A 72,089-nucleotide genomic window follows, 5' to 3' on the forward strand; every position below is an offset into this window, starting at 1 on the left:
TAGTGTTATTTCATTTGTTTCTTTTTCATATAATGTTGACTACAGAAGATCTTTGCGTAATACCAAATTCCATGACGAAAACCGAATGGTACTTTTGTCTGAAGTGCCTGTTTATATGGTAATGCGGTCAAGTTTTTTGACAACGGATGGGATGATCGGTGAGGTTTCTTAGTGCGGATAAGGTTTCTGTAAAGTGTAGATAGTTTATGTTTCTTCACTAAGGAAAGCAATATTAACAAACAATGCATGCATTTCCTATCAGCTACACAACATTATCTCAGTATGAGAATAATGCACAAATTTACTCGCATATAACTAGGAAGAAATGTAATAAAACTTTCCAAAAGTGAAGTATCATTATTCTGATAGGCCAAGCACTTAAACAGATGCTTTCACAGATATCGACTTAACTATTATTTTTTTTTTATTTATAAGACCTCTCATAGAGTTAATAAAGAATTATAGTATTACTTTGAGATAATTCTATGGGATATACGGTTCTTATACAGTGACACAGATCTATATCTCTTACGTTTCAGTTGGTGTTTCGTAAAACTGTAATACAATTAGAAGAAAAACTTATAAACTTATTGACAGTATTCATTAGAATTTTTAAGGTAAGTAGAATAGGAGATATGCATTCATAACAAGGTTCTTCGACAAGGTTCTTTCCTGCAACGCTATTAAACAAATTGTTCATGCTCGACATCAGAACTAAATTTTCGAATTGTTTTTGATAGAAACCTCAGAGAATTTCAAACAGTGTAAGAGATTCACAATTATAACTGGAAGAAGGATTTTCCCTATAAGGCGATCTCCAGCTACCGGCTTCTCTTGAAGAATGTCTGAAAAAAAAGTAGCAGTCGTTTTTTTATTTTGGGGGAAATTTGGCTAATTTTTAACTCTTTCTGGGGGGCGACGTACTGCATCCAGTGATGCTGCTTGTAAATTCCAAAAGGATTAGGCTAAAGTGGCCATTCATGTATATAAAAACCTAATTAATGCTATGATAGTGAGGTTAACATTATTTACATAATTTGCTAGTCTGTAAATTGCAAGTACTCTCTGTTTGTCTTTTCTTCGAAATTTCTATAGTCACCAGTTGTGATCACAAAGAAATGTACTACACCCTCTTGTAATCAGATATTTTACATGTCCTTCTGCATTATTCAAAGTGCATTCCAAACATGTGAATAGTGGAAGGCACAAACGACAGGCGTATGCTAACTATGGGAGTAGTATAGGGTTGAAGATGTCACACATAAAATTAAAAGAACTTATATATTAGTGTCAGGTCCGATGAACAAAGTCAGTCCTAATGGAAATACGTCGTGTACATATGTCCTCGAAATTTTCTTACGAGATACTTTTCACCTGAACCATCATGTACAAAACATTTCATTGTTCAACTTGAGAATAATGTTTACACAGCGCAGTAGCAGAAACTAAATGTGCGTGTACCAAATTCTTTTACTGACGGTTTTTAAAGTTGCTAAGCCTCGGAGAATGTCGTGCACGCTTGTGTGGGTTGTTCTGTCATGATTTGAGCAAGTCTTAACTGGTGTTACGTCTGCCAATGCGAAACAGTCACATTTACGATCTATGTTCTCAATTTCTGATTCACTTCTATAGATTCTTAGGTGGGGGATGAATTTCATCACTCATGTGAGGCCATCACCCTGCTTATTTGGATATTTTTAAAAACATTTTCTAACTTTGCACTGAAAACACTGCTACATACTCTGGTTCCACATGTAGGACCAGAAGAGGCCTGGTTCCCCCCCCCCCAAACAATATTCTGTGGCATCCAACTCCAGACATGGGGATTCGAGAAGTCATTTTCTGGTAAGTCCCAGAAAAATGACGCCAGTTTGCTATGCAAGACACGCAAAGAGTGCGTCTTGAAATCGGTCAGTCTGAGAGAGAGACAGAGTCCAAAGTTTAATAAGTCCATATGACTTTGCTAACACTATACACCTTTAAAGGATCCCAGTTGTAAAGGTAAATTTTGGTACGATATGGTATTCTTCCTGAAGTAATCTTGGTTTTCAGCATAGTAGGCAGCTTTCTCATGATGGAGGATAATGAGTGGTCGCCCAGCACCCACAACTTGTAAGTCAATAACGACTAATTCATCTCCTATCTTTACTACAAGGTCAGGTTTCCTTAATCCATTAGTTAGTTCTATAATGGAGTTCTATTGCTGTTATCCAACATTTGTTCTTCGACCTATTCTCTATAATCCTCACTACTGCATTGTGTCTTCTGCAAGGTACTCCATGTGTGCGATAACAACATTGAGCAACACGAGCCAAAGTTTAAAGTTCCTTGAAAAAAGTTCCATGTCTGGATCCTAGGGTAGAGTTTCGGGATAATATAATCTTTAGCTCTCTCACAGTACTAATATTAATGTAGTATAGGCTTTGTAGATAGGATTCACATAATAAAGAAGTTCTCGATATCCCTTCCTTCTCAGTGCAAAGTTTGTACATTTATTAGTATACCCACAGTGCTGCAGCAATTTGATTAATGGCTCACTTCTTTGCTGGGTTCCGTAGTTAATAATTAAAGCAAAACCTATAAAGTGAGTGTATTCTGCGTATTCCAAATAGTTTTTTTTTTTCAGGATAAGTATCCTCCTTGCGAGAAAGACAACTCTTATCTCCATCTGAAACCAGTAAACTTAACTTTAGACGAAAAGACTTCGTTACGAACGAGCAAATATAATCCCTCCCACTTTCTTACACTGATCAGGTCTCACAATCTTTCCTATGATGTCTCATATTTCTTGTATGTTTCTTTTTTTTATAACTCGAGTCGTTATACCATTGGTGACATAAATTGTTAATCAGCATACTACTCAGCATAGCTGACAACTGTGCTAACATAATCTTGACACAATGGAATCCCTCTACATATCAAAGGGCCGTTACAAGCAGAGATATGGTTTCATGTTTTGTGAGAAAACTGTACAGAACCTTTCTTCTTACCTCTCACCTTACGAATATTCTAGACATTTCAACAACTGACGTTACCAATTATTCACTACGGTGAATAAAGTAAGGCATCTCAAAATATTACAGATTCGAACTGGTATTATACCAAATATATAACGGATCAAAGACCAAAGTAGTGTAATCACTGCAAGAGCAATTACATGACCCTCTTATTCAAAATCGGAAGAAAAATAATTAAATAAAAACTCTGTAGTGGAGCCACTGAGCAGTTTTCACATTCTTTCAGGTTAGTTCTAAGTTACCAGTGGAAAAATTGATAAGATCAAGTTTTATGACTTACCATATTTTGCAGCATAAGATTCGCTGAAGGCGACAACAACAACAAATCAACGGGATTCTGTATTTTGCAGTTAATCAAATTCAATATATTCGCTGTAAGATTAGATTGTTTATGGATTCAACTGAATGACGAACCTGGGTTAATTATATCAGTTCGAGTTTTAATAATTCTTTTGGACATTAGTTTCATTCCAGTGAACGTATGTTAGATGCCATATAAACAGTAGTAAAACCATATTAGTTAATCGTTAATCTTTAACTAAGCAACTAATAATTCCAAATTCTTCATGGCGAGTAAGGATTCTCTCAAGTGAGAGAGAGAAATCATTCACTGTTAACGGCAGTTGTTTATCAAACAGTGTTGGATGTACTATACGGTAAATAAAGAAATTAAAAAAAAAGAAAAGAAAAGAAACTTCTATCACTTGCCTAGAGAATCCATGCTAATCTATAATATAGACAGATCCTACTATTTGTACACACAATGAAATGCCGTTCTTATAACAAACAAATTCTTCTCTTCTTCTCTTGTTTAAGTCAACGACTAAAAGCCTGAATTACATGACTTTTTTAGTATTTTCAAAATTAAAAGATATGTCTGAAAATTCGGTTTTGAATTCTTTTATTCTATTTCCTTCTTCATCCTTTAGCTAGGTCATACATTACACATGTTAATTTGATAAATACAGCGAAATTAAATGAAACGTGATTATAGAAATAATTTCATTTATAATCTGCCAGTAAATAAAACGACAGCTGCTAACTTAGCCGAATTTGCATAACTCAAATATCAATAAGTGAATTTAATAACTAATTTAATTGTTCTACAAGACAATTACAATGATGTCGACTAACTACGAAACAACTCGATTAAGCATATTCCTCCTTTATATAAAAACCAAATTTCATAATTAAAAACCATAATTGGAGAGTAAAGGCAGAGAGAGAGAGAGAGAGATTGGTTCTCATTACAGAATAAAAACAACTTAAATGAAGCCAAAATAGGTCTGCTAACTTTTTAATGGTCCGCGCGGTTAGCCTAGTGGCTGTGCGCTTCGCAACCATATTATGCCTGGGGAAGGAATGTCCTAGGTTCGATTCCCGTCGGTGACGTGAGGAACTGAAGGATCTGTCATAGCCAAGTTAGCCGGACGTGGACAGTAGGGTTTTTCCCCAGTTTATCCTGGGGGGTTTCATCCCGCAAAGCAGGCAAACCGGCTTTGAGAACTCAACACTACGGACATAGGATACACCGGGGCATAGGGCTGACCACCTTATCCTGTAAACGGTTTGAGGTCCGATGATTAATAAACTCTCGACACTGCAAGGTAAACGGCAGTTGTTTATCAAACAGTGTTGGATGCACTATACGATAAATAAAGATATTAAAAAAAAAAAGGAAAGGTAAAAGGAAGATGAGATGAACTTTTTAATGGGTATGAAATAAGGAAATTAATGAAACTAGTATGAGAATGGTATAAGTACTAACGTAATAAAATCAATCGTTATCTTAACATTTCAATAATGTTACACTGGCCATAATATGGAGTTAAATTTTTTGCCTTAACTTAAAAAATCGTCTGAAATGCTGATTTTTTTTTGGACCTTTTCCCCTAGATTTTGTTTTACTCAAAGATTTTGACATTCAAATAAAATTTCTAAAGTTGTATTTTTAACACGCATGAACCTATTCTCAAAACAGTGATTGAATCTCAGAAATTGGAAATAATTATTTTTAACAACTTTAGCCATCACAGCTATAAAAATTCAACCTTTTGCAGCTTGCAAAGGTTGAATTTTATATATTTGTTTTATGTAACTGTTTTATAGCTGTAAATTCAATATTTTTATAGATATAAAAATAGTTATGGCTTTACAGCCATAAAATGACTGTAAACGAGGAAAAATAAATGATTACTGGTAAAATGAAAATTTAATATTTAACGGTTTTCAGATGGGATAATCCATTTAACTTGTTTAACCTTTTCCTCCCTAAAAAGTCATTTCGACTATTCGTGGAAGAAGTGAAAGAGGCAGGACCACACTCAATAAATGTCTTTAGCAATATTGTTTAGGAAATCACAAGGGATCGGTAAGAGGTAAAAACGTCGACAGAAAAAAAAATTAATGTTGTATTAAATTTAGCAATGTTAAATTCAGAAACACGAATCTGGAAATATAGCAAAAATGTACAAATAAACTATTGGATCCGAAAATGAAAATAAGAAACAAAAAATCATATAAAAAGTTGAAATTACGGCAGAAACAGTGCATTGTCATTGATTGCAGATATATGAGACCTGATGTCTCATATAAAAGCCTTCATAACGGTTTTTCGCCTTCTAGAAAGGATAAGAACTGAGGTCTTTCTAACCAAAGGGCATCATCGATATGAGCTACGGATGCTCTCACATAAATGGAATTCAGGAAAACTGAAAAAAAAAGAGTAAAGAACTGGATATCAAAGGAATGGAGAAGCAGAGGCCTCTCCATTCCTGACCAGGAAGAAAATGGAGGGATGGTGTGAAAAGAATAATAACAACAACATTGATGATTGCAAGCAACTGCCACACTTAATAGTGAAGAGGAGAGAAGCGAGTGCGCCAGTAAGAGAGAGAGAGAGAGGGGGGGGGAGGAGTGATCAAGTTATATTTAAGTAAATATGTAGCCTACAGCCAATGACTAGTACTGTTTTTTCCAGAATTCTGTTCGGTCCTACTATTTTAAATTCACATATTCGATTAACCATTCCATTTTTCTCCAGTAAAGAGAAGCATTTTGTCCAATTGGATTTCGAAACGTCTCCTGGTCGTGAATGGCATTTCTCTAATTATTTTAATTATTATTTTTCTAAATATTATATTGATCAAATAGGAAATCTTTACTTCAAATTATCGTCCTATGGCTGCTTCAATTCTTTATAAAGTAAACTTCAATACTCGGAAACCGATAATCATTCATCAGTTTTACACAAATGTTTATTAAGTAACCGTCCATCTTGCTGCCTATATTCGTCTATCTTTTGCAACTGATCCCGCCAACTTTATATGGAAATCTGTTTATCCAGTGAAGAGTTTAGTTTTCCTCTATATGATAGAAAAGCCATAAACTCTGATAATACTTTAAAACCAAAGAAATGAAGGAATGATTGAAAGGGGAGAAAGAATTCAAATTTCAGCTCGTCTATATATATATATATATATATATATATATATATATATATATATATATACTGTATATATATATATATATATATATATATATATATATATGATTATCAGCTATGTTGACTCGGTATGTAGATATGTTCATATTATTTAGTAACTAAATTCCGAGAATTAGAAAAAACAAATTAATTTAATTTAACACACAACATGTTTCGTCAGAATGCCCACTTCTTCAGGCGTGAGAACATTAAAAGCAAACATAAAAAACACCTTAAAGAAACGTTGTACCACTATAATAACAGACTATGAACTGGAATTAAGTTTGAACTAAAGCTACAGTCCCTGCTAAAGTTCTATTGTTAGGCATATGTGAGCGTGTGACTTCACGAGTGCGCCAGTATCTGATAGCAGCGCTATATGAGTCTGCCAAACTATAACTAAGGTTACTGTTTATGTGAGAAGAGTCTAGGATAATTTCTTTGGATTCAACTATGCGGCGTTCTACTTCAGCGTGGCATATATGAATGTTTTATGTTGTAATCCATTCTATTTCGTGTTGGCGGCCTTCATTATTTGTGCTCACTAAGAACAGGACATGTCCTGAGAGGGCGCTTGCTCTGGTTCTACTATAAGCGATGTCTCTCTGATGTTCTTCGAGATGCAGGAGGATGAACTCCTCAGTTTGGCCATAATATGGCTTTCCACAGTCACATACGATTTTATATACAGCTGGAAACTGAAGATGGTTGTGAGCCTGTTTTGGTTGGCTTAGAATTGATCTGAGTTTAGTAAGAGCGTAAAAGTACTTTTTTATATTAAATTTTTTCAAAATTCTTCTTATATATTCAAAATTCTGTATATATATATATATATATATATATATATATATATATATGTTCATCTTTTTTTTGACTGACTGAAACCGAGAAAATAGATAAGTTAATTTAATAAAGCACACAACATGTTTCGTCAAAACGACTTCTTCAGGTGTGGTAACACTTAAAGCAAATTAAAAAAAAAAAAAACTATAAAAACACTGTGCCATTATAATAACAGACTTGTAAACTGAAGTTAAGTTCGAATTCAGTATATATATTAATTAATTAATTAATAATTAATACATCAATTAAACATTGTATTCTTTCAAAGATGAAGTAATTTTTCCGTTACACTATTTTTAAATTTTCTATTGATTTTTTTTCGTGATTAAAAAAAAAAAAGAAAAATGATCGTAAATTTATAATACTAATGCAAAAATTACTGTAACATTTTTGTAATGGCAATATCCATGAAAACAATGCTTAGGCACCGGCACCAATGTCAGATGTATGATCAAGTTCACTAACAATAACATTTTCCCACCAGATGAGCTGCTAGCTTATCGCGGAGTTGCAAGACACATCCTAGGTATTTGGCTTGTCAGATCTCTGCTGCGGACAATAATATCCCGGTGGTATTATTACCAGTGAAAGATTAAGCTTTAGCATGCTTGCTACACCAATATAAGACCCATTTTTCAAAGTACTAAGAAAAAATTCGATTTTTATAAAACGATATTTTCTCTTTTAGAAGATATTTTCCAAAATAAAATTCGACTTTATTTTGGAAAATAAAATTCTATTCTATTTTAAAATAGGCCTGCCAAATAAGTGGCTCGCTCTGTTACAGTGTGTGGTCAGCAATGATTTTTCATGAAAATACTTTTAATGCTCATGGATCTGAAAGAACTACATGACGATATTTACATTTGATACGAAAAATTTCCAGTCAGTGTCTGAACAACTACACTGATGAAAACAAAAGAAATAAATTTTGTTGAAAAATCATGGATGCGGGCAACAAGGAATTTGCAAGAGAAGGAATGCAACATGTAGGCATTTGTGAGATAAAACAGTGAGACCCAGCAACCAATATCAGTTTGATATCCCTCGCTTTAACATAACAAAACATTACAGATAATGTAGATTTATGTCAATCTTTTCAGGGCTGAACCACTAATTACATGTGATAACATCAAAAGGAGATACGACAAGGATAGCTTATCCTATTGTCTTCTTTCAATTTGCACTCCAAACACGTCAAACGATCGTGTAGCTCTATATTCATTGACAGGTTATTTTCAGTACAGATTTAAGGACGTCGTACTTTAAGTCCAGCCTCAGGTGATTTCTACGGGGCATGGTTGTGTAATGGGTATACTATTCTATAAGTGTATGAAGTCACCATAATAAGCACGTTGTAAATTATATATTTATATCAACCACTTCTTATTTTTAAATATCAGTTTTAAAATATTTCCGATCTAAGTCGTATACTAAGGATTACGCTTAATGCTGACACAAATTATTAAATATAAGAAAGAATACAGTTATTTACTTATTGCTGAAAGTAATGTTTTTAATTCAGCTATCATTCATAACAAATGAGTTATGAATTGATGAAATCCATATCTCTTTTGAAATTCCGTGGAAGTATCTGTTTTCATTATTCTCAATTGTAAATTACAAATAGGTTAAATTAAACCCATTGCCCAGGAGTCTCGTGAAATATTAAAGGGAAGGGAACAAGTGGAGGAGAGAGAAAGAGAGTCAATGTCCCTGTCGTTGTTAGCTGTCAAATAACTGCCCGTTTTCCCTAACCTAAGCCAGCGCTTCATTCAACAATATTAACGCGGACCTTAGCACTTGAGTTAGTGTGTGCGCGCGTGTCCTCACGTCACAATGTGATGGCGCGATCTATAATGGATACTGCAGAGATGCGCAGCTCTGGTTGTCTGTTTCCTATCAAATTTCGCAGTTGTCTGGTTGGCATGTAGGTATCAGCATAGCAACTACCGGCCTGCCACTCACAGTCGATGGGAGAACTTGTACATGCCTCAGGGACTTGAGATTAAGATTGATCTGCAGTAAAAGGATGCGGGGGTCTATAAAGTAATTCTTCATGCTGCTCTTGCTCTGCTGCGTTGGTGGACTTCGATAGGCGAAGAATAAAAAGCCTAAAATATGGAAGGAAAAAAAAAAAAGAAAGAGGGGGGGAGGAGAACCAAATAGGAAGACATGAGAATTGCATTCACGCAATAATCCTATAAGGATTAAAAAATCAATTGATTTTTACCGTTTGCAGATTTTTTTAAATTCAAAATCTTACCTATTAGGTGAAATGAATTATTTATTGTTAAGATTATTCGAAAAAGAATTAATATTCCTGAAGTGTCATGCATACAATATCCCGAAATACTCATTAAAGTACTACTTTATGATGACAAAAGAACAATAACTTAAAAATTAATTCCGTTTTAACTACTAGTCATTCGCCGTTAACTCGACGTTGTGCAATTTTGCAGCACTTTTAACAATGAAATAATATAATTACTGTACATGGATCTTCAAGAACTAATGGTACCCTTTAGAATTACATTAAGTACACGTGATGTACATTGAATAAAATACAAAACGTAGTGCTGCTACCTTCTATCATTTGTCGCTTTTCTTCTTTCCCATTAATCGTCTTTTTCCAGCTAGCTGACTTGAACTGCCATTACTTTCTGTCGCTGGCTACTTTAATTGTTGTGACTCTCAGTCGCTAGCTGATTCAATTTGTGAGCCTTTCAGTCGCCGGCTGATTCAATTTGTGACCCTTTCAATCGCCGGCTATTCATCGTTACTACTCTTTCAATGGCCATCTCCGATGCGTTGCAGTTTTGCGCGTCAGAAGATTTGCTGAGCACATTTGGTCCCCAGTCCGATTCAAATATGGTAGTGAGATGAATTAAAATAAAAAGAGTTACGCTGCCAATTCTTTTAAAGACTGACCTTTCTAGTCCTGCCAATAATTTTATTTTCTCGTTTTGAAGAGAAATGCAGAAATACCGAAATATATTTAATAATATTATATTAATATCATTGGATAACTAGGTCGCCTTTAGACAAAAAGCGACCGATCATTTTTTCGAAGCGGTCTGCTTCAATTATCATATATTAGACTGTGGTGGAATAATACACACTTCTCATAAAGTGTTGGAAGAAAAAAATAGGGTAAGGGTAAACAGATGTGCAGTCTTATCAAGAGATCCTCAAGAATACGTGTGCATAAGGATAATTTCAATTATGAAAATCATAAAGCACAGGGCAAAAGAATTATCAGCATTGTGCAGAAAACCAAATCTAAGTATGAAAACGACTTGCTCTACAAGCGAAAGACATGCGATAAGAATTCTGTCGTTACTCTGCAAGTGAAAGAAAGAATGAATGTGAAAGAATAACTCTGCTGAATGCGGATAGATACTGGTGGCAGATGCAGAAGAGATTGCTCAATTTTGTATCCATTTTGCTAACAGCTATCAACCTGGTGTATGCAGCAGAGAGTCCAATGCTACCTCTACACAGAATGATGAATGAAACTGAGGTGTAATGAGGAGGAGGATGTATTAGAGCTGTTGCGTAAAGTGAATAACAGTTCGGCAAGAGGGGCTGTTGGAAAAACAACATGGATACTAAAAGAGAGTTTGACTGAATTGGCTGTATAGTTTGAGTCTCACCACAGAAAGATTCCACAGGAGTGGAAATAATGTATGATTATTTCCACAAGGCTGGTGCAAAAAGTGATGTGTCTAACCACTATCGACCTATTCAGTATCTCTGGAGTGGCGAATATTTGGAAAAGTGGTAAAAGCTCGCATACAGAAGTGGGTTGACAGGGATACTTTGCAATGGACAGTGTGGATTTATTAAGGGAGGTTCATGTTTGTGTAACTCGTTCACATTTTAAAAAATGTTACGACTGAGTTAGACAAGGGGAAATTGGTACACCAAGATACTTTTGGACTTATGATAAGCTTCACCTGGACTACTATGCGCAGTTCTAGTCTCCTGATTTCCGAGGGAAAATGTAAATACAGCGAGAAGGTGCAAAGGCGAGTGCTAAATATGATATGGTAGAATATATATTATGACAACCGACTGAGAATTTGTGAAGTGCAAGCAGTAGCAAACAGTGATATGCTAGAGACCTAGAAACTTCTAAAAAGGTCATATAGGATACCAGTAGATGAAATATTTCCTTATTGTGGAGGATGGAGATTTTATTTTTATGAAATAAGAAATGTTGGGTAAGAAAAAGACCAGTCTGTTTCTCATTAAAGTGCAATAAAACTATATAAAAGAAAAACCTGATGAGCAGAATGTTCTATACGTTTGAATCTGAAAGAACAACAGGAAACGAGCTTGGAATACCCTAAGTTAGAAAGCATTAGAAGACACTGATAACAAGTAGCATAAAAGATTCGAGTTGGAGACTTTTTACCTAAATATATGGTATGGCGCAAAAAAAAAAAAAAAAAAAAAAACAGTACTTCGACACTCCCTTCAGTACACGCTATGAGATACGCCGTTTTACAAGAAGCGACCGATCATTTTTTCGAAGCGGTCGGCTTCGGTTATCATACATTAGAACTGTGGTAGAATAATAAAGCACTTCTCATAAAAAGTTGGAAAAAAATAGGATAAGGGTAAAATGGATGTGCAATCTTATCAAGGGATTCTTAAGAATACGTGTAGTATAACTTAAGGATAATTTCAATTATGAAAAATCATAATCATAAAGCATCAGGCAAAAGAGTTATCAGCATTATGCTAAATCTGAGTATGAAAAGAACTTTTATGAAAATCTGAGTATGAAAAGTACGTGTAGAGTCTACGCTATTACATTTAGCTGTATGTTGACGTTGATTGTTGAGCATTATTTTCGCTCATACGGAGATGGTAGAACAAATACTCCCAGTTTACGACATATATGTGAGCAGTTTGCTTGTCGTTTCCCTAAGCATGCTCCAAGCACGAGTGCGTGCTGGCTAATGTCTACGAAGATCCGTCCTTCATAATGTCGGGTTTTCGGACGAAGCGTATTTCCCTCTAAGTGATTATGTAAACATACAAACCTACAGGTGTCTTGGTTTTTCGAGACCTGAATTTGTCCAAGAGAAACCGCTTCACAGCAAGAATATCACCGCATGGTGTGCTGTTTCCGGCCATGGCATAATTGGACCCTACTTCATTGAAGAGGATGGTATAATCATGACCTTGAACAGCGAAAGCTACGTCGAGAATGTGTTGGTTCCGTTCACCGAGGATTGCATAGGATGTGTCTTACAAAAAAAAAAAAAAAAAAACATTCCATTTCATGCACAGGTATTCCAACAGGACGGAACAACCTGTCACATATCACGTGGTTCTAAAGCCTATTTATCAGAACACTTCCCGGGAGCCTCATTTCGAGGTTTCACAGAATTCCCGTATTCTTCACGATCTCACATCACACTTGATGCCTTCGTTTGGGGTATGCTAAAGGAATGGGTATTCCACCATGACCCGCCTTAAAACCTTGATGCACTTAAGGGTAAAATTACACGTTATGTCCAACAGATGTCCCAACCCTTGTTCTCCAAAATGACAGAGAATCTTCGCATGCGCAACGAAACCTGTCCTGAACGACAAGTGCCCATTTTGAGCACGTAATCTACCGTCCTTAATGCTTTATTGTCCGCGTGGTTAGCCTAGTAGCTATGCGCTTCGCAACCATATGACTGGGGAAGGAGTGTCCCAGGTTCGATTCCCATCGAAGACGTGAGGAATTTGAGGATCTTCCTCAGCCATAACCAAGTTAGCCGGTCTTGGGCGCGGGCAGTAGGGTTTTTTCCGGCAGTTTATCTGGCGTTTTTCATCCCGCAAGCAGGCAAACCAGCCCCATGAACACACACGGATCTACAGCCATAAATACTTAACCCCCCATGAGGGGGCCTCAACTCGCCCCAATAGGGACGAGGGAGAAAAAGGGAGGAAACTCCATACGAATAAATAAATAAATGCTTTATTCGACCAAGATTCCACTGATAGGGATGTACTTATCATCATCGTGTGCAAACATGTATTTCTTTGTTAATAAACTCGTTTACTCCATAACATATATCGTTGTAGTTATTCAGTACTTTTTTCTTTTCTTTCTTTATTTTTTTTTTTCACCATACTGTACAAAACAATCAGTTTTAGGCAGAAGTGAAGTGGACTCCTCCGAAACATTGCCTTTTTTTTCAAGAAAGTAAATTTTTCTTCGGTATTTCATAAACCGTTTCTTACGCAGTATTTTTATTCTTTTCGAAGATGTGCGTAACATACCAGTAGTCCGCATACGAAAATCTTATGTTGCTTATTTTGCTGAGTATAACAATAATTCCAACCATGCCACTTCAAAATATAGGTTAATTTCGATAACGTTAACATCCGCTTCGTCACCCGTAGCATTACTGTTTAAATATTTAGCGCTGGAAGTAGGATTAAAAAGAAAGTAGAGTGGTTTATATTTCCAGTTATAACAAAATAGAACGAAGCGTAATGACTTTGGCAAAAATAAAATAGCTAAAAGTCAATAGGATAGATTAGGACTACATGGAAAGGAGAGCGGAACATTCTGCATTACTTGAAAAATTTCTGCTGAAATTTATCATTTTTTCCCCTATTAAACACTAATGCTAGCATAAGCTTACATAACTTTCATATCCCTAAATAACTTTTATATCCCTGTCGGCCTGGTTGGGCGAGTGATTAGTTCCAGCCAAAAGGTTGCGGGTTCGAATCCCACCATGGGCTTCGAATAGATGTTTGTGATGGTCTGTGAAAATACTGGAGATGGTGGTCAGCGGTAGATGGCGTTGGTGTAGATGACGAAGGTAGTTGCGAGTGGTGGATTGGTGGAAACGGAAAGTTGCAGAGTAGGTGTCCTCCCTCGATGAGTCTTTTCACTCCCTGGAGGTGTTACGTAATAATAATAATAATAAATCTTCTTAGAGAATTATTTAAAATATTTTTAGTTCTTAAAGAATAAAAGAATGATATTCTTTAGTATTATCAAACGTTTATAGCAACGATAGCCTTCGTAGCTCAGTTGGAAGAACATGACATGCGGCATTCGATTGGGAAAAACCCGGGTTCTCTTAATGACGCGAGGAGTCTTTATACAGCCTTCTTAATTCAATTAACGGTCATTTATCCAGTCTTATACTGTACAAAGGTAGCAGAGCTTCAGTAATTCGGTTTTTACTTCCACAAAATCGCGGAGAACGCAGGCAATTAACAGATAAAATTATTATGTAGTGATATGCGAACTAAATTATGCATTATAGAGATCCGTAGATCGTGTAAATGTCGTATCGTATAGAGTGATTTCTTGTGATATGATAGTTCTTCGGACGCTGTGATACTGACTTATAATAATAACTGAATTGTGTTTTATATCTAGGAGTGACAAAAAGGGATATTTTTCTTGAGGACAGTTAAGCCAGGTCAGCTCTGAGCCAGAAAACTAAGCAGAGCAGTAAAAAAGCTAGTGAACAAAAACACATATTTTTGGATTGCGTAGAAAAAAGTATAACAATCCAAAAATATTAATAAATATAATGACAAAAATTCATGTGTTAATAATCGAGAATTTTTTTAAATTAGTTTATAATAAAAGTGCCGAGGATGGAAATTTTATTAGGAAGTTGACAATTCCGCTAAAGTAATCGAGCAAGAAGAAATAGATATTTAATTTACACGAACTTGTGAAGTGTACAGAATCTACACATATCAGAGGTTCATGTAGATTAAATATCTATTTCCTTTCAGGGCATTACGACTAGCTTAGTAACCATCAGAAAGAAACTACGTAACCCATTTCAAAAAAATCAATTGACCTCTCTCTGGAACGACAATACGTTTGATATACATCAGCAGTTTCCAATTTACGATCTGTGAGAATCACAGATCGTAAATTGGAATCTAGACGGAAAACTTTCTGAATAAATCTGAATGAAGAACATGTGGTTATTAAGTTAGATTTTATCTGCAGTGACTGATGAATTAAGTAACACGCAAAATATCTGTAAGGGCGACATATCTGAGGCACAACAGAGATTTCAACAATTTATGGATATGCGAACACGAACAGTTTAAACACCAGAAGAGGAACCAGCAAAACATTTCATTAGTGACTATGTCAAGCATCAAATCACAACATCGTTGTATAAATAGATGAGTGAATTTATCACCCATCATGATCCTGTAAGCAACGAGAACCAGTATTATGCAGACTATACCAATGTTCCTGTAAGGTATGCCATAACTACAACCAGTTTAGTCGGGGGCATCTCTTATATGATCATTAAATTGAAATCCAGCAATCATTAGTATCCAAACCATGCAACAGTTGCATGTTTGGAGGGATATAATCGTCCATAAAATTGATAGAAATCAGCTTCTTATGTATAAAAATAACTACATATTTAATGGAATTTTAGAGGTATTAAAAAGCTGTTGGTGCTACTGTTATTGTCATTTGTAATTACGGAAGAAGCAACCAAGGCTATAAGGATGGTGTTTTTGTTGTGTCTGTGAGCAAAAACCTTCCCATCTCCGTATGTGACTGGATAACTCACCTTCACTTGAAAAGCCCTTGTAAAAGTTCTTTTGCGTCCTAGAGAGGGGGGGGGGGATCTAACATTACAGTGTAAGGAAAATGCCGATTTTAATTAGTAAACTTGTCGTCATCGAAGCAGAATAACTAAAACTAAAATAACCGATTACGTTTCGATTATCAAATATCACATGAATAAGATTAAAATAGAGACTATGATCGTTGTGCATAAACGTCTATTTCGTGAGGTCTTCTGCATAACATTATGGCAGATATGAAGGCGCAAGGCTATACCTGAGATCGGATCTTACATGAGAGGTTGCGTTATCTGTTCTTTTATTGTGAAACAATAGGAATGCTCAAATCCCACTTGAATTGTTGTTTTTGTTCTCACTCGTTCGTGTCCTTCGACTTTAAAGTTACTTCCAACACTTTCAAATTTTTGCCGATGTCCGCAGGCATTGACTGTTTTACTTGAAGATATGAAATCTCCATCTGAGAATTGATGAGTGCAACTTTCATACAAAGCAAATGTAAATTGCTATTCACTATTGTTACTAAATGCAATGCACCCACCTCAGATATAATTTTTGTGGAAATCTAGAAAAGATATATACATATTTAGAAAGAGAATCCAGTAACATTCAAATGCTTTTTGGACTTCTAAATAGCAAAATATGAAAGCAAGTTAAGTTTATTGTATAAACTGCATTCCCTATGAAAAATATTTGCAATATCTTTATCTATTAATTTCATTGATTCCATATTTATTTCTTTAATTGATAGCGCACGTTTATGTACCCTGATTGATTTGGTTTAAAAACGAAGCAACATAAGTAATAAAGTCATTGTAACATGCCTCTTCTGCTAATTGCGTATGCTTTCAGATTTAATTTCGCTTTTATGAGAGGAAACTATGCATCATTTTGGGATGCTTGATATTTCAATGCAAATAACAGAATTAAATAACGGTACAACAAAAATGTCAGCGCGGTTAGTCTAGTGGCTTTGCGCTTCGTGACCATATGCCTGGAGGAGTGTTCTAGGTTCGATTCCCGTCGACGACGTGAGAAGTTTAAGGTTTACACCAATTTAGCCTGTCTTGGGTGTGGACAGCAGAGTTTTTTCCACCAGTTTATCTGGGGTTTTTCATCCCGCAAGCAGGCAAACCGGCCCCGTGAACACACAGGGTACAGTCATAGGATATAGTACGGCAAGGAAGGCAACGGGAAACCACCGTGCTCATAATCATTTCCTTAAATGGTGTCGTATATAGCTGTTAGTGGTTATAGCCTTTCGGCTATAACCACTAACAGCTATATTACGACATAACAGCTAAATTTTTGTTGTTGTTGTTAGTGGTGGTGGTGGTTATAGCCTTTCGGCTATAACCACCACCACTAACAACAACAACAAAAATAACAGTACCATGTGTCACAAAGAAGCATCTTCATGAATAAAATGTACTGCATTTTCTTAGATTTGAAGTTTCTCTGAATTCTCAAAATCGAATTTCTATTTCTTTGCATGATTAATTTGTGAGTTTTAAAATTTTCAGATAGCAAACACTGCTTATATTATGCATACCATTTGAATACATGCATTCTGACTAGCGCTATGTCAGTCGTCATGACTCCCAATCAGCTCAGCTGAACAACAGAATTTTGTTCTTCGCTCGACTGAAATAATTTCTGATGTTTCCAAAGTTACCAAGAAAAAATAGTTTTAAAGTCATGGAACAAAAAAATCTTAATTTCAACAGTTTTAACAATGATATATTATAATATAAAACGGCCATTTGTTAAATGCACATTACAAAGTTGTTTCGAAAAGGAAACTTCTACCACAAATGTAATCTATAGAAGGCTAATAACCCGGTTTTCTCATATGACCCAGCAGCAGTGGTCCATTTCACACCACCTCTTATGACTTGTTTGGTTGGTAACGCGGAAACTCGTTTCAGTCTACCTGTTACTTCCTCCATATGATTTATGATGACATACGATACCTACAAAGGGGTTGCTGACAGTCGAGGGAAGTCCTGGGCTTGCTAAAAGGTTACCTTGCGAAAAATGGGAGCAAAATTGAGTTAGCCCTCATCGCATCTCTCTTTGTACAACATTATAAATTTTTATCAAGATAAGCCTTTGTAAGGTGAGAGAATACAAACTCCGCACAGCAACGCTATTAATATTAATGTTGATATAAGGAAGTGGGGGAAAGGAGTGCATGCTTTGATCAGAATACGAATACATTGGGAATAGTTTTTTTAAAAAAAAAAACTGGGTCAAATGGGAACTTCAACACGTAGAAGTGCATGTAATTTATCTCCCAAGTGCGATAAAACCGAGTAGTTAGTATAAGAAATAATAGCTTTGGAAAGCAACTTTTATTAATGAATTCGCTGCAACTGGAAAAATACAAATATGATTCTTGTCAGGCAAGTAAATCGGGTTCATTAGGCGTTTTTCCTTAAAGACAGAAAAGATATTAATTCTTCCTGAATATACGTCTTACTGGAATATGAAGTAAGCAAAATAAATATCTAAATGTGTCATTCAAAGGGGTGCGACAAGTAGCTTTAATAATATAGAGATGATTATTATTCGATTTTCTCTACTTTGCTATGCGACATTTTTTATTATAAAAACGGACTACGATCAATAACAACTTAGTCGCCCGCTGAACTCCATAACCACTGCTATATGTCCATTACGTCGGTAAGTCCTTTTAGGCTTCCAGAGAGAGAGAGAGAGAGAGAGAGAGAGAGAGAGAGAGAGAGAGAGGATTGTCCGATTACAGACGCGCGCGCGAAATATCACCTACTGCACACTGTTACCGTGTGTAAAATAAGAGTTAGATAACGGAAAACTTTGCTCTAGAGACCAAAAGTGATACTTTCCCAAGCTACTTTAGATTTCTAACAAGCATAGTATGGTCTCACACACACACACATTGGGTGATGTAATTTATCTACCATCTAGAGACATTCATTAACGTACGCCCAAGTCGCCGTGGGATTCGAACCAAATGCTTGGCGCGAGAGCGGAGAAGTTATGCACTCGGCCAACCAAGATGATAAAACAATAAGGCAAAAGGGACATGAACGTTCAATATGTTATATGTTCTTTAAAGAAAACTGTATCATTGTCCTTTTTGAGAAAAAAGAAAATTCAACCAAAGACAATTCCAACTGTCTTTGCGACTGACTCTTACAGAAGAGGATGAATTAGGAGTTATCTCGCTGATCTGGCTAGCCGAGCGAATAGCGTAACCGCTCGCCACCGACATGATGCGGGTTCGAATTCTGCCTAAGGCATGGATGTTTATAAATGTCTTTAGCGGAAGATAATTTTATTCCCGGTGTGAGATCACGTCGTTTATTGTAAGCCTGAAGTTGCTTGAAAGAGTTCGATGTTCGGTTTCTGTAGCAAGGCTCCATGTTATCTATCAGCCAGCACATAGTATTAATACTAATGTGCTACAGGTTTACAACTTATCGGAAGTAGGATTTGTATAAAAGGAAAAAAAAAAGTGATTTGAATCCCTACTATCGATCAACACAACTCTAAGAGCTAAGGAAATGCCGGTTAATGCGTGTAGAACGAGATTTATGGAGAAATACACTATTATTAAATTTGCAGTTCTAGATGGGCGGCTTTAGTAGAATAGAACGACATAAGTCCCACGATAATGACTTAAAAGAATTTTTCTTTTCTTTTTTTTTTTTATAATGATAATCGCACATAGGAAAATTTGCAGAGTATATATCAACGTCAGCACCGTGAATGAGCTAAGAATCAGAGATGATCCAAAACCAGCTTTAGAGACCAAACATGGTATTAACTCGCATCAGAGACCTCCAAGATTAGTGTATTACTGTTATTAATTATATTAGCAGTTATGAGCAATGCTTGTCAGATGCTGGTTGGTCCTATTATGGAATTTCGGCTTTTATCGTGGTATTTTTCTTGCTGCTTTCAGGCCAGCTTAGATGCAGTCTTCAACAGTCACTCACATAACGTGAATCGTGCATTAATGTTGCAAGTTCTTGTCGTTTTGTGTTATCACAGTTCTATATATATATATATATATATATATATATATATACACACACACACACACACACACGCTAGTAACTATATCCTCTTAGTGACACACGAAAAATGCAAACGCAAATAGCAACATATTTTACTAAATGAGTCAAGTATTTAGAGTGGATGAATGGATCCCCCCACTTGTATATGGGTATTTGAATTAAGTTATTTTCACTATTATGAAAAGAACGTAATTCAAATGTGTCGAAAATGTTCTGCTAAAAATTATCTCAGATTCGTTTGATCATCATGACTATCATCGCGATTTAAAAAAATAACTTATAAAGTTTTCGACTTTTGTACTCTTTACAACTCGTTGATTTTTTTATTCATAAATATAATCAATAAAGATAATTTTAATTGATAAATAGAATTTAGTAATGAATGCAAGGAAATTTTCCAGGGCTCTTTCAATCATGCCCACTAATCTTGCGCCAGTCCGAAGAAGTTTTTTTTTTTTTTTTTCCGTACAGGAAAGTTCAGATTTTCCTTTGCGAAATAGACAGCTAAAGATGAAAGTACACACAGTTGACAGATATATAATTTATTTACGATTTTGTGAAACATTAACTGCTAGTTTATAAAAGTGAAGAAGTAGTTTTCACAACGGTAATAACAATGAGTTCTCATTATCCTGTAGCAGGATTCCTTCACTTGTACAATTAAACATGAAATCATACATTCAATTCCAGCGAAGCGCGTTGATTTACACGAAATGATTAGCTAACCTGATAGTTACGATAATCAGTTGGGTAGTTGTAATTTAAAGAAAAAAAATAGTAGCCAGCGGGGATGTGTAATTAAACTATATAGTTAATTCAGATCATATATAAGAGATAAATAGCAATAATTAGTTACATTTGGCTAAACAAGTCTCCGCTGGAAGGCAGTAATACAAAAATATGTGGAATAGTTTCACTAATGAGTTATAGAATAGAAAGAGAGTTTTTGTGGATGGAGAGGTTAATTATACATTTATGTATAATGATTATCTGATTCAGCACTAATGAAGAATGCATCCTATGTATTTGTTTATGCGTGTAAATCTAAGTAAATAAGAAAATACAAACCACGATAAAAAAAAAAGGTTGTGAATTGCAGATTACGCAATCGGTTTGACCACAGTAATGACAGTGAGATGGTTTACCTGATGTTCCATTTTTTAAATTTCGAATTTGTCGGCCTAGGACTGTGAGATTTGTTTTCTTCCGGAGGTAAATGCTATCGACAATGCTCTGCGGTTGGAATGACCCGGATTCGAATCCCGTTTAACGCAAAAAAACATCTTTATAAGGCTTTTCAAGTGAAGGTGAGTTAGCCAGTCTCACACTGGCTAACTCACCTAAAATATTCATTCGCTTGGTCTTTTCTCTATATGATTTCAGTGTGCAATCACAAAGAATATTCGTTTTTCAGATGACCAATATAATATAATATGTTTGTTTCCCTTCCATATAATTTTTGTCACATTTCTCTTTCATAACTTAAAATATAGTTGGTAATCTTCTCTTAGAAAACTGAGAGTCAAACAAATTTTGCTAATACTATTCGTTAGTGTCCGATAATTGGCTGCGTATTTGATAAGTTGCTTCTCCCTACCCTGCTTTAATGGAGAACAGTCTTCAATAAGTTATCGACAGTTTCTTTTTTTCCTTCCAGGATTGGAATGTTTGGAGTAAATATCTCCATTAGCTGCATTAAACGTTGCATTGCAACAAACGGCTTGTTTTCATCTTCTCTAATGGCTCTACCACAAGCACAGCACCTTTCACGTTCTCACAAGATTTCACTTCAGTAAATTATTGTGGGATTCTTTGAGTGCTAAATGATAACATTCTTTCCCCTCCTATCTTTTTATATTTGAAAAAAATTGTCATTATATAAATTATGTTTATATTTCTATCCAAAATGTCATATGAACGTATGCACACCGAGAAGAAAATAAGTTTTTTTCGGTCCACAAAATTTCTATTCGAGTTTTTTTTTTTTTTTTGGCAAGAAATTTAGGATCCCACATTCGAATATTGCACATGGTCCTGCAAAATATGAAGTCAGTCCTGTGTCCATTATAATTTGCGGGTAGGTTTTCTTAAATCACTGCAAATTCATCAATATGATGATGTATCTATATCCATTTTTGTTACACAGAGAGAGAGAGTATAGGAAAATGTCATCTCAAATATAAACAATGGAGACCGACAAATCATATAACGTAAATAATATGAAAAAACAAACAAAAACCATAAAAATCTAAAGTTTAATTTTAAGAAGAAACGTGTTATAAATAGTTACAAATCAATAAGACAACCTTTTCTACTGCCTCAGCATGCGACTTTGCTATACGGCATTTATATTGTATTTGTTTCATCCTTTTGTTGATGTAGTGTATGAGGGTGACAAACAGAGAGCGAGCGAGAGAGAGAGAGTTCAGGAGGGAAAGAGGAGAAAGAGATCTCCTCTAATGCTTGCTAAAGATATCGACCGACCCCGCTTAGAAATAGTGGCTGCAGTCACTCAAACAATCAGCCACAAAAAGGGGAAAGAGAAGAGGGGGTAAGGGGATCAGTTAAGGGGTTGGATGACAACAGTGAAATGAATGACTGGCCGTCCCGCACTCCCTCATTACAGAGGGACCAGTGCAACTGCAGGTGGACACCCTCAGAGCACGCGGAAACGCTCTAATGTTTAGGGTGAATGGAAATTTTTCGCGGCTGGGGGAAGCCGACTGTCCAGTGTCCTTTCTCTAACAACTGGCTCCTCCTCTATGTAGCCAAAGGCTATTTGATTGTAGAAAGCGATGAGAGATTGTACACAGACACGCCTGAGTCTATATACAAAGGTCTGACATATCCTCTAGTTCTTTCGTTTGTTTGTAGGCCTTGTGCTTCGCTGAATGACTAGTTGCATGCTTCTGGATGTGTTAAAAGATAATGTAAGAAGGCGTTGTAATTTCGTGGAGAAAAGAATTAAATTAAGTAAAGTGAGAAATAATCAAGTTATTCAGGGTCTCTATGTCGCATTATTTTAAAGCTCAGTACAAATCTTTTTTATCAAAAAATAAATAAGTAAATAAATAAATAAAAATAAATAATTGTTTCACAGCTACACATATTTTAGAGATTAAAGAGGTTGTCTTTGTTAAAGATACCAAGCTATTTTGAATATAAACCTGGTTTTTTACTCCATTTCCCAAGTAAGCAAACAGACAAGCCAGTCAAGCTTGCGCCTGCAAGTGTTGCAAGGCTAGCTGACCCTGCAGGTAGTGCAAGTCAAGGCAACTCGTGGTAAAGGTAGAATAAGCTCTGATCACTATTCTTAATATTTACCCTTAATGCAAAGCACATCTCCTGGAGGAGATGTATGATGCTATGTATTAAAGGCAAGGGGCCACTACCCAGACCGGTTTCGACCTTTATTGAGGTCTCGTCAGTGGGAGCCAGGCTAAGGTCTTTATAAGCTCTGTATTACCTAAAACTTAGTATTTCTTAGCCTGGCTCCCACTGACGAGACCTCAATAAAGGTCGAAACCGGTCTGGGTAGTGGCCCCTTCCTTTAATACATGGCATCATACATCCCCTCCTGGAGATGTGCTTTGCATTAAGGGTAAATATTAAGAATAGTGATCAGAGCTTATTCTACCTTTACCACGAGTTGCCTTGACTTGCACTACCTGTAGGGTCAGCTAGACTTGCAACACTTGTAGGCGCAAACTTGACTGACTTGTCTGCTTGCTTACTTGGGAAATGGAATAAAAAACCAGGTTTATATTTAAAATAGCTTGGTATCTTTAACATATATTATACCCAAGGTAAAAAACTCTCTACAGGTTAAGTCTTTATTGTGGTCACAGCATATTCAACGCTTAGCAGGTTTAAAGCCGATTATATTGGGAGCATTCCATTCTGGAAATCTTATCTGCAGAAGGCCGGAGTCTCTGAGTCAACGCAACTTATTTGCAGTTCAAAGATAATGCTGTTTTAGCATTATTTTTATGGTAGTCGGAAGGAGTGAACGAAAAGTTATATTTTTTCATGCACTCTTTAAACATTTCTCTTAATAATTCTTGACAGTTCCGGTATTAGGATACAACTAATTTTGAGATTAAAGACAAAAAAAAAATAATAATAATAATATATATATACTGTATATATATATATATAGTTCTTTACTAGTTTCGTAAACCTTTTTGAACATTTCTTCGGGAGAGTTTGTTAACTATAAGTTAAATGACAAGAGATTTGCTGCATCAAAATCTCTTGAATGGAATGAATAGTAGTGTTTTTTTTGTTTGTTTTTAATGCTGAATATGGCACTGAATAATGAACACTTAATATAACGAATAATTCAGCATTTGCTGCATTATTCTATAACGCATTTTATAAACCCCTGGATTTATAAGATGATTACCCCCCCCATGGGATACCATGTATTTTTGAAGCTTCCTTTAATGTGCTGACAAAACAGTTATACTCTTTGTACTGAATTTTCCACATCTGTAACATGTTCTGATATGTTACAGATATGTTCTCTCGAGACCGTTCTGTTCTATACCACCTGCTCCATTATCAGTGGATTTAATAAATCCTTAGCTATTTATGACGATTAACCCTCCCCCTCCCAAGTAACGACAAATAACTAAGAATACAAAGATAAGGTAACATTTCCTTACATCAAGCAAGTAACAGACACAATTTCTAAAAGACTTCGATAACATCACATAAAAATATTATGCTGCTATATATACATGATTTAAGATTTTTTACATCTTCCTAAGCAATCTCATCTACCCTTAAAAAACCAGGGGTTTATAAAAACTACGTTAATGTGGTATATGCTATGTACACAAACAGGATGTGTTAACGATGTGGAAGAGAAGAGGAAACACAAATCCGGTATAGCCTATCACAGAAACAACGAAAACGAATAGAATCATCTTATACCATGGAGAAATAAAAAACCAACTGCCATATACGAAGCATAACCTGTTTTGCCAAAAAATTTAAAGACGCTTCAGAAATGCTGGTCACATGTACTCAGTGCAGTAAAAAAGTATCATCTGCATCAAGTCTGGTCATCGTTTATTAAGAATCTTGGATACGCTGCACATCATGTTAAACGTGATGATTCGCATATAATTAAATAAGCTAACGGGTCCAGTGCTTAACCATTTTTAACTGTTGATTCCATTCTGTGAGATTTGTTACATTAAATGTCTCTTGTTGTTTATCTTATATTTAACAAACTCTCCCGAAACAGATATAAGAACTAGTTGATAACTATCAATGCGTGTTTTTTTTTTCTTTCCTTTCAGAATAAATAGTCCTCATTATACTGAAACTCTCACGAATTTCAATATAAGCATAAATTTTAGAAGATCACTTCTCTTAGTAAGTGGTAATTTAGTAACTGCGGAACTCAGGAACTCATTAGAATTATTCACTGTTTCTGAATGATAAAAGACAGGAAAACCGTTTTGCGAAAAACAATAGAAGAATAAATTATTGATATCATAATTCAACATACTTTTGTTTCACATACAAAATGAGACAATTAAAGAACTACAACTTTTAATTAACTGATATATGCCAAACATTTCCTCAGCCCACACTTTAGAGAACTGCATAGGATATGTTGTACTCATTATTCTTTAATTTTAGCACTAGCTTTCTACATGATTAAAATGAAGAGTACGCTGTTATTAATCTTACGCCAACAATGACTTTAACAGCCTTGAGAAATATTGATAAAATTTAATATTTTTAATAATTCTGCAGACTAGTCTGAAAATTAAGTCATATATTCTGTAAAGTAATTGCAATCTGCAAATAATTTTTAGTTAAATGAACAATAAAGTATAAACAGTAATTATATAAATAGTTCGGATGTTACATTACGTTTATTTCACTTAAACCTAATATCTGTTTTTGAATTGATACTAAGAGATTATCACTAATAAGGTACACATTAAATCATTAATTAAAACGCTTTCATTAATCTGGTAGTTAATCTGACAATTCCAATACATGTGTGAATTGATGATTCGCATTACATCAAATGGAAGAAGGAATGCAAAATCATACTGGAGTATGAAAATTGTCTTACAAGATGAGAGACCACCCACGCACAGTCAGTTTTATTTTATTTGTGGACGTTCGTTTTCAATCGGTAAAAACTAATAATTTAAAAATTTAAAGAAAGAGACCCGAAAGCTTTGGGTTCAAATGGATATGAATATTTTTACGAAAAATAAACTTCCTAATTCTTGACCAAGAAAAGACAAATGAAAATCTTCAATGAGAAATTGCAGTAACCAGCAAAACTAGACAATTTATGTACTCATTCTGACAGCAAGACCGTTCAGAGCTTCTCTTACTTTGCTTCTACTTTCATATTGCACTATTCTTCAAAGACATCACGCTGTGGTGTATATCACTTTTCATTATAACGTGTTGAAATGCTTCACAGACGTGATAGGTTGCCAGACTTACTGAAATCAGTTCAGCGGGAAAGCTTTGGTATTTGGATTAACTAACAACTAATTTTATTTTTAGGAGTGGTCTCGAAGATCTGTATTTTTAGAGAAAAGTCCCTACAGCCAACGCCTGAAGTCGGATAACTACCACTGAAAACCATAAAAACATTTCCTCGTGACGCCGACGGGAGTGGCGGAAGTGTGTTTATAGTGGCAACAAAAATGTTTTTTATAGTAAAGTTACTCGCAGAGGTGTAAAAATTTAAAATACACTTCAACTGTGAATGAGCTAAGAGCGGATGAATGATGAGTCCTACTACGCATGGTAGTAGGACTACTACCATGCGTAGGAGTTTTGACAGCTTTTGAGAAGATATCTACAAATGGACAAGGCATAAGACGAAATGAATCTATGCCCAGTTTCTGCTATGCTTTTCTTTCTTGGAATTAGGAAAGAAAGAGGTCGAGGCATACATCAATATTATATCAACAATTCAGAAAATGCAGAAGGGATCATATATAACTCTGTTCTTAAATTAAACAAAAAACTATACTTGCTTTTTGAGGTGAAAAGCCCTAAATTAGAATCTCGTAGAGTCAAATGTACCATGTCAATTAATTAGTTGTAATTGTCTCGAGCCGGATGTCTATTTTACGGATAAAATAATTATTATCCAGTGGATAAAATAACTACTAACTCAACTATCCATCAAGTTGAGTTAGAAGTTAAATCAGAAAGGCATTATAAAAGTTCCTCGCATCCAAAACTTAATCGAATCCAGGTCCTTCAAATAACTTGTTTATATGGAAGAGATGGGATTAAAGACATAACTGTGTTGCGCTCAAGTACTGGTACAGAAGATAAGGAGGCTATCCACTGTTCACACACTGAGCAATCCACGAATTACATCATTAAACCTGTCGTCATCAGAATATTCGTATCTTTCAAATATATGCAGTGCAATATGTAGAAAATGCAAAATTTCGTATAACTATCAGAAACTCTACGGCGACTAGTTTCTCATATTGTTTGTTTCCATTTGCTTGGTTAAGAAATATGGAGAGGTTTATTTATTTATTTATTTTAATCTTTTCTGGATAAAATACCTATATGTTTATAAGCAGGTCGTATCAAGATTTTTAATTGCATTTGATTACGAAATTTGTAATATGCAGCCACTGTGGTAAAGAGAACAAAAACAACAACAACAAAAGGCCAAATTAGAGAAATAACGCCAATGAATCCAAAATACAAACGGAGTGGATTTTTTATGCTATGAATACAAAAATACTTCTTTTTCTGATTATCCAATATTAAATACAAAGGAACATAACAAGTCGCAAATAAAACTAAAAGCATGCTCTGTAATTACCAAATCACAAATCTTTTTAATGGTAGTATAACACTAAATCGGTGAGCCTACATCAATATTATATTAGCAATTCAGAAAATAAAGAGGGGATTATATATAACAGTTCTTATATCATATAAGTTATATGAAACAAAACGATATACATGCTCTTTGCGTGAGAGGCCCTAAGTTCCGATCTCGTCGAAGATGGGAGGCATTTATAGACTTTTCATGTGAAAGTGAACCAATTGGTCATATATGGAGGCAGAAGAGATTTTCTTCCCTAAGCCCAAGTAAAAATGGCCAAAAATTCCGGGGAACACGAAATTGAAAGACGCAATTACTTCAGTTGTGGATGCAACTTGAATGTAATCCTAAAAACAACAACATGGACTTATCCCTCAGCCCCCATATTAGAATTTGGTGGAATCACCACTGATTGCATGCTGCCTGGGATAGTCAGATGTCATATATCACTACTTCTAACAGTTTTACCGTACCGTACCATGTCGATATCACTCTTTAAAGGGCAGCAACAATGGGCCTTTTGAAGTGTGATATTTCCTGAACATAATGAGATATGGCAAAATCAATAAATTACTGAGAATAAATAACTCGCATTGAAAATTCTGCAGCTGCTAAAAAGAAGCGGGTTCATGAAATCATCTCAATATGACGTGTATCGACAACACTAGTCTCGTTTGAGAAAGTTATTACCTGTATTTGGTACTAAAATTAGACACTGTGTTCACCCCTAAATACATGTTATATAATGGCAGAATTCGTCTGCACTGAAACTCTGTAGCTGAAAATTTACCAACTGGCTCTATGTTCGTAATGACTTTTCCCTTCAAGTACGGAATTAATATTGTTAGATGCACCAATTATCAAGATTATGCTATGTGACCTCACGGCAGTTGAGATTATGTGCGGATGTAATCCTGCATTAAATGGACTGGTATGCTCTGTTGCGCAACCGCAAAGCTTAGAGTAGCTTGAGTGAGATCATAAACTGAAAGGCCATTGTAGTAAGTCCTCTATTTAAAGTTGGCGGCACGTGACTATTAGGGAAAGGACTACAATTTGAATTCCGTTGATACCAATGAAAAAAAAGTTCGAGTTTTTCGAATGCATATACTCTTGATCATGTTTCGATATTTTTATTATAGTGAAAGAGAAAGGGGAAAAGTTAGCACCTCTCAGTTTTCTAAAAAAATAATATAATAAAATGTTTTTCAGTGGAAAGAAAAGATTTTTTTTTGTATTGAAATCTTATGAAATGATTAATATGTTGTTTAGAGTTTACATGCTCTAACAACACTCAGAAACACATCATCCAACGCTTATTATTATTATAATATCAAATTTTTAAGTTTTTAAAAACTCTGATTTGCTTATGATCTCGCACTTTCTAAAAAGGAGTTATCGTTAACATTACGACTTCCGAAAACCATTCATTCTTATTAAAAATTAGCACATTTACGACCTCTTTCAAACCACATCCTCCCTACAAGGATGGAATAGAAATTTGAGTAACCTTTAAATGAGAGCTCGTAAAATTTCTCTAAACACTTTTAGTGGGCTGAAGTTGTTATAATATGGTTAGCCCGAAGGAGCTCTTCCTACGAGACCGTAGACATAGCTAATACTTTTATGGGAGAAAAGAAAATCAAACCATGGCTACAACTCAACGCAATAAAAAGAAATATTATACTTGCAAATTTTCAACAAACAGCATTAGCAAAAAGCAAATATTGTTACAATAACTGATGAAGTAAACAATTCATTAAATTTTCCTGCTAATTAAAACGAAATTTTTGGAACCAAAGGACAACTCTCTCTCTCTCTCTCTCGCTGTTATTTATCCCACAAATGTATGGTAACAACATCAAATTTCTGTACTCATGACCTCGTGTTTATTGCCATACCTTCTTCTATACACCATATTTATTATTAACATAGTCACAGACTATCCGAACAGCGATATTAACTAGCGCCAGTTAATCACCATTGTTCATGTCACCTTGCCGTTTACGATTTCCTGCACTAGAATGTATAGAGGCTTGGGAATGTACCAGGTCGTTGTTTGTCTTCAAAATCCTTTGACAGGCTGACCCAGTTTAGAGAGAAATATAGGCCGCATGTACACTTAACCTCCTTCCTACAATCTAACCCCATTCGAGGATTTGATTTTTCCAAGTATTTATATTTAGGTACATTTCTTCCTCTGTTTAAAGTTAAAAAAATTCTATTCCATCCATTTCTCAATAAACTATTCTGTGATAACGTGACGTTTTGCGACCATTAGTACTCGGAAGTGTCATTAATAGGTTATTAACCTTAGAAAGAAAGAAAGAAAGAAAGAAAGAAAGGAAAATCTCTGCTGTGTCGAACGGTGCCTACCTAAACCCCTGATACACTTAAGTATGTTATTTTTTTTAACGTTTTTAATAATGAATTCCTGATTATTTTGATACTTTCTCTAATAAAAATATTTATACGATTACTTAATTACTTATTAAGTAATTGATTAATCATTAACATCACTTATTATAGTTTCCTCATCGTTTTGTAACAGACACGTGGATGAACATCTGTGTTAAAGTAGGCAACGCTTTCTTTCAAAAAAATTTAAGAAAGTAACAATGTGAGAAATTTCATCGATGGGATAGGAGAGTTTTTTTGAAAGGAAATTAAACAAAAATGAGTGTGCGCCAACAGTCCCCGTTACATTGCTGTGTATGCATTGCATAACAAAATGCACGATTAAATTTACATAAAGAACTATTTTAAATTCTCAGAAAAACGTCAACATATTTGGAATTTACATTTATTAAAAACGGGAAGATAATCAAGTTAAGGGGATAATAAATCCCTCACTATTTTAAAGCTGGATACGAAACTCGGAGATCGAAATCTATAGAAATCTAAGAGTTTCATGCCTAAGAACTATCGGCGAGTTCAAGCGTAAGTCATCACTTGGACTCGCCGATAGTTCTTCGGCATGAAACTCTTAGATTTCGATCTCCGAGTTTCGTATCCGGCTTTAAAATAATGAGGGATTTATTATCCCCTTAACTTAATTTACGCTGCCGGAAAAACAGCCTCTTGGCTCTTTATCGTGGGAAAGATAATCAGTTGATAAAATATGCTGAACAGAACAGAAAATATATCAAGTTTGTCCGTAACAATTTTCTACTTAAAATGCAAATTCGAATTCCTGTAATGTCTGATATAGAGATGTCACAATAGTTACGACTTCATATACAAGAAAGAAATGATGAACTACTTTCCATTTTAGATCAGTACATAGAAACAGAAATTTTCATAATAATACGTCGGATTCCAGTACCAAGTAAAGAAGCTGATTTTGCTGGAGGCTCGAAGTTGCTAAACTTCCGTGTATCCGATATTTAGGTATGGTATAATTTTATTAAATTAATTTATTATTATAGGTTAAAATGTATTTTTGCCGGTAAATTGAATGTTTCGATATGAAAAATTCTGATATTTCCTCATGAAACTAGCTAAATTTCGATCCCGGTTTGGGACAGATTGAAATCAAGATCTTCGTAAATATATGGCATCATCGGTACTGACTAATCAAGACTGCGTATTTTGATAATTTGTAAATGAGAACTCTTCAAGTAAACAATTGATGGGTGCATATATGTTAACTCAGTGATCACAAAAGGGGAACTAAGAACTGCATTTGTATCAAAAGAAAATGAAAACTTTTATAGTAAATCTGAAAGTAAAATGTGGGAACAATGAGTATGTTCCGTTCCAGAATATAGCAACATCAAATTAATATTCAACACCAGTGATACATTTAATCAGGTTTTGAAATGTATATCAATTAATTCTACTACAATAATCTCAATCGTTCAATAGAGAATTTTTGGCTGTTATTGTGTTCGATGATGTTTGGAATTACGGCCGAAACTAATAAGGCTGCGAAAATAATGTATTATGTCTGTAAACTGCCTATATTTTCCTAGCCGATTTGCCTGCTTTACAAGATGAAAAACCCAAATCTCCAGAAAGAAAATTCCGGCTATCTCTGTATGTGGCTGACTCAATAGTTGATAAACCCTGCTAAAAAATCTTTGCATTCCGGAAAGAATATGAACCCTAGTGTGTGTGTGTCTCCAACAGAAGAACTTTTAGCTTTACTGAAAACTAAAGTAGCAAAAAGCCAGAGAACTTGAAAAATTCAGTTGGAAAATCAGTTATTTTAAGACACGATCAGCAATAAACCTGTTATAATAGTTTCTCAAAACGTGTGCCTTCTACTTGGATAATGTTGGCTTTGCTCGATTGTTGTTTGACCATTTCGAATGTGGTCAACAGTCCAAAATTATCTATAAGTAGTGCATTGCTATCGTTAAATTTTTGCAAATATAATTACCCTCTCATGTAACCCTTAGATGCAATAGTCAAATAGGTAAGGTCGGTAGAGCTAGCTGGCCAAGAATAAGGACATCCCTCGAGCGATCCAATATTTAGAACAGTGACCGTTCAGATAGTCGGAAACCAGTTGAAAATTATACAGAGGAGCTACATCATAAGGAAAATAAGCTGTCCACACAATAAATAATAAATTAACATCCTCCGAAAGTCACAGCAACTCGTTAAAAAATGTAAGGATATGTTTCTTCCACTGAGTGAAGATCGCCGAATATGTATGGTCCGATTAAATGGTTTCTATCCAGACCAAATTTTTCTCAAGCACTGACATTTGAAAACTGTTGCATGAAGATATGAGAATTTCAACCAATACTCATTTCGAGTATCATTCATTCTATCGAATAAACGTCACCTCATCTAAATGAAATGTATCTTTATATTGGCATACATCAGGATTTGCAAGAACTCAACGACAAAAGTACACTTGCGGTTACAACGTGCCTCTCCAAAGTGTACTTCTTGAAAACTGTACAGATGTCAATATTCTTTACCCAGTGCCTTTCAAATTTTTTTTTTTCCTTCTCCGATTAACAATCGGAAACATATTGATATTCGCCAAGCATTTATTCCGCTGCACTGTACCGCTCGAAACAAGTTTGTTGTACCTAGTGATTAACGTCGTGTTCAGATACAATACCAAATGCAATAAAATACCAGTTTCTTGAAGACGTCGGTGTACACTAAGATAAGCTTCGATTCGAGGCAATAAGATCGGGAATTTGTGGTCTGTATCCCTTAACAGTAGCTACCTCTCTCTCTCTCTCTCTCTCTCTCTCTCTCACTCATTACCTAACAGTAAATAGATGTCAGCATACTTTATCTTTTCAATTAAAGCACAGTTAAGCACACGTAATCTCTCCCCACACATACCAAATAATAATAATAATAAAATAAATAAATACAAAATGGAACATTCCCATAGTCAGGCAGCACTGCAGTTATTAGCAAAAGAATAAAATGAAATTTTAAGCCCACCCATCTGTGATCGGATTCATGGTAATCTAAACATTTTCGTTTAAAATCGCACTAGGTCGGAGCACCCGTTCTAGATATATGGTTAGGAAAACAGATGGTCTTTTTATGTTATTAATTCAATAAAACTGTTTATTTATACTTGGAAATGTCAATTCATTATGCTTATAAATACATTTTGCATTACACATAAATAGCATTCTTTGTAGTCGTATGCAATTAAATATCTTCGTCTATTTTTTTCCTTTAGTCTTTTTCTGGCCTTTAAGACAAGTACTTGCCAAGGATACTTGTTTTACATACTCTTAAACAAGTTTCTGACTTTTAACTTGATAAGTGAAGAAGTTTTAAACTCTTGAAACTCATTATTTGCCAAGTATACTCCAGGAGTATACTTGGGTATTTCAGGGATGAAAAACCCGAGTTTCCAGGTATGTCCAAGTAAAAGCTCGTAAAGGTTCTTCACCTTAGGTTAGAATGATCAAAGGATCCTTCCGGAATGAGATAGGAAATATCATTTCATTAAGAGCATACAAAATACTTCAAAAAAAGTGTAAGTAAAAAAAAAAAAAAAAAAATTAAAGCTAATGAATCTTATTACAGAATGGGTTTGTTTACTAAATATTCCTAACTAGGTCAGAAAAAGGACACTTCCTCAGATTAATTTTAAGTTTGGAAATTTTAAAATTACTGAAAAATTAAAGAAAAAATGTACAAAAAAGAAACAAAGAAATTTAAGAGCTCTTTAATGTATAAAATACAAAACTTCCTGTTATTCAGTATATATAGTCGAGATTTGTTTTCTTTCGTGAAATGAGGCCCGAAACATACAAATATAGTAGTAGTATTTGTTCAATTTACTTTTGATCATATACTTTCAAAATTTTGATTCCCTTCGTATTATGGATCTTTAAATCACTACACCGTGTGTGACATTCTTAGATAAAAGCGACTAAGTTTACAAGTCTTGCATTCATTTACCACTACTGTTCGTATGTCGATTAAGATCATTATTTCTTTTAACAATTAATAAATATTTTTTGTACCTTCCAGTGCTAATTTTAAATATCTTCTAAATCAGTCATCGGCTGGAGACATAAGGCACCATGGACTCATTCCATCTGTTGTTATGTATGTCTTCCCAGTACTTCCTTCCTTCCTGATTTACGCTTATGCGCAGACCACCCACACTTCACTGCGCAGGTGTTCTAAACCATATTTGATGGAATAAGCCAGTTAATCTTTATTCCCAAAGTGTCCTATGTCTGAATATTGCGTGTGTTCTTTCGGCGATTTGCCTGTTTTGAGGGACTAAAAACCCGAATTTCCAGAAGAAAAAAAAAAAAAAAAAACCTTTACCACCGTATGAGACCGGCTAATTCACCATTTGATTAAAAACACTTGATAGGTTCCTCACGTAATAGACGGAATTGAAACCCGGGTCTTACCAACCAATGGGCTCATCTAAACCAACTAAGCTACAGAGGCTCTCCCCTTCACAACTACTTAGCCCAGAATTTTTTTATTTTTTTTTAGAACATCGGAACATTATTGCATGTCGGATTTCTAATGATTTGACAGTCTGGTGAATGTAAGCCTCACCACAGTTGCACAAAAGTTTGTACATTCTTAGTTTCTATTTTGTAGAATATAGTTCTTTTGTTGACCTAGGCAGAGAGAGAGAGAGAGAGGGAGAAAAGTGCAAATAAGTTATGGAATTCTGAAATGTGACTTCCTCCTGTGACGGTAGTTCTACTCTCTTTTCGAGATTCTAAACAGAGTTTAAATGAAGATTAACAGAAAAAGTAAGTACGTCTGAATAGCATATAGACTCTGGAGTATAAAATATCACAGTAAAGTTGATTATACTATCGTTTAGCATTTCACCATCTAAGAGATTAAGTGATGGAATGATGTATGAAACTGAGCTCAATATAAGTTGGTTTTCTAGAAATCAAGAAAAAACTGCCGTTAGGCATTCTTTTGTATGATTAATGAAAAGTTTTTATTTTCTTCGAGTTCCATTGTAAAGCACATGTGAGTGAATATAAAATAAGAATCATTTTAATTCAGTGACGCTTACATAGAGATTAACGCAATTTTCAAGCAGCACGTTATTCAGAACTATGACACATGAACAAATTGACAATGAATAAATCACCGATGGTGAAAGAAGAAGGAACTCAATCCAGACCTATGGAATTAGTTGAGGACCTCATTTTCCAGTTTGAAACATGTGTTTAAAATTTCGAGAGGTTCAACAGTTTAAAAAAATCTCTTTCGCAAAGCTTCGTTAACTAAAATGTTAGTGTTACAATGAAGTGGATTAACAAAACAATGTCATGTTGCTTAAAAGAAATTGCGAGCTTACAAATATCCGGTAAAATTGTGAAAGGACTCCCATTAGAAATCTGTCAGTTTTTAGAAACTTGTGGGTGTAACATAGGAGACATGTTACCTGCGTGGTGAAGTCAGGACATGCACTTCCTGGATGTGAAAGACCTAAGTTTGTATCCTGTGAAGAGTACGAAGAAATATTTTCTAGGACATTGCAATTAAGAACGAGTTATGATGAAGTGTTTTTTTTTTTTTTTTAGGGAAAATCCCTAAAAATTCAGGAATTTTCCTCCTGAAAAGGCAAACTGCTCCAAAAATACATTGAACTAACGGATATAATATTTGTATGGATATCTAGGAGTATCAGTTGATTCAAAACTAATGCTAAAGAAAACAACTCATTTCGGAGTTTTGTTTTTTTATGAATTTTTTGTTGACCCCACACATGAAAGGTCACAAGGCCTATAACACTACAGTGCCATGTGTGGGCAAATGATTAAGGAGTTGTGTAGCCTGTTGATATGTTTCTTAAAAAGTGGGAAGTTGTACTCAATGGGAAAAATAGTATGGGCAGACTTTTCCAAAGAATAGAGGTGGATGGAATGAAGGAGCTAATGAGAAATTAGTTCGGTGTGTTCGAAGTTGTACAGTGTATGGGTGTTGGCCAGTGATGATAATAGATAAAATATGTTTAACTGAACATATAATAAAACAATGGTATGAAGCTCTTCGGCGTGAGGAAAAGGACGAATTCAAGTGAAAAATGATCCGAAACTGTGTTGTTTATATCGTCCAACACTGAGGAGGATTGCGGATATAGCGGAAGAAATCTGGACACAAAATGCGCACAAATATAAATGGAATGTATTATTTGGAGTTGAATATCTGCAACTTTTTTTTTTAAAGATGATCATTTGCTATCTTATTCCTAGCTTTTGAATGTTTGCAGTTACGAAAGAAATGTATTGCTCTCATATGTGTGACAAAAATGTGACAGGAACTAGAATAAAAAGAGAGGTAACAAAACGATTTGGACGGGCTTAACACTCGTATGTGAGTGGTAAACATTTGCATTTGATTGCGTGTCTTAATAATCTTGACAGGTTTCGATTTCGGGGAACTTGTTTTACTGGATGATACTTTCTGGACTTGCCGGTCAGGATGGCCAAGTGGTTAGCATATCCGCTCTCCAACCAACAGCCTGCGGATTCGAATTCCGCGAAGCCATGGATATTTGTCTTTAGGTGGGAGATGCTTTTCATTGTTTTGTCTGAGACCACCATCCCGCTCATTGGAGTCTTAAGCGGATTGAAAAAGTTCGATGTTTGTCTCTAGAGCAGAGGGTTTCCGGACTACGTAAAAAATAAATAAAAATACAATAAAATATAAAAATTAATAAAAAACTATCGTAGAGTTCACCGACGGTAGGAACGTGTTACAGATGGGAGATAAGGTTTTATGGACCTAAATTATGGTTGTGGTTTTAATTTTACGTTCTTTCGGGATTTAATAGTGATAATTACTGAGCCGCCATTGGTCTTCGTTTCCTTGTAGATGAACGATCCGGATCCAGGTTTTGGAGAAATTGGTCATTTGGAAGTCAAACGAAAAACGAATAGGCGGTATAATTACAGAGTACTAATTAGATAATAATACCAAGGTTTTTGTCGTATGAATGTATGTCATATGAATGTACTCATACACATCTTGTGTATGAATGTATCTCATGCAATGTGTTAGATTGTTATAATGAATGCGTTGATTATTCTCTTATTTAACATCTTAGGAAATAGAGAGATCCATGAATTTCCTGCTCAATGGTGATGTGGATATTTGTTGTTTAAATGAACTATAAAATTCTGCAGAGTGTGAAGTGTTCCATGACCTCAAAGCAAAAATACGCCACCAACTACGATTTCAGACAGTAGGTACGCAGAGCTTTTTTTCTTGAAAGGTTTACACATAGATATTGGCAATGGAAACAGAAAAAAGACCATCCCCAAATATAGAATTCTGTTTTGTGGATATCATCTTCATTTCTAAAATAACCGTTTCGTGCAGAGTTTGCATAGAAATTATCTTTGACAATTTGCTTTGTAAGAGGACTACGATCTCTCTGTGTTTCTCAATCATTTTATGTCATTTTCATAACAGTTGTAACATTGAGGATACACTAAACCACAAGAAAAATTTCCACAAGCCCCGTATATATTTTATAAACGGATCAACATAAACTAATCTACGAAAAATACATCAAAAGATTAAATGAAATGAGAAATCACTTATTTATTATATTTGGTCATTTTGTTCTCTTTTCGGGACTTTCCCGACCTCTCAAGAACAAGATGTTCAGAAGCGTAAGCATTGGAGGAATAGTAAGGAAAAAGAAGAAAAGATCCTGGGAGGATTCAAATATCCGCTTATACATCAAGCAAGAAACAAGGTTTGCGCTTGGAAACTTTACAAAAATGTTTCGAAAATGATCGAAAGCTTACTAAGATACGACCCTTCATTGTGAGTTTTGATATTACATAAAACAGATGATCTGCAATGAATCCTCGCCTTTTATTATTGCTTCTAATTAAAGCTTTCACTAACAAAAGCAGCACTAATAAAAGACAAATTGTACACTGGGTAGAATTAGTGTCTTTTAACGTGACAAGATAAATAAAGTTTTAGAACTCCTTATGATATATCACTTTCATAACTTTTAATTATGCTACTTTAAGGCAAAAACATTGTATGTACTCGGAATACAAAACAATGATATTTATTATCCTGCCTATTAAACTACTGGAAATATTTGTTCCCATCATATAACTAAAGAAACAAATGGCAATTCGATATTGATTTTAGGATTTTTTTTCTTTGTTTTTGTTTTCGTTGGTCAAAATGGTAATGGCAGAGCACTCTTCGTTATATATAGATTTAGAACGTGAAAATATACGGCAAAAATGTCATCTGAAACAACACGACAAAAATCTTAACTACCTTATAATTTCAATAAAGTATACAAAAATTCAAGTATCAGTGTTATGTATGCCTTTTACAGACCATATTATATATCTGATTACCATATAAAAAGATAAAAAAAGACGCTCGGGATTAGCAAAATGATTTCAAGTTATAATTTTTTTATGAAGTAAAGAAAAATAAGAGATTAGCAATATTGTATGATGAAGCAATAAACATCAAGACACAGCAGCAATCTAATTCAAACTTATTTCAACTGATTACGGAACGAATATACATTACAATATATTTAATTACAATAAATTACAATAAATCATTTATAACTTTCGTACAGTTAGACAGAAGCGGAATATGTGTATGGGGGGGGGGATGATTATTTACATATAAAAAATGATTTATTCTTTCTTTCTTCTTCTTACTCCATTCATATAATCGCAATAATTTATGACTACTATCAAAGTAGGTAGTTACTTAAGCTAGGAGTTAAAAATTCTATCGAAAATTAGTTCTCATGATAAAACTATAGTACTGTGAAACCTGCAACCTGTAAGTCTTTTAGAGTCTAGTCTTGCTGAAAATTTTCAAGGAACCCGATCGCTGCAGTGATCTCCACAATCAGTTTCAACCATGTTATGATTTCAGTTATATATGATAACAACTGACAAAACAACGAAAAAAGTAAGAATATGAAAAAGGCGCTATAATGACTAACAATGCGCGCACGCACGCACGCACACACACGCACAGTTTGCTGATTTGCATTTACTGTCACATAAAAATACCAGTGATAAACTCAAAGCTTTTAACCCAACTGTCTACAGCAATTAGAGTTAAATCATCTATTTAGGTTAAGTTGACATTATTATTCCTATTAGTCATTACAAGATTCGTGGAGTAACAAGCTTTTCACAAATAGGTCGCGATACTGTCCTCTTTATCTAAAGTACACCGACGTCACAGACCTGATAGATAGATGGTTACATAGTGTGTGTGTGTGTGTGTGTGTGTGTGTGTGTGTGTTCTAATTTGGCTCAAAGTACGACTACAAGTACTATTTCAGCATGCTTTCTAACATTTGGATGAATTAATTAGACTTTCATCTGTTTAAAAAAAGTGCAGTATTACAAAGCTGCGAACATGCTTCACTAACCAGTTACGCGTGACCTCCTATTAGCAATATACATAAAATCACCTAAAGGGAAGGGAAAAAAAAAACTGGTTCAGGGTGTGTAGGAATGCGCTCAAAATTAAATTTTTGTAACGCATTCCCATCTCAATATGTACATATAGGCAGTGGAAATTCTGTCACTTTTATATCCTCTCACCAACACTAACGAATACAAGTGTAATGATATAATCTGAAATAAGAGCCGCAAATAACATTATTGAGTTTATTTCCTAAACGTCCCTAACTAAAAGAAGACATGTGAAACGAACTGAATAAAAGAAGTTTTAGAAATAAATATGATCAACATACATGTAACATTTAAAGAGTACACAAATATGTTCATTCTGGCAGTTATTACGATTAGATGTGGAATAAAAAAGGAAATAATAGTAATAATAATTGAATAAAATGTAACATTTTAGTAAATTACGAAATATATTTCAATTAGCATTGACATATATTTCATAATTTACTAGATGATAATACTAGGTGATACTTTCGTAATTTACTAAATGATAATACTAAATGAAATTTCGTACTAACTAAGTGATAATACCAATTCAGAAATTTTAAGAAGGTCTAAATGAGTATTCATCTTCGCGATGTGAGGAATTCTAAAGGCTTTTCAACTAAAGATGAGTGAACCAATTCTAATACAAAATTCGTAGGATTTTTCTTTGCCAAAATAGACAAACCGGCCTGTGAACATTCTCATCTACAAACATAATATACAATATCTTCCATTGTCAGCGGGCCAGTAAGAGGATAAATGATATTAGCTAAAATGGCAAATATTTAAAAAAACCACATTGACGTCGCTGGAGGAAAAAAAAGCGAGGGTGAAGAATATTCCAAATACCAATAAAAACAATACTAATCAGCATAAAATTTAATTCTTGGATAGTGAAGCTAATATAATCAAAACAAGATGACTCACTATAGCAATCTCTAACGTAACTTAAAATTGAAAGATTTTGAAATAAACTGAAATCCAATTATAAACTACTATGCAGACATGAAGATTAAAACAATTAATGTGCAATATAGAAGCTGTACTCAAATATCAAATGGACAGTAGCATGCCAGACATGAGTAGAAAGCGTATTTGCTCTTCATTTAACAGGTAGTGGGTTGAAATCCCACAGTGGCATAAATGTTTGTGAAAAGTCTTTATGCAGAAGAAAATTTTCTTCTCCTGATTTGAGTTCATGATTCTGCTTGCTAAAGGCCTGAAGTGAACTTGAAAAAGCATTATATTTGTTCTCTAATCAGGAGAACAGCATTATCTAACCTTTAATCCATCCATGACAGTAAAAATGTATGACAAGTATAAAAACTTTCGTGGGTCAGATTCACACGAATGATATATTTCATGGATAAAACTAGCAGATGAAAAGCAATAATAAGAAACGCATATATAGAGTATATCGGGGAAAACGCAGTAATGCACGCGTTTATTTCTCATAATAACAAAAAGAACCAATTCTTTATATAATTCCCTTCCCCGCTGAAAAAAAAAAAAAAAAAAGCCAACAGACTAATTCATCACTGACGTATCGATGTTATTTTTCACGAGATTAGATTTCAACTTGACGTTAAGGCACCAAAGTACGTTTTTGATCAAACCCTACTTTGAAAAGTTAATTATTATATGTGCATTTTGCAAAAAAAAAAAAAAAAAAAAAAAAAAAAAAAAAAAAAATATATATATATATATATATATATATATATATAATAAAATTAAATTCATTTGTCCTTCTATCCATACCTACGTATATCTACACCAGTAAAGAATTGTGCCAGTTATTATTGAATTCTAGCTAGCTGGATTGAATTTAAATTCGTATTTGGAATTCTTATAAAATTATGTCGATCCACATTAATTTTTCGTTTAAGTCAGTTCATTTGTAGGGAGACACGAAGGGATAAAATGTGTAGAATATGTATAAATTGCAGTAACTTCGCTATGGCAATATGAAATTTGACAGAATTTGTGACTGAGGCTTTCGTTAGAATGACTTCGTGACCACAATTTTTGGATATGGTGGCCAGTCTTGTGCAGCCTATAAAATATTTCTGGTTTCCAATTTATGATTTTTGTTCCTGGTGATGTAGGCCACAGATCGTAGAAAGCTGGCTGAATAAACAGTTTTATTTTTATTGTATTTTCTCTTGGATACTGGATACATTATAAAACCTTTATGAAAATTCTTCGAGTCCTAGATGGAATTCGAATCCAGTCTTTCCAACTAAAGAGCTTCGTCGAAATAGAGTGGGATACGGATGCTCTTTCACAAACTCATATTCTAGAAAAAAACATATTCTAGAAATAATAAATGGACTGATTATTAATTGATGGCAAAGGAAAGGAGAAATGGATATTTCTTCTTTTTCATACGGCACGAAAAAACAAAACAAAAACAAGAACAAAATGAGTGGGATGCTATGAGAACTCGGACAAAACTGAATGAAAGATACAAGGAAAACTTCTGCTGATATGAGACAAAAACTGTAAAATTATTTATTGTTGAAATCGATTGATGAGAGAAAACAAAGCATAATGAAAACGTTTGACAAAATATTTATATGATCGTTGTGTATAAGTACTATAACAAACATCCGTATTCTAAAATAAAATGGACAGGTAGCATTCTTCATAATAACATTCCACTCTATGAGATGTTTAATGCTGATTCACATCACATAGTAGAATGCTAAATCAGATGAAAAATCCATTTGATTTTTGCAGACATATATATATACACAACACACAGTTGGAAAATATATAAATACATATTCGTCTATCTTTTGTATTCATCATGAAATGAATAGGCTTTCACGGAATTTTTCCAGTAATATTTTTTTCCATCTCTTTGTCTGGGTTGATAAACTACCGACACACACGCACACGCACGCACTAAGGCTGGAACTATCACTGGGAGGAACCCATTGGTTATTTAGACCATGGGTGGGTCGCTTTGAAATAATCTTTATTGCCCAACTATTGAAATAAAAACAAAATATAATCAAACTAGCTCACGACCTCGGGGTTGTTCGACAATGAGGTAAACCTTGTCGTGTACGTGACGGAGAGGCAGCGTTCTTCTCGTCAAGCACTCTAGTAGACTGCCCGAACGTGAGTCATGCGTATCACACACACACACACAACACACAGCAAGACCCAGGACGTCAGATGCTATTTTAAGGTTACAACTGATAAGATATCATATCACAATAGGCATCCCACTGAACAGTTGCTGACTACACTGTGACCGCTATAACTGGCCCCTCCGGGTTATTTGGAGGAAGGGGGAAGAGAAGTTGCTGATAACGAATCCCTCGTTTCTTATCTTTAGCTTTTAGAGCTTGTTGACCGAACAGATATTACTTGTCTACTGAATAGCTTTTTCTTTTCTTACATTTTCCTTTATTTTTTTCTTGCATTGAAATTATCTCTGTTTTTGTCATAATGGGTGTGGTGTATATACTTCATGGATAGCACGTGCATAGAATGGCTCTTCCCTGTATTGTAGACGGCACTTAAAGATCTCTCTCTCTCTCTCTCTATTCCCCAGCTATACCTTTTAAAAAGGCAGTTTTCGTGAGAATCCACAACACGCTATATATATATATATATATATATATATACAGGGTGTTCGGGATAAATTTGACATATTTATAATTAATTATATTTTTCCGTAAGTTACATGTATTAACACACACTTCTCTTCATTTAAAAGTTTGGACCCTTCTTCATTCATATACAAGATGTCAGAAAGGATGGATAGCTGGAACCCACCTGAATCATCGAAGAAAATAACTTGTATCATGATGATTCGTGCCCGCCATCAAAATAAGGATATTACGACTGCTGCCCAATGCTCCCTGAATACAGTAAAAACAATCAGGCATGAACTAGAGACTTGCAATGGTGACTACGAGGATGTAGCAAGAAGAAAGATCCCTAGCAGACGATCTGATTGCGTTCGTACAGCAGAATTCCTCGCAAATCTGCAGGAACAGGTGTTGAAGAACCCTGGCATTGGAATTCGGGCTTTGTTCGTGGAGTTGCTAACTGTAGTCAAGCCCTGGATAAGAAGGGTAGCCAATGGTAGGCCGTATGTATGGCAGCAGGATTCGGCCCCTTGCCACACCTCTGGGAAAAGTCAAAAATGGTTGTCTGAAAATTTCTACGACTTCACCAGTCCAAATGTTTGGCCTCCAAACTCCCCAGACCTTAACCCCATGGATTATTTTGTATGGGGCGCAGTTGAAAAAGACACCAATCGCACTTCCAGTAATACAAAAGCCCAGTTAATGGATAAAATTAAAACAGTTTTTGCGGCCCTTCCCAGGGAGACTGTAGCATCAGCTTGTTCGAGGTTCCGAAGCAGAATTGAAGCTGTGATCGATGCTAATGGTGGTTATTTTGAGTAAATCTTGTTGATAGTATTGTAATTAACTCTGCCTGTAATGTTTTTTTGTCAATTCATTAAATTTAATAGATACAAAGAAGATTTTCTTTTTCCTTACGAAACTGTCAAATTTATCCCGAACACCCTGTATATAATATTATGGAAAGATTATGTAGGTGCAACTTTCATTCCTCTTTCTCAAAGAGAAGTTATGAAATCTGTCGGTCAAAGCCTTCAAGGAAGCCCACAAGCTGAAGCAGAAAGAGGTAGACACTCGAAACATTAACTCTGGAGAAAGCCACTCATTATATCCACTTACAATATTCGTACTCTCTTGAAATCTGGAAAATTTCATGAACTTTGCACCTTCTGTGGAGAACAGGTCTGGAATGGAATGAAGTCACATTAAATTGCAAAAAATGGACTTTCATCTATACATCAGCAGACAAATCTGGTAATGCAGGAATTGGAATCCTAGTCAACAAAAGGATCTATAGTCACATCTCATCTATCTCCAAAGTCTACGAGAGAATAATGGCAATAAATTTATACTATAACCCAAAAGACGCAATAACCTGTATACCTATTCACCCACTGAGACTTCAGATAAAAACTCCAAAAATGCTTTCTCAGTCAACTTTCAGACTCTTTCTACACTCTCCCAACACATAATCTCCATATCATAGGTGGAGATTTCAATGCACAAGTAGAATATCACACACACAAAAATATAGGGCCTTCATGTACAATACAATAAATGAAAATGGATATCTTCTAGCTGAACTATGCAACTTCATAATCTTGTCAATTTACAGAGCAAATTTCCACACAAACCTGAAATTAATGGTCCTGGGAAAATCCAAATAGAAGAAGACCTCAAATTGATCATATTTTAATCAATGGAAAGTGGGTGAGATCAGCTCAAAATTGAAGAGTTTACACCAGTGTAGAACTAAACATCGATCACAGAATAGTAAGTGCACATAAAAAACTTCGTCTCAGCGCTTTTAAACCTTTTCGATTAACAGAATAACAAATAAATATCGCTGGAATGACCAAATTCTTTCTACCAAACAAACTCAGTATACAAAGCACTACAAAACATTTATCATTTAGCACAAAACAGAGCAGCTTGACTCACTTTTATCTAATACACTATATCTCTATGAATTTTTAGTTACATGAATATTTCTGTGTATATTTCCCTATTCATATATGAATAAATGATGAAGGCTATATGAGGATTCTCATGTGAAAATCCTATTTATGAAGATTGTCATAAATACATTTGTTCCAGTTTTAATATACTATCTTTGTGTTTTGTTCATAACCGTGCCAAATTAAACAGCCAGTCTGGAAGCCATTACTTCAAGTCACTTCAGTCATAACTCGTTGCATATCAGCATCACTATATGAACGTCGACTATGCTGATGTGTCTTCAAATGTGTAGAAAGAAACAGAAATCATAATGAAGTTCAATCTTTGGAAGCCTTATTCCAAAACTATTATTTTTTTTTAACTTGTAGAAAAGAAATGTATCAGAGTATCAGTTTCCTTTCACCGTTTCAAACTGTACACATAGCGATATATAGTAATGTATAAACATTTCTTTATAGTTTTGTCACCTAATAAAACTCCTTTACGAGAACTCATTTACTATCTCTGAAAGCAGTGCTAATGATTTGTGCAGCGGTAAATTCTCGAATTTCATCTGCATTATTTCTTTCTTTACTTGTATGATTTATTTTTTTCCTTGTCAAAGATTAAGGCGAATTCACAGTAGTAAACTAACTTTTATCTTCAATTAATTTATGTTTATTTCAAGTCAAATTTCAATTTACAACAGTCACAATTCTTGAAAGAAACCTCAGAATTTGTCTCAAACAAATGAAATCATTTCAGTTTCTTGGAGAAATTTCGGGTATAGGATAATTATTGAACTGGTGTCAATGTTCTGAATACTGAATTTCAATGTGAGTTGACCTGTCAATGAAGATGGCAACTTTTTATTTGCAACGATACTTGGTTCGAATGAACCACATCATCTGGCAAGTATAGTCGAGTTTTGATGAGATGCTAGGAAACCTTTTTCACAATTACAAGTCAAATATTTTATTTCAGATAGTACGTTGTTTGATATATTTATACATAGTGTAATAACTTTTCGTATCATGCACTTATTTTTCAAAATGTCATTACTTAAATTCATTCAGAGATAGTCGAAAAGGGATACGGAAAAGCTGTCGGCAAGTAGTGACATGTTCTGTTGCTCAGTCTTGTTAGAAATGTCTTGAGTTTTTGCATCTAAAGATCATTTGGATTAAAGAACATCCTCAATGGTTGTCCCCCCCCATTCTAAATGCGATCGCAAATTTTATTGGAAAATAGGAATAATCTCACTCAGTTTTAACCATCTTGCATATTCACGGCATCCTATTTTGTATTATTTTGTGAAAACTTCACCGACGTTTCAATTTATCTATCTCACACAAAAACTTTTGAATGTCATTAGGATGAAAATTTTAATTCTGACTGATAATTCTGTACATTTTATATATGCTTTAATATTAATATTGATGAGATTTAATCTTATCAATATGCTTTAATATTGATGAGATTTGTGTTAATACTGTATGTAAGTGTTGTTGTATCAGTGACCTAGTACTGTAAAATTAGACTTTTTAAAACTTATTTTATTGCGTGCACATCAAACAACGCTATATCTAAGACTAGACACCTGACATTAATTAAACCGCGAAAAGCACTTCCATATCAAAATGCGAGGGGTGCATAAATAACTCTAGGACGCGAAGAATTATTTTCATGAAGGGTTCATAGTTTAACTGTGATGTAAATGGATTTAGAAGGATAAAATTCTCTGAATATCATTATTAATTATATATAAGAAACTAAAGAAAATTTGAAGTAATTTTTTCCCCTTATTTTTTAGGTATCAAAAGTGACTAAGTGAACCGATATTTCGAAAATGGACAACATTGCCATTGCGGCCATTCTCTAATATTCGAGAAAAAGAACGAACGCCAAAGATTATTCACTCTCTCTCTCTCTCTCTCTCTCTCTCTCTCACACACACACACACACACACACACACACACACACACACACACACACACACACACACACACAGCGAAGAATGGCCCACTCCAAGCAACAGCGAAAAATTCGACTGTGGTCGTGACTCTCGCTTGATAACTCTCGTTGCGGAAAACCCATCAATCAACTGCAAGAACCAAGAAATGATGGACAAGGTCAACAATTTAGAAGTTAACCGCCAGGTTAATTGTCAATGTTTCAGGCAGCTCACAATTACCATCACAAAATAATTAATCAGGATAATGCGCACTATCACAAGACACTGTGGTCACGATGGCCGCTGTGCGTAATTGCTGTTTAGTTATTGAAATCCATTCCATTCACCTGATCTTACTCCATTAATCTCTTCCAAAAGCTTAAAAATATACTTGGTTTAGTGCCATTTAAACCTCGACTAATGATGCCATTTCTGGTATGGAGAACATTTTTGATAATACAATACCGGCTTCCTTGCCGATGGAATAGAGCACTGCAACATCTATGGAAAGAGTGTAGGAGTGTATCAACTAAATTAGGAGAATAAATTGAAAAAAAAAAAAAGGAGGTGATCGTTCAGTTCAGTTCAGTTCAATGCGATCCTTTATATTTAGAGTACAATCAGTTCTTTCACATTCCGTCTCTACTTTACAAAACAGATATAGGTATAGTAGCAATTACAATAATTGAGTTTTATATAAACTGATCACTTTTAAAAGGGCCCTTGCTTTAAAATGGCCTAAATATTAAATTCAAAATGCTCGGTGAATAATTACACGATTACTTGACATAAACAGTGATTGATCAAATTCAAATAATGGTGTGGTTTCAGAAGGTTATTATTTTTTTAAAAAAATACATTACTTAGCAAAATGAAGAATTAAGAATTCTGACAGCGTAAAGGACACATGTTACCCCTAAGAGAAGACATTTCAGATATGATAATCCTATTATCTACTATTACTCGTCCATTTACTCAAGAAATACAAGTCGGGTAATATTTAGTACACAGATATCACGAAAAATAAGGTATTGTCCATAAATTACGTAAGATTTTGAAAGGGGATTAATCTTTTCTGGATGTAGGTTGGAAATCCATTATATTCTGTATGACACTTTGTGAAAAAAGGTAATGGTACTAGTCTAGAATGTAGTCTGAAAAATCGCATTACGTAATTTACTGAAAATGAAATCAGTAATAATTTTGGTCTGATATAGAACTGAGTAATTTTCTGTTTTATTTTATTTTTGCATCATATATTTCTCTTCTCCAAATCATATGTGTCTAGTATGAGCCTTACAAATCCTAATAAAAATAATTATCATCATTATTATTATTATAGCAACTGAGGGCAATTATGACTTCATTCATCTCATACTTTATTGCCGCAATCCACAGCATCCTGTCCTATTACCTCCTATTACTTCATTCCAGTACTCACAGTCCATCCCATGCTGTTCACTATCACTTAGTGCTGCAGTTAAACTACTCATTCGTGTTGTCAGATCGTTTGTCTGTTTTGGAAAAGAAAACTAGAGCTTTCTCTAGAGGAAAATCCTCTTGATTGTAGCCCAAGGCCGACAAACTCGTTAAATTTATACGCACATTATAGATAAGCTTAGAGTGTAAGCGAGTACATTTTAAGCTTCGAGGTCTTTCGTATAAGTTAAATGTATTCAGTTAATGTTACGATTCTAAGAAGCATATACAAAAAATAAACTTTTTTTATATAAGTATTATATTTTTTTAAGTAATGGGTGTATCATTCTCTTGTAAAATATAACAACGGAAATTTTCTTTTTCATTATAAATTTTGTAGACTTGTAAATAAAGTGTTGAGCTGCTTGAATCAAAATACAAGGAATAAATATTTTACAGATGTAAACCAGTTCTGAGCTCTCTGACAAGAAACGCGAGAATAGTGATCAATAATGATTAAGTCCTTTCCGTAATTCCGCTGCTGCAAACTGTCGCATCGATATGGATCCTAACGGGAAGTTTTTTTTTTTTTTTTTTTAGTGAGCTTCTTGGCAGCTCCAATAACATGTCATTCAAACAGATTGTGTGCGATTCAAGTGAATGAAAATCCCTGTTGTGGCATCTAGTAGTTACTCGTAAATACAATCAAAATGCTCTCTACATATTTAAGATTTGGGGATTGTGGTAGCCAGTTTATCTGTCGAAGCATTTGTGCTCGTTGAACATTTTAACGTGGCTGGAGAAATGCAGCTATGTTGTAAAATTCCATTATTGCCAGCTACATTTTGACTATCACTGGAATTCCTGCATCAAGATATCTCCTCCAGCCTCATCTCCATACCTCCAATCTGGTTCGTGGAAACAAGAGACGATGGACCTCAGCACTGGTGGAGAAAACTCCGGAATGAACTACAAACAAACACTTGATCACAGACACCACTGTTAAACCTATAAATTAAGTCCTTTATAGATTAAGTGTATCTCAATATCTCTGAAACCAGCTAATCAGATTTAGGACTGGACAAGGTAGCTCTGCCCATTTAGTACGTCTCTGGGGAATTTCCGTCACTCTGCGTATGTGGTGCTCTGGAGACTAAGCATCATATCAGTGATGACTATCCCACACACTTCTTCCCTGAAGGTGTCAGGAATCTAAACTTAATCCTAAACAGTGCCATCGTTTGGTTAACCGGCCTGGTTGGCCAAGTGGTTAGCGTGTCCGCTCTCCAGCCAAGAGGCTGCCGGTTCGAATCCCGCCAAGCGAATGGATGTTTGTGATTATCTCACTAACTGTTTACCATATATACTGCTGTAATCTGTGTCCTGGCGCAGTATGAGCGTTGATGTCTTTGTGCCATAAAAAACAAAACAAACAAAATCGTTTGGTTAACTGAAATGCCAATTTGTATATAGTTTTGCTCATCAATTCCTTGCATTTTTATCCATACGCTTAAATAATAAATAAATGCTCATAGTTATACAATAGTATGTACACAGAGAGAGAGAGAGAGAGAGAGAGAGAAAGAGAGAACATATTACGTCAATGAATAACGCAGCACAACTACCAGTAACAAGCATTCCAGATCATTATTCTCCACTATCTGGCTGAACTCCAAGGATCATCCGAGTGGTGCACGAGTAATGAGAAAATATGTAGAACTATGACAAACATCATTACAAAACATCAAGAATCGTAACCCGTTGGAGTTCATACAACTTTACACGACTGGTCAGCTGTCAAATGTTTATGCTCCCGACACCACTGTATGGAATGGTCTCAGTTATTCATGAAACGAAGAAGAGAAAATGAATGACTATACCGGTCATTTCCACCTCCTACAGTTCTGGTATATCGTTTTGATAAAAGGTTCTCAGGTTCCATAATTAATTCCTCAGTCATCTCTTAAACAGCCCCTTCTCTATTAGTTATACACAAGTTCTCCACGTGGCCGCCAATTCCCGTCCATCCTGTAGCCTCGGCCAGAATATTTTGAAATCAAATTTTACTTAGTCGCTGTCAGGTTAAATAAACTTTGGGCGTTTCCTCTAACAGTGACGACCTACAATAATCCTCCTCACTCGAAACAAAATTATTTCGATAGGCTCCTTGAAAGCTTTTGTTGAGTCCCTTCACTAGGCTCACTGAGCTTCTTCCCTCCCCCTCTGCATGGTGGGTCTTCGCAGTACGGTAGTTAGGCTACCGGCCTTCGTTGATATACCCATAAATGTGGCAGCTGCTTATATAGATAGCGAGCTAAATGCATGTGCTACACGAATAAATCCCGTTTTGAGGTTACTAACTTAACGGCCTCGATTAAATTACTAGCCTCTCACACAAAGTATGGTTTGTATGTATGTGGCTCTATTTATATCCTTTCTCCTAATGCGCATGATGTGTGCAAACACAAGCTGGTTCACCGTACTATTACGTTGTGGTATTATTAACGGATAAGCGATTCTCTTTTTTTTATTTGTTTGCTCGAGAGTTAGAGGTTAAACGTTTTGGGAAGCAAAGGTCGCATGATGAAACCACTGTGAGACGCGCAGACTGCATGTAAAACGCATATATGTAATAAGTATTTCTTGTTTGGTAAACTATTACATAATTTATTTTCTGGATCTAAACTAACAACGTGATGGCTCTCCTTAGGTTTATGTTCAAAATTTTCTTTCTTTGAACCAGTATAGTCCATATAGGTTGCCGCGTATTGAGGTATGGCAGAAGCAAGGGTTGTTTAGAATTAATGTTACCACAGGTTGGAAATCACTAGTACTTTCCGGGACGCAATTTCTTGAAGCAGATAACTCTTTCAGTGCACTAAAGGAGGAAACTCAATGAAATGTTGCTAGATGAGTACAATCTAAAAGCCATTTAGTGAGCTTTTGTCCTAAGATTATAATTTTCCTGGGTATATATATTTATACGCTGGTTCTTTCCAGAATGAAGGCGGAACAAAGTACAAATCAGCGGACTCGGGGGCCAGCATCTCCAGTAAGAGAACCAGAGACTAAAGAGCTGCCTATGTGAACTTTGATATAGACATATCTAGCATTCTGTGAAACTCGACACTGTTTCCTTGAAGAATGCTAGAACTAAATGGACATTCAGTTCTACTTTATACCATTCAGATTTCTATTATATCCTAGTTTTCTACTCATTAATTGTTGTTTTTCGTTTGAAATCGGGTTTAATAATTAATCTATGCAGAAAGATTATTTCATTTATTTTTGTCGAATGATTTGTTTATTATTTATTATATTTTATTTTATTTTTTATTGAATGATTAAGTCCATTAAGACGTTTGCGGTATTCATAATAAAGAAATGTGCTCACTGTTCTCAATGTCCTATTTTGAATATACAACGATCTGAATATGTAATCACAGAAAACATTAGTACATAATCGAACAAGAACATCAAAAATATAGGCCATAAAGTATCGGTGCTAATAACAGTTTTAAGTTCATTAGCTGATCTTTTCCATGTCATCTAACAGGAAATCTACTACGACTTTTTTTTTTTAAGTAATATTTTTCCCACTGGAGGAACAACAGAAAGTATTCCCCTCCCTCCCTCTCCACACACAGTAGTACATTAAGGAAAGCATAAGATTTTAAGAACTTTGATCAGTAAATACAAAACGTCTGCATTGACCATCGACCACATTTATCTAGTCTAGTCTAGTCTATGTAACTAATATCATAAGTTGCAGAGACTAGACTAGATTAATGTGCTTGATTTATAGTATTCTAGTTTGAATATTAAATAAATATATTACATCATATCTTTTATCATTTCAGAAGAAACTATTTTACACTACTGGAAACGAGTTCCGAGTTCCAAGTAGATGACATCAACTGTCAAGTGGAGGAAAAATTTGGTTTAAAAAACCCGACATATTTTGAATTCTTTTCTAAGAATTTCACTAGCATACGACCGGATGACGACAGCGACAGACACCCGGGGACTGCGAAGGCAGCCTTCGACAAAGAGAAACAGAAGATTTTACATGGCACGTGTTTGGAGTCTTTTAGGAAACTAGATATTTTGCTAACTTCCTATTAGGCCCCTGAAGTTATGCGAAAATTTCACTTAACGACAGTTTCCTCACTCAGGAGATTACAGGTATATACTTTTATATGCATGCATATATTTTCCATTTTAGCATCAATAAATACCTCGAGAGGAGAAATTTCTTCAAACGTATACTACGCTATAAATACCAAATACAATTCCAAATTCGTTCCCACACACTTTTATTCTTATTACTACTCTATTTCGCATTATTCAAAATATTTCTGTTGTCGTTTCATCTGTCGGAGAAAGCAACAACTAACAACACCTGCAAGAATGCTTTATTATGTTGGTAGAATAAACATTATGCCCGATAATAATTGCTTCTTGATATGAATATTCTGTTACTACTACGTGCCAGTCAGCGTAATTGGTATTGACAAAATTTTGTCAATACCAAATTTCATGGCCTTATATATTTCATTTTATACTTCATAAACCCATTTTATGTCCTTATAGTTACCGCCATGAACTGGCGTTAACTACTGGTATAATGATGATGAGCATTCTCTTTTTCTACCCACTACAAGGTGAAGGCCTCTCCCATTACGGGAGGTATTGGGTCTACTACTCCCATGGCGACCCAATCCATATTAGGAGAGTGTATATATACTTGGGTGAATGAATGTATGAAGATGGAAGACAATCACAAACATCCATGCCTACGCGGGATTCGAACCGGCAGTCTCTTGGCTGGAGAGTGGATATGCTAACCACTTGGCCAACCAGACCGGCAACTACTGGTATAATTTCTGTAAATTCGTAAGTTATATTTTAAGACCGGTTTAATTCCTGAGAGGATCCATCAGGTGCCAAGAGCATTCCACATGCATGATGAGACAATATTACACGTAGACACAAGAATTAAAGTAAAATTATTTATTTTCAAATAGTTCAATCTGAATATTGCAGGTCATCATTAGTGACTTTTAGGCTAACAAATATAAAGAAGAACGCAAGAGTGTTAATAACAAAACATGCGAGCCACCTGGTGGCTTAACATGTTCATTGCCAAACACGCGATATCACGCGATGCGAGTTCTCACCAAACGGCCGATCACGCGTTATCGCATGGACGTCGCTAACTAAATAAAAAAATTAAAAAAAGTTGGCCACCACACGAAATTCCAATTTTCAGCTTGGCAATGAACGATATCGCGATATCGCGCGATGCGAGTTCTCACCAAACGGCCGATCACGCGTTATCGCGTGAACGTCGTTAACTAAATAAAAAAATAATAAAAAAAATTTGGCCACCACACGAAATTCCAATTTTCAGCTTGGCAATGAAAGTGTTAAGAAACAATGTGATCTGGAAAAGATGTAGTAATTAAAAAAATATATTGATCACTGATGAGAATCACCAAAGATTTCTCGTCCTTATAGTAGATGGAGCAGGGATTCAGCACTTTTTACATAAATGTTTAAACTTGAACCGGCAATGGTACAGTAAGCACATCCTTAGACCATGGGGGATTACACATAGATCCAACAAGTATTCAGGTAGGCTGTAGCATATATCGTTCCGCCAGCATTAAGTCCCTGCCAAGCGGCAGGAACTGTGGGCTCGTGGTGGTGAATCAGGTAACCTTTTTATGCTTGTCAGTTCAATCAGTGTTTTTGCTACTTAACTACTTATTTTAACCGTCAAGTGCGGATACTTGAGGTTTCGATGTTTTCTACGTTCAGCTATACTTCTTTGTAGACCACTGTTATATTGTGCTACCATTTAACTGCAGCATGTGCGTCTGAATGCACGATTTTTGTTTATCTCCGCAAGCCACTCATGTCATCTCTCTCTCTCTCTCTCTCTTTTTCCATGCGGGATACTGCCGTTGTTTGAATGTTTTCTGGCTGTCCGGCCATTCTCGACACACACTTCTACGTGAATAGTCCAACAGGACAGCAGTTTCTATAACATGTACAGGGTTGTATATGGTGCCGTCTATTATACTACATTAAAAATCACATGCATCGGTTAAATCGCCAGCACACTCTATCCCTAATTAAATGTCTACACGCTTTTTTATAGTCTGGAACGGATATGTGACACCCTCTTTCTCTGACAAAGTGATGTATTCTATGGACGATGGGACCAGGGGCGAATGCTGGTCTTGAAATTCACGCTTGCTCTTGTTATCATTCAGAGAGTGAGAGGTGTGACAACATTTATTTTACAAATGATATTCTTTCTTTTTCAATTTAGCTACTTGAATACAAATTCTACCCTACGGTTCTTCTTTATGAACTGATCAATAACATCGTCATAAAAAGTTGGTTGTAACTTAATTTTCCCAAGCAACACGCGCACTTGTAAAGGCTGGCTGAAGCTCACTGGCTAGAGCTACTTTGACTGCGTATGGCCTGTGTTTAAGGCGACGTGAAGGGAGCGGAAATGGCTATGCGCGCGCATGAAATCACAGTGCTGAAGCGAGGACCTGGAAGCTCCTACAACCGAGCAAGCCAAGGTAGCTTTGACTAGGCGAGTAAGCATCGGCCTTCGATACACAACGCAAAGCTCAATTATTGCCGCGCAAGCTTAAGACGTCTTCTGTCTACAAAAATAAAGGCCTAAATGGAATACTTATAAATGCATGCATTTATTAACAAATAAATATTACTTCTTTCTCAATTAATGAGCTTGCGCAGCAAGCATTGCAAGCATGGAGAATTCGCCCCTAGATGGGACAGATGCCTGTAAATCTACAGATAACGTATTAAAGGAAAAGAAACAAAAAGAAGAATAATCGAAAACAAACAAACTTCTCTTTACCAGATGGAGGTCATAGCATCATTACTGCCGAGCGACTGTTGCGTTTAGCTGATTACGTGCATGTTCCGCTTTCAAAAGGATTGTTACATCAAGAAATAGTGTTAGCTAATGTCTCAATCAGGGGCTGCAAGGTGCGATTTTCTACTTTTTAAAGAGATAAAGATGCCTTAAAAATCAATGCAACTATCAAACCTAACACTTTGGCACTTTTGGTAAATTGAATTTGCTTTGATTCAGATATATTTTAGAGATATGGGAATAGATACTGATTATCCCATATGCAGGCGTGCTTCAAAACCTTGACATGTTCTTTTCGAATTTTAATGGCTCGTTTATAGAAATCGATTTGCTACATATTCAGCAGTTTGATAATATCGAAAAAAAAAAAAGCAAAAATTTTGTTCCAAAGTTGGAAATCAAAACGTCAAATTCCCCGATTTTCTCTTAAGTCACAATTTTTTTTTCTTGTTTTACAAAGGAGGGTAATCTTTAATATTCCTAAATAATGCAGTAAAATAACAAATATGAAAATGAGCTAAAAAATAATAAAAATGGTGCGTTTCTAATTCTGATGCTGCTTTCAATCTGATCTCACATCATTGTAGTTCTGACGCTAATTGAATTACGTTGAGGCATGATTTCCACAGAAATTATGATGACGTTATTATGAAATAATAATGTCATCCCTTACGGCACAGAGACTACATCCTTTGGATGAAAACATTTGATTCAATTGTCCGCGCGGTTTAGCCTAGTGGCTATGCGCTTCGCAACCATACGCTTGGGGAAGGAGTGTCCCAGGTTCGATTCCCGTCGCCGACGTGAGGAGCTTAAGGATCTTCCTCAGCCATAGCCAAGCTAGCCGGTCTTGGGCGTGGACAGCAGGGTTTTTTCCCCAGTTTATCTCGGGTTTTTCATCCCGCAAGCAGGCAAACCATCCCCCTGAACACACGGATCTACAGCCATAAATACTTAACCCCCCATGAAGGGACTCAACTCGCCCCCAATAGGGACGGGGGAGAAAAGGGAAGAAACTCCATATGAATAAATAAATAAATAAATTTGATTCAATTCACTTCATTATACGAAAAAAAAAAATTATACGGAGTTTTTAACTAAAGTTGAATTGCCGGTCTCGTATAAGGGGATAGGTTTTATCCTCCTGGAATTTCGGGTTTTCACCTTGTCTCATAACTTAATTGTTTTGGGGGAATTTAAACAAACAGTTAACTATTACTGCATTACTTGTGCAGTAATAGTTAACTGTTTGTTTCTTCTTTCGAATTCAGCTACGCTGGATTCGAAAGAAGATAAATACTGTAGCATGATGATGATGTGATATTCAGCATGTATATTTCCTGGGGTGAAGGCCTCTCCTATTAGAGGGAAGGGGAATAGTCTACTTCTCCCATGCCGACCAACTCCATATTGGGAAAGTGTGTATGCATGTGAATATATATACAGTGGTATCTCGCTAATTTGAACCTCTGTAGTCCGAATCCTCCAGTAATCCGAACTGCGGTTTGAAAGAAAAAAAAGTTTTATTTTTTACGTATTATTATTTTGTGTACTATTATTTTGCCTCCAAACTGTACTCCATTGTTGCAACCAATGGATCAGAACATAATACAATCCATTACATTAAGAGATCGTAAAGACCTACTTTTAAATGTAATTTCCCAAAATTATGACGTTACCACATCAATAAAAAATATAAATTTGAAGGATCTAGCATTCTCAGTTGCTGCTGCTTGGGAAGCCTGGAACCTGAAGCAATTCGAGAGTCATGGAAAACACTGTGGCCTTCTAGAATTTACCAAGATAATTACGGATATACAAAAAGAGGAAATTCAAAACGTGCATAATTTAGTTAAAAATATAAATCCAGATGTTGATATTTCACAAACAGATGTTAAGGAATGGATTACAGATAGAACCGAAAGTGAATTCGAAATCAAATCAGATGTTGAAATTATAAATATGACGATACAGAATGAATCAGAAGAAGATGATGATAAAGAACTCAAAGGAAAAAAAAGTAAAACATGGAGAGGCAGTTGACAGTTGTAATATGTGTATAGAATGGGCTAAGCAGAATGATACGCCATTCCACAAAATTTTATTGCTAATGCAGCTCTGAGAAGAAGCATTCGAAAAAAGTTTAACTTCCAAGAAGAAAAAGTAAATCAGTGTGACTTTTTTACAAAGAAATAAAACAAAACTTTTTCGTGTGTTGTTTTGTGAAACTTTTTTGTGTGTTGTGTACAAGAAAGTGATATTTTTTACGCAAATTAAAGTTATATACTGAACTATGCAATTTTATTAAATCAGAATCCTCAACAATACATACAAACTAAATGTTTTACTAAAATAAACTTCATTATTTTTTAAGTTTTACATTACAGTAAAATAGCTTTTTTTCTATCATTTACTTCATTTATTTACAGAATTAAATTGATGTACCATTAGAATCTGATTATATTTGTCTTAAACGCTAGTTATTGTTGTCTCTTGCGGGGAAATTCGCTAATATTCGTAAGCACACCATTCACGTCATTAAATAGCAGAAGGTGGAAATTCGTGATGTCTTAGCTGCATAGTTCATGAGATAATTTTCTCATCGTTTCTTTTATCAGAGATTTCTCCTACTTCAGGTGATAAAACTTATTTGTTTTCCATTAAAACTAAAATCTACAATGTTACCGACTACACCGAAAGTCAGCAAAAATAATAAATAAATAAATAAAAATAAAATAAAAAAACGGTTGAGTCAGAGCAGAGCTGTTATTTGCGTATTGAGTTAACATCAGATTTTGTAAAACCCAACGGTATAATTGAATTATTTCAATAAAAACGCGTGATTTTCAATTAATTTTTGAGTGGGCATTCGAACATTTCATTCACATTCTCGTAGTCTGATACCAAATTAGCAACACCAACACACCATCAAATCAAACCGAGTTTCAAATTATAATACAATTCCTTGTTTATATTGCTATTGCATATACCACAAATGTCGAAAAGCATCTCCCCCCCCCTTCTTCGTATTAAGCTTACATACTACAAAAATGAAATGTATACGGTAATTTATGCTTGTCTCTGAAATTCAAAACGAAAACTCTCAAAATATTAAACTTTTTTTAAAAAATATTACTTACATGGCGGAACCGGAATTCTACGTAATAACATTCCGGTTCGCGTTTAATGTAGAATACTGTTACTTTCATATCAGTTATTATGAATGGGGTAAGCCCATAATTAATGTGCATACTACTATGTTAATTTCACTAAACATAGTAGTATTATTAATAACTATATTCCAGCTTATTGTCGTTTAATATCTAGGTGATTGTCAAGAGAATAGCGAGATGATTCATAAGTAATTAGCATCATTTTTGGCATTGTTTCTGGGCATATATAGAATATTATGAGAAAAAATAAATAAGGATGATTGAAAGGAAAAACAAGAGTGAACGGGATCAGACTGTGCAATATATCAACAAGGAAATTAAAAGTATATCCGAAACCGTTCTCTATATTGAACAGAATATAAAACAATTAGAATATATATAAAATATTAACTTTTATATTAGGTTTACAATTCAGTAACTAGTTGTAATTGGCTAATTCGTGAAATCCATTCCTGTTGCAATACTAGATGAACTAATATCATGTAGTACAAGGGTCAAATAACAATCATCATAATAACAATAATAAAACAAAGCATACAGATATAGAGTTTCAGTATTTACATGTTCATTTATCATTTAAAGTTTTCGATATTTATCTTTCCAATCCTTTCGATATATATATATATATATAGGAAACTTAAATTTTAGATAAAAATCAAACTAACTGTTGATATGACACAAAGATCTTGAATTCTATTATAACTTCAAGGGGTGGGGAAGGGCATCTTTACACTGCATTTTAACCGGGGACCACTGTAATTATATTATAAACAATGAGATTAAAAGCGTATTTATGAAATTACTCGGTTCATTGAATGTCAATAAGAAAACAAGTGCTCTCAATTGCCAATAAGGAAGAGCAACTGAAAAACAAGTTGATTATAAAGCTCTCAAGTGTGTTTTGTTGTATTTTTCTGTTTATTATTAATTTATTTTTAAGTACTAATTAAGTATTAATTCCGTCTTTAAGTGAAAGAATCTATTTGCAAAAGTGTAAAAACAAAAGAAAATATGGGAGTAGAACATTAACCCTAGTATAGCGAAAAAGTTGTTCTTGTTGAACTTTACATTGAGCTAGCGTATATCTCCTTCCGGCTCTGCTTGAACCTAGGGTATGAATAGCTTTCGAATAGTATTCACTTAGATTTCAATCGCTTTGTTTTTATAATAAAAAAAAGTGAAGTAAATTATAAATGACTCTCATTTGGTCACATTTATTTTCTAGTTTATAATATAACTCATATATTATAACGTATATATCCCTAACGGTACGAATATGCGATTAGAAAAACATTAAATGATTAAAATATACTTTCGCGCAAACCTCAGCAAAACACACTAGCGCCACCAGACAAAGATGCGTCAGAAAACACATTTATTATATTAAGCACGGAAACCTCTCTACGGCGTTGTTTCTAGAAAGAAACCTTTCACTTGAAGGTAAATTAGCCGGTTTCGTACGATGGGAGCAAGACTTGCGACCTCCACATTTCCTGGAATAATGTTTTTTAATTCCGTCTGAGAAACAGAGAAGTGGAACTCGGATCTATTTCTGATGTAAGAGAGGAGTGATCAAAATGGGATTAAAAGTTTTAAAATGATGTACATAGTAGGAAAGATTGCTGAGTTTAATATAGCTACTACAGTCATTCATGTTGCTGATTTGTAGTTGCACTTTTTTGTTAGGATAGTTTCCTACGGCCTAAGAAAGAGAGAGGAAACTCACCCTTGTTTAAAGAAGGGCAATTTTTAAGAATTTGCATTTATTTCTTCTTCTTCTTAAAAGACTTTTCCGACCATGCTTAAACATACACTATACTGCAAAACTTTTGGACGCCTGTTTCACAAACTTTATTTTCACAAACCTCAACTTATTAGTCCATCTTTGAGCGCAACTACTTACCTCCCTAGCTAGACTTTCCACTAATAAACTGCATTGGTATTTTGATTTCATGCTTCCAGAAAACTGGTAATAGGTTCCGAAGTTATATTAGAAGTTAATCTTCTTCTTAATCAACATTCTAACCCTTTCCAGAGATGCTCTTTAGGGTTCAGATTACGCTGACCATCTTCTGCACTCTATTTCCATGAGGTTGTTACCAGTGTATGCAACATGGAATTGTTCAACGTGTCAATATAAGGTTCGGTATTCGCATTTTTAGGCAATATGAAAAGAGGTCCTAGTCCAAAGCAGAAGTATCCCCACAACATAACGCTATATTTAACAAATGGACGTATACATTAGTAAATGTCGCTTCCATCACAAAAAAAAAAAAAAATAAAAAAAATTAAGTTGATTGGAAGAATGAATATCGTGATTTATTTATGGCTCCATACGACAACGGCTTGCCAACGATCTGTCGTTCAGTCATTCGAACCCTACATTGCATAATCGAACCCTCAAGCAGTCTGCAGTGATATTTAGTTTGTAAGCATTGTAATAATCTTTCCATGGAAATCGGAGCTTATGTGTAGTTCGCTACATAATGTTCTGGCACAACTCTACAGCAGTAGGCAGGGTTGGTTTTCCGTATATTATTTAAAATATTGCTATATAAAACTTTTTTATATATCTATGACAAATTTTTTATTAAAATTATCGTGTACATTACTGATTTTTTATATACTTGTACAATAAATTTATTTTCGATCAACTTGTGTTATAGAAATTAAGGGGATAAACATCCTTTGTTGTTTCATAGCCAGTAAGCGAAAGTAAAGATCGATAACTACGATCTATAAGTTTCATGCCGAAAATCTATCGGCGAAGGCAATTCGAAGTAAAGGTGGAGCAAGCTCCCTCACTATTCTTGATATTTTCTCATAATGTAAAACACAGCTCCTAGGAGATGTAATACTGTCATTACATTATGAGGAGAGGTCACTACCCAGACCGGTTTCAACCTTTTTTGAGGTCTCATCAGTGAGTAGGTAGACCTGGAAGATATCAAAGCTTAGTGAAAAGAACTTATACCTTCACTATACGAATGCCATAAAGGTGTAATTATATTTTAGTTAAGATAAAAAGCCAAATGGCTAGTTTTCAATTTATAGCCAGTAAGCGAAACTAAAGATCGAAACTAAAGTTCTTAACCAACTTGTGTTATGTAAGTTACTAGACGTCTAACAGATACATGCACGTTAGACATAGTATAATGTTTTAAATAACGGCTTTACACATGTAAGAGAAAACTAAATATAATTTATTACTCGTATATATGTCGCTCAATATGTCATGAGCTTCATTCAAGGCGAAGGCAGAAGAACTAACAACATTTAAATTTTGAATACAAGAACGAGTCATACAGCATGAGCAAATATACTCGCATCAAGTTCACTAGTGAACGTTAATCTAACAACAGTCTCCCCTTTTCGAACGCTTTTATATATCGTAATTCTGTTGGTAATATCGAATTTTCTGTTTACAGGAAGCCACCCTTTACAGGCAGTTATATCCATGCATCTTCATATCATCATCCTTCACAAAAAAATAGGTATTATTGATGTTAAAAGGATCAGCATATCCTACCTTAAAGGAATATATGAACAAATAGCAAGGACCTTTCGCAGATAAAATTTGTATACCACCTTCAAACTAGCCAGAAGTAGTCATCTTTCTTATCGCCTATCACATTATCACCTCTATCCTTGCCTGGTGTTTATCAAATACCTTGTTCTTGTCATCTTTGCTACTTTGGGCAGACAGGCCGTTCTGCCACTATTAGAATCCAAGAACATCAAGATTATATAAGATTTTTGAATCTGAAAGCTCAGGCCTTAATTCTCATGCCATCGACACTAGATAAGAGTTCAATGGAACCATACCAAGATGCTACATTAGAATACGTTTAAATTTTATCGTCTATTTTTTGAATCGTGTGAAGCCCTACGCCACCATCCTAATCTTAATCAGACAGACTGTATACCTATCTCTAAGTTGTTTCGAGAATTGATTGCAATTAACTGTTCATACGTTTTAAATTAATTAATTTCCTCCTACTGTACAGCTGCGACCGAAACACGTGATATTATACGCACCCGTTCTTGTATTTAGAATTTAAATATTGTTACCAGTTCTTCTGCCGTCTCTCTAAATGAAGCTCATGACATATTATTATTATTATGTGGGTATCTCCATGGAGTCTTTTGACTCCATGGAGATACCCATATATATGAGTAATATAGTAATATATATGAATATATATATGAATCCATGTATATGAATAATAAATTCTATTTAGTTTACTCATACATGTGTAAAGCCGTTATTTAAAACATTATACTGTGTGCTATGTGCTTAATCTGTTGTTATTGTTCCAAAACCATTATCACACTATAAAAATATCAGTAAATAATTTGTTTTTAGTTTTCTCTCCATATCGTTTTAATTTTCAGTTTTCCTGCTAACAAAGAATGAGTACCAGCATCTATAGTTTTACAAAAAGAGAGCTAGCTGCAGGCATTCTGCAGTTTTTATTGAACTAATCTACTAACTCTTTGTAAGGGAATACCGTGAGTAGACATATAAATACAAAATTAATGACGGAAAATCTCAAGTAAAAAAAATTTTTTAATAGTATAATTTTCGCCTGTGTGTCACAGGCATCTTCAGTACATGTTAAGCTAAAATTAAACAATAACTGACAATTCCAAAAAGCGCCACCTAAGTAGCTAGTGTAAGATAACTAAAAAGTGCAATAAAATTTCCTAACAACAACAAAAAAAAAAAAAAAAATATATATATATATATATATATATATATATAATAAAAAGTTAGGAAAGATTAGTTGATTTGTAAAGTACTATCTCCCATAAAGGGGATAGACATTAACCATTAGATCTGTTTAAGTTAGGAGAGTGGAGTAAAGTTTGATATGTTTCTTTATAAAGCCGTTCTATGAGGAACCGACTTTTGTGAAGAACTCTTATCTTTATCAATGAACTCTATGTATAGTTAAGATGGCATGTTCTGCAAGTCCAGACTGTTTAGGTTTAAGGTACTGAATATAAGACTGGTGTTCTTCTAGTCGAATAGAGGTTTGTCCGAAATAAAAAAATCTTTTTACCTGAGATTTTCCGTCATTAATTTTGTATTTAACTATTCTACTAACGCACTGCGGAAGGAACGCACAACTCTTTCCCCCACATTATGCTCTGCGTCAATTTAAGTAGTCTACTTGACTCTTTCTTAGATTTTCTTTCCCCATCACGTTACCATATTTTGATGATATGGTATATATATATAATCGTAGTTATGTATATGCGATCAGAAACAACAATATTAACTGAGTTATGTTCTTGCACGAATAAATATCATTCAAGCAATAATACATCTATAGACGCTCTATGCAAGGACATCACCTAATTTATCCAAACCAATACACGTGTGATTTTCAATTATCTACAGTATTCCACACTTGCAATAACATATTGTACTGTATTTAACTTCTAGAAATACCTGGGGCTGAACATTGTTAAGTACGAGTAGCCTTTAAGGACCTTATAAAACTTTGGAAAATATTAAATTAGCAGTTAAAGCAGCAAGCCCAGTTAAGTGTGATTTTTTTTTTTTTTTAAATTTCAGTCACATCGACATAGTCCTTAATTTTCTGAGATTTAGTAACGCACTGAACTTGTTAAGCCTCCGTGGAGTTACAAGGCCAACTGTGAGATGTTCATATACTCATCCCATCCATTGACGTTTTAGGGGTAGCCGAGTAACTTGGGAATTCGACGGAATGAATATTAATAGTAAATAGAGCATTCGAGGATATTTTTTTTATAAAGATTCCCGACAAGTGGAGATGGTTAGAGGAATGAAATAACAATTTCTTAAGGAAATCGACCATGTGAGAAAACTATTTTTTTTTGTTGTTGTTTGTTGTTTGAGTAACTTGGGTTTAGAAAACTAATTAATTCTATGACAGGAAAAGTTAATCGTATTCGCATAGTTTGCGATTTGTGTATTATCTGGCCGGTTTGCTTGTCTGTCTGACTGGATATACACACACACACTAGGGGGTCGTCCCCTAGCGCCTATGCACCCCCCCCCAGAGTTCCGGGCTGGTAAGTCGGTAAGACAAAAAAGTGACATAAAAACGTTTCAAATTTCGGCTTATCTTTAAAAATATATATATATATATATATATATATAGGATCCTTCCGAAAGAGGAAAACCCTGTTTTCTTGCTCTCTCTCTCTCTCCATATGAGAACAACTAACTCGTCGTTAGATGAAAATGATGCCGTTATAAAGGTCATTTTCTTCGTAGACGGAATTTGAACCCAGGTCCTTCCGACTAAAGGGTGACAATGTTACTGACTAAACTGCGAGATTCTCATGAACAAGTTGTTGTCTCACACCTGGAGACGAAATTCATGTATTACCTAAAATATTTCATAAATACCCATGGCCAAGGTGGGATTCAAACCAACAGTGTATTAATCCACTCAACCAACCGAGCAGGCATGTTCATGTATACTACAGAATAAAATCTCTCTCATACCTCATCTTGAACTCATTCAACATTCTTGAATTCCTTACCAACCCTGGCAGCGCATTCTTAAAGCTACTTCCTACTACCCAACTCCCAAGACCCTTATACAACTTTGAGAGATGACTTCCGTTTCTCATACTCCATATCCTATGCAATATCGCTGCTGCGTATATTTGATAAGTTCCTCTCACCACCTTACATCTCGATATCACTTTCTTATCTTTCTAGCTCTAGAAATCATACTGCGTCGATCTTGATATAAGTTTAATAACTCGCCTTCGGACTTTCTCTAACGTCTCTTTATCCACGTTTTTGTTTCATATCCCCACGTGCCATCGAGGGTACAGAGGTCTGACATATGTCAATTTACAGGCCGAAGTTAACCCTGTGAGAATGGCCAGTTCCTAGCAGAGTGCCAACACCATCGAACGATTGTTCCCTTCCAACTACTAACCGCGCTCAGACTTGCTTAACTTTTTGCGTGAGCCAATGTAGCGGAGACTCTACCAATCGACTAATCTTTGCTGGCTCTCTTTACCCCTTATAGTGACGAAATCTGAGCAAAGTATTTTAGATGCTGCCTGAATGCACCATCACGACTTGTCAATGAAACGTCTCATAGATTCTCTGAAATTATCACAATTTTTTTTTCAATAAATAATTTCAATTATCTATTACCATTCCTGCGTTCTTTTTCTCTTCTACTTCTTAGAGCAGTTTCACCAAAATAGTATATTGTATTCCTTCTCCTCTGAACAAAGCAGTCATCTTTGTGACTAATGAAATGACATTGTGACTTATCCAAATGAGAAATGAGAAGGGGTAAGGGGGGGGGAGAATTGACGTTTGTATTGAACACAGGAAACAACAACTTAGAGAAATTGAAGTCAAAGCAGCGGTTGTAAGAATCAGTTAATCAGGAGACAAAACCTCTAATTGGAATACATGTCTCCACAATTTATAAAATCTTTAAACTATCACTTTAAGTTATTTCTGTCTTTCCAGCTATCTTAAGGAATTAATATACTGTTTTTGGTCTTGGGGAATTCCAGTTGTATTCAGTTGAAAACTTAAAGTCTTAAGTATTTGCATCCTAATAAACAAGGTCCATTGAAAATGAACAAAGGGTTGTCATAAGTTTATGACAATAAGGTTATTGTCATAAGTTTTGTTTCACAAAGCATGCAAGCTTATCAGATTTACCGAGATATCTCCATAAATGATTATAGAAATGATATATTCAACGAATGCCTCTTGGTTAAAAACTATAACTAAATAAACAGTTATCCGAAGCAACAGAATTAATACAAAATCTGTTTTGTACTCATTTCACTTATTTCTACACCTCTAAAATCGGTATCATGAAATAAAAATAAAGAGACCCTAAATCTAAAACAAAACAAACATTTTTTTCAATTACCGGTATTCTGTTTCTGAGTTCAAGTACTCATTCAACGTTAGACTAATGTAACATGCAACTTATTAGTATTCGTTTATAAACGAATACTAATAAGTAGCCGGGGAGCAAATGAAGGACGTGTGTAATAGTATACTTAACAGCATGGCGAATTAATTGTTAATATGATTATAATTTCTGCAAAAAATAAATTTTGATCGTGTACCTGTAATTTGTAGACGCGTTTACTACTCAAGGGGCAGACAGTAAAACATTTGCAATTTTTTTTTTTTGTTTTGTTTAAAAAAAAAAAAAACTTGAAATGCTGCAAAAATTTTAGCGAAAGTTTCTCCAATAGGTTGAAAGTCCTTATCTTTATATTCAAAGCATGCATGCGATCCACAAAATGTGTAGAAGCAATTTTTACAAAAAGATGAATTAGCTATTTCAAGTTTAAATTACTCAATTTGCATAAAAATTGCAATGTATCAAAAAAATTATTCACTATCCTATATAACATCAACAACTACCAAGTAGACTTCATTATATGCTTAAGGAAAATACGCTACCAATAGGCACTTAAGTATTTTATAAAACTCGCCTCAAACCCGTCCTTTTAAATCATATTTATTAAGTTTATTAATGACATCTTTAAAAATTTAAACACATCGTGTTCTAATTGTGGTCTGCATAGTACAATCACACTCATTAGTGCCGTCATGATTACAACAGCTGAAGGAAAGATCTCCAAAGTGACGTATTATTATCTTGGTTAAAGCTTTAGACACGAGGAATTTCTTATCGGCTCTACGATCAGATATGTAGACGCAAACTACAAATGGACACGATCAAACTACCATCACATTGATTGATCACATCATTAAGCAGCTTAAAGCTTCTAACTACCAACCACCCTACGGCAAACTGACTAGCCACTTTTTCGCTACCAACCGACTGACTACAGTTGTGAAGTATACACTTATTACAACGATAACACTCTTTCGCATAACGCCCGACTTTTTTTTTTCTTAACTTAAATAACACGTGAAATTTTAAAATAACAATCGTTTTCTGCACCTTTCCAATATGGCAGCCTGGTGGATATTTCAACCAGTCAGCAAGCTCTTTTTTTCTTGCAGAAAAATTGCAGTAGTTTAATGAATCTTCAGTTCATCTTGCAGATGAAATGAAGCCTGTTTATGCCATTAGCAACTGCCCATGTGTAAAGTGTGAATTTAAACAGAAATCATAAAATATCGCTTGTCAGCATAAATTTTAATTTAATTATTTTAGAGACGTCTTTTTTTTTTTAAGTAACACTACTTAAACCTTTAGTTGAAACAAACAAATAGAGGTTATTCAGAAATATTCCTTATAACATACAAATAAGAAATACAGACGTAGAGCCGAGCATAGCACACCTTTTCAGGAACGCATTACGAGTGCTTCGTGGACAAGCGAAATGCACGCCACTCGTAATGCTATGGTTGTTGAGTATATGAAATCTTTGCATGACGCCACAGATAGTGGGTTAGACTCTCACTGTCAATAATGTTTACGAGCATTTTAAGAAGTCTCGGTAGATTGGTAACGACGATGTCCTCTGAATGGAAAGCCCTATGTTCGAATTTCGTGTATGATGCAAAGAATCTTGATTCATAAAAACATGCAAACTAGCTGGGGAGCAAATTTATCAGGTGCTTATATATATATATATATATATATATCAGTTGTTTTGGCCGTAATCCTAGCCAAGTCAAACCTTTAAATTGACTTTCAATGATAGATATATTTTGCTAAACGAAGGCACGAAGAAAACAAAAAGTAGATAAAATAACTGTGTTTGATCCCGAGAAAGGATTCTTTGCTCGCCTAAATGATAACCAGTTTAGATTTTGACGGATTTAATGCATTATGGGTTTCCAACGTTTCACGGGAAACGGAGAGGTTCCTCAAGCTACTTAATGAGGTGAGTAATAAATGCAAAGGTACTTTGGATCCACCAATCCTAACTGATGTTGTCCCATCTTAGGAATACCAATCGCATGAAGTGACAAATCTCTGCTCCTATTATTTAATGTCGATGAAAGCACAGGAATATGCTAACAACAGCAACAAGTAGATGTGAACCCAACATGCTTGATCACAACAATGCAAGGATCGTAGCGATGGGGTGATGGTCTGAGGCATGTTTCTTTGCACTCCTTATGCCATACAATACCAACAGAACAAGGGTAGAATTGCGCGATTTAACACCGCTAGTGATAACTATGCTCATTTATAGTGAACATTTACCCATATATGTGATGAACATCTCCAACAAGATAACACGTATATAACAGGGAGGACACGTGTCGTCTAGGAATGGTTGCAGTAATGCTTTACATTAATAGATGTCCCCCCCCCCCATCTCCTGCCACTCTTACCGTATATCTCAATCCCACTGGCATAGTTTGAAAAGTGGTGGAACGAAACGGTCAAAAGAAACAAATTTGATGGAAACTGCAAGAATTCATCATGTCCGCTTAGGATATGGTGGCACCTAAGAAGTGCTTCTTGAACCTTCCTGGCTTATCGTGAGCATTGTGAAAGTCCAGGCCGACCAATGCACCAATAGGCTGGTTATTTTCTTAGCAACTTCTCAACCATAGAGGAGATTTGCGCGTATTTTATAAAATAAACACACATAAGAGTTTCTCTCTACGTCAACTCTCTACTTGTTCTCTTTCAAGAACATCGATAATATCATTTATTTTGTCAAAATCACCAATAAAAGCATGCATTTTTGAACTTCCTTTTAAAATCCCATCCTCAGGATTTTTTTACAATTTTCCTAACCACTTATAAAGAAATTCACTTAAGTTTTTTTTCTTTTTTTTCCCCGAGGCTGTGACAGAAACTGGAAAGTGAAAGTAGGACAATGAAAGAAAGATTATTACATACCGTCTCTCCTTTACAGAAATCTATTTTGTAATACTGGGAAAAGATATCTTCATCTGAAAAAAGATTATTTCCTTTCACGTTCATATTGCAAGGTTTCACAATTTCAGAACTGCTGTTGAACTTAGTTGGATAGTTAAATAGCAGTTGCCTACTTTACTTCATTATCCTCATTCGAATTTATTATGTTGACCTTTTCAAATTAGTTAAGTTCTTCCAGTGGTGGGGGAGACTTTAGGACTTTATATCCCAAATTCTTCAGAGTGAATTAAATTTTAGACAAGTGATATAATCTAATCTTCCAACGAAATTATGATGAATCTAATAAAGATAACGCCATTCACAGAGAACTGCATTTCTTGTTTCTGAATTATTTCCTGATATTCTGTAATTATACATAGCAATTCTCTAAATATTTTTCTTTAAAGTTTATTCACATCGGAATCTCATCTTTTGTATGAAAATATATGAACATGCCAACTTCCATTCATAGAATTTGCATAAAAATTAATGAAAAGTGCAGCAACTGACAAATTTTCAGTATACCTTGAAATCAGACGAACACTCATTCTTTTGATTTCCAAGTGATCAATTTTTCCTACCTAACAACTGCTGAGAAGCAGAAAAACATTTTCCCGCTATTCTCAGACTATCCAAATCGTACACTTTTGAGTAATTTTTAAACGATTTTCTTATGCACTTGAATAAAATTAAGAACATAGTTTTATATGAATTAGATTACACTGCTGTAGGAGTTATAACGAAAGTGGTTTCGGTTTCATTTTAGAAATTATATTCTTGATCAGTATGTTATTTTCGACCACAAAATTAATTAAATAAGAAAACTGAAATTGGGTTTGATTGGTCGGAATTTGATACAACTAGTAACCGACTAGTTTTGCCACGTTAACTAGTGGCTTCTTCTGGGTTTGATGAACATACAAATATCAACTTAAAACAACAAGCTTTGATTATGAATCAATATATAACTGGAGAAAAAAAAATACTAGTTGTATCAAATTCCGACCGATAAAACACAATTTCAGTTATCTTATTTAAATTTTATTCTTGTTTTAAATCTTTTATCCAAGTGTAAGTAAACAAAGTTTGTGCTTGAGGTACCTTCACAATAAGGCTAATTGTACGTAGAGGTGTTGACTTCACATTAACTTGTTAGTAGGGGGGGGGGGGTGCGATCATATTTTTTGCATGGAGAGTGGTGGGTGAGTGGAATGAATTGCCAGAATCGGTTGTGAGTTTCCTGGCGGTGGATAGATTAAAAAAAAAAGGTATCATAGGATTTGTGTGTATGATGGTTGATTTGGGCCTCCGCCGACGAATCTCCGGACTCCATAGAGATGCCATTAATAATAATAATACTTTTCTTCAGTGACGTCATATATATTAGTAATCGTCGTTCAGAATAAGCAGCATTACATTCTTCAACCTCAAAAAAAATTTAGGTTGTGTAAGTCAGACACTTAAAATATTAAAATAAATTCATAAGTTTTAACTGATTTCAATGAGAGTGTCCTACTCTTACAAAAAAAAAAAAAAAAAAAAAAAAAAAAAATGATACTGACAATACACAAAGAGAGTACTCGAGAAAATTATGAAGATAATAGATGTAAACAGCTTTTTTTTTTCTCTCGCGTGGTTACAAAGTAAATAGGCAAGTAGGTTGACGTAGAATGAGAACATCCAGAAAAGGAAGACAATTGTTATCTTCTACTTCCAGAGTAAGTTTGATTCTTGGGTTTATTGAATTAATGTTTTCAGGAAATTCATATCGGACAAGAGGAGTTCCATACAGCAAACGCATCAACGTATCTGTACCAAATCAATAGTTTAGGTGATAAAACGTCCAGAATATGTTGTTCGAAATGTTCCATAAAGTAATTAGTTAGAGTTGGGGAAAGGAAAGACCCCATAGCTGTTCCCTCTATCTGTTTATTACAGTTTGTTCTGGCAACTAAAGTATCCTGAATTAATAACAGTCAAATAATTTTACAATATCAAGAGGAAAGTCTTTATAAAGTAATTCAATCGTATCTGTCAAGTAAACAGAACACACAGATCAAGAAAACAAGATCGCAATAGGAATCTTAAAGGAGTGGTTTAATAAATTCTTGATACGCAATAACTGCACATATATTGCTCGACAACTTGCAACTTAGTCGGATTAAATCAACACAAGTGGAATACTAAAACAAATATTCAAAGAGAGTTTGGTTTCTAGAGCAGGATTTCTGAATTTAGATAGCCTTTAGCTCATCGGCAGTCTAATATACTATATAGATTTTGATTTTCAATCTATCGCGAGGAAGGGGAGGACTACCATTAAAAAATAATGAACAAAAATTCAGCAAATATATTGCCATTTGCAACCCTGTCCAAACTTGTATAATGTATTTGCTTGTGGGTTTATTTCTGCAACTTTCTTTTGCCTTTGTCTTTATTATTATTATTATTATTATTATTATTA

This window comes from Typopeltis vanoorti, chromosome 6 (assembly GCF_054136105.1).
Source record: "Typopeltis vanoorti isolate ZY-2024b chromosome 6, IOZ_Tvanoo_1.0, whole genome shotgun sequence".
Lineage (NCBI taxonomy): Eukaryota > Metazoa > Arthropoda > Arachnida > Uropygi > Thelyphonidae > Typopeltis > Typopeltis vanoorti.